We start from the raw sequence: 72089 nt of genomic DNA on the forward strand, positions 1-72089 counted from the left end.
TATTTTGTTTTATAGGTATAAATAGATTTAAAATGAATATTGAATATAAGGTTAAAATTGAAAGAACTTCTTAAACTATTGCTGGGGTACAGACAGACCTAAGACCTTGAGGTGAATTATCACGAAATAATTATTGCTCGTCATAACAAAGCCCGGATACATATGCAGTAAAAATACTCAAATGTGCTATCAATATGCATAAAAAAACTGCAATATGAAATATTATATGCACTAAAAAATCCTTAAATATACCAGAGAATTTCCATTGAAAAAGAACGCAGGATGAATGTCAGAGAAATCACTCGACTAATACTGAACGTTTCTTTAATCTAGACATATTTTTTGGTCTGGTGAGCATTTTGAATGTATTTTGAGAGGAAATGAAAGAAAAATATCAGACGCACAAAAATTTGTATTTAATATACACTGATAGACAAATGCACCATTCAATTTATTTAGTTTAAAATTAAATCCATTATATTTTCTATTAGTTACAGGTAATTCGGAGCTATCGTAGTCAAAGTAAACAGTAAATAATGCTTTGATTAAGTCCTTTATTTGCGTTTGTACTGATTAATTCCATTTGCACAAAAGTAGTTTTCTGCCCTTCCATTCTGCTACGCTTAAAGATCGCTTTCATTTAATATTTTTCCTTCGTTGATTTAATTTGATATTGTTCTTATTCCTTTTTCAATGGCTCCAGTCAGGCATTTGACTGAGGATGACAGTGTCTGGGTCATAACGTTATTAGAGGAACGATACAACATCGAGAAGTCACCGAATTGGTTGTTGTGCGAGGAAGATTCTCAACTTCACAGTTGTACTTACAAGACATAATCGAAGAACATTTAGGGACTACGTAATGAGGTTGGAAATTAGTATATGGTCGTCTTTTATTGCAACCAAACCTACTTTGTTATGCGAAACATGAATAAAGCTAAATATATTAAATTTTGAGGGTGCTGTGTTAATTTTGTCCGTCAGTGTATTATACAAAATAAAATATTTAAGCTTAATTGATTACATTATCTGAAATAAAATTGTTGTAAGAACTTAAAATAATTGGATCGTAGATTCCCTGAATAACATCTTAATAGTTTCCATTTAAGATTTCATTAATTTACCCCTGTTCAGTCAATTCGGTATTTTTGTCACGGAAGTTTTATATTTTCTATTGTAATGTATTGCCCCCCCTCCCTGTATTGAAGGGGATTTTGTTTTTCGTTCCCTAGGAAAAATCCAGCCTGCTATTTTAGAAGTTGTTAAAGTTCCCACATTTGCGATTTGTTTAGGTTTACTAGGTTGAAAATATGAGGACTGACACTGGCTATTTTTGAATTTCAAATGAGGCCCCTATTTCCTTTTCCACGGCCCGACTAATTCAGAAAAATACATTTTTCAGGAAAGGCAAAAAACTTGCACCCAGAAGTTTTCAAAATGGGTAGCTTCAAATAAAATGCCGATTATTTCGGTGGAATTCTATTGTGTCGGTTTGTTTACGTCTTTGTCCGTGGTTTTAAGTTCTTGTCGTTTTCCTCTCATGGTCTTAGTTACCTACTTAATTTTTAATTTTCTAAGTAACCAAAATGTTTCAAATTTGGTGGTATATTCCTCAAATTTGTGCAATATTCTTCAAATATGCTAAAAATATCTAATCGCCCTGATCGTATGTGAACTTATTCATATATAAGTTGGATTAGACTGTGGATATGAAGGTCGAGAATAAGTAGAATGTGTGAACAAGGAATGAAGAGGCAGGATGCAAGGTTAAGTGAGATGATTATACCAGCGAGCACGGTGCGTGTGAGAATTTGTGCGTGTGTAGGTGTGCTCGTGCGTAGGCGTTTGCGACTTATGCATATTATATGTATAACAGAGAACGAGTGGGAGTTCGAACGGTAGCGCCAAGGAGGAAGAGTGAATTCAGATATTTAATTGATGTATTTCCTGTCGGTAACTTGGCAAATCCGGATCTTCGGCTCGTCAAAGGCGAATGTCGGGTAATATTAGATTTCCAGGTCGAAATAGCGTAATGAGACTTGTCGTCGTTGGATGATATTTGTGACTTAAGTAATTAGTTTCATGGAAGCCCGGTGGAGAAGGGTTTTCGAAAGTGTACAAAAGGGATTTTCATTAAAACGAATATTAGACTGGCCTCGGTAAACAGACGTAATTCACCGTCGCTGCTTTAACAATCGCCTCGTTACTCCTTGCATAATTGGATTAATTCATGAATATGAAATCTCGCCGGACTGACAAGTTTATAGGAAACACCGAACACCAAAACACTCCATTTTTATATGTATTTATGGACTGTTTATAGATGGCGGTAATTAATTAACGTTAGCCAGTAGGCCGAAAATAAAAGGGATTGATTACTTTTATATTTTTTTAAATCGAAAATTAGTCTACACTTTTACCAGAGGCAAATCTCGATTTACTTTTTTTTATTAACAACAGAAAATTGCGAGTTTCTTTTATATACGCTGGGTAAGGTATCTGCTGATGTTGAAGCAATTTTGTTTGTATTTAAAGATTATTCAACGAAATAATTTTGGAAAGTTCAAACAATTGTGTAAATCTCGAGTACATTACTAATAAAATATGTGGTGATTGGTGACCATTAGTCGATGATTATTCAGAAATCGTGAAATGCGGTCTGGTGTGATGTATGTTTCAGAAAAACATTTTCTTTATCGTCCCAATGTTTCGATCTTTATTGAGATCATCTTCAGAGCTCAACGTGTTTGTTTTCTGCGTACATGTGTCATTCTTGTGGGTTGTGGCACTCTCAACACGATCCACAAAAATGACACATCTTCGCAGAAAACAAACACTTTGAGCCCTGAAGATGATCTCAATAAAGATCGAAACGTTGGCACGATAAAGAAAATCTTTTTCTGAAATCTATATCACACCAGACCGCATCTCACAATTTCTGAATAATCATTACTAATAAAATACATCAACCATTTATTAAAGAAAAAGTAAAAATGAAATATGCAATACTCAAATACAAAGAAACCGGACACTTGTATTTTGTATATATATATTTTTATCGTTTTATTAATTATAAACATCATTATTTAAACAAAATCATTAGTTCAAGAGTTTTAATAAAATTATTTAATTACGATGGTTTGAAAGAAAATTCACCAAAATACCGGAAAATCATTTATTTGTAAAATATATTGTTAGTTAAATTTTAATCTATCGCTAAATCAATTTACGGTTTTTGGTTAATTTTCTTTCAAACCGGTTTTTTTAAAATTTCGTTTAATTTTGTATACATTAAAATAAGTACGCCAGACCACATGTCCCTACCCTGCGGAAACTTAAGGACAGGATATGAAACTTTACTGCACCCTCCATATTCGCCCGACCTCACGCCTACAGACTACACTTTTTCAGGCATTTTGATCAGTTTTTGAGGAATAAAATTTCTAGAGAACGCGGTGAAGCCGAAAACGCCCTCCAAGAAGTTATCGTGAGTCGAAATAAAGATTTTTATATCAGCGGAATAAAATCGCTTATTACTCGTTGGCAAAGATCATTGGATTGTGATGGAAAATGTTTTGAATAAATTTTCTTCATTTTAGAAAAAGTGCAAATAGTTTTGACTCTTTTCAAAACCTGCATTATTTTCGCACTAGCCCAACAATACAACTCACTAAAATAGAAATATAGCAAGAAAATGTTTATCATCGTTGTCCCAAAGTACAAATAAATTAAAAATAAATCAAGACTTATTAAGGATTGTTTCTTAGAATAATTATACAATTATTACATTTGTTTTTCTTACAACATTCAATGTATAATTGTGTTTCAAATTCAAACGATATCGGTTGTGAAATAAAAGTTTTTATGTTTTTAAGACAAGGGACTACAAGGAGAAGGAAAATTGAGTTAGGTAGTTGAACTACCTCGTTAGAAATAGATAGCCCAGCCTTTAATTTATACTTTTTCCATTGAACGTCCCTAATTACAAAACTCTTTAAAAGCCCTTTAAGTTGTTAAGTCTTGTTATCTTCCAGTAACAATTACTGACTTAGATTGTTTTTCTGTCAGCCACGTCTTCTTTAAAATATTAAAGTTTCGCAAATAAAACTGTAATGAATTAAGAAAATTTCAAAGAGATAACAAAAGTACATAATCGTACATCTACACTTTACAATTAAATTTGCTATTAGATATAGAACATAATGTTTATTTTTAAATGAACAAAGTATAATATTGGATTCAATTGGTAATTGAGGTCGTCAATCCGTATAATACATAGGAGTCCTTTTAACGGCAACCTTTTATGAATGAACGTAAAGAAAAACTTAAAAAATAACATTGTGCGTTGTACTCTGTACAGAGTTTGTTCATGGAAAATAATTCTGTATCACTTGATGCAAAATTACGATTATTTTAACTGTATATTATGTCTGTCTGTGTTGGGTTATGGGGAGATATTAGGGGGCGGCGAATGTTATAAAGAAGCAACTTTTATGATTTTTATTAAGAGACTATTTAGGCGGCCAATTTATACACTGGGATAGATCTGACCGTAATAATATATTACATACTAACAGTGCTATGTCCTGTTAAAAACTTAAATTTATACTTATAGAAATAATTAATATGTAATACCAGATTAAAAAATTGTTAAAACATGATAGCATATAAGATATTATCCTGTGTTATAAATTGAGTTAAGAATTATTAGCACCATTGTTGACAATGTTAATTTAATATTCTTACATTAAAATTATTATTGCTCAAATTGTTATTAATTATTCCATGTTATAAACTTTATAGAAATGTTTATAGAAACAACATATGCAAATAATGGTCCTACACAATTGTTAAAGTATGAAAGGTTATTAGAAACTGTGTTATAATTCCAGTTGATATTTATTGACTGTACTCGTTTGGAATACCTTGTTGAAGGTCTGATTCAATGTTTTCAACAATAACTTATATTTAAATATGCTCCATTAAATCGGTAACATAAGATAATTTATTATATATTAAGCCAACTCAGCAGACGGAATACAGCCCGTGCTGTTTGTGTTTAAAGTTATTATGCATTTAGCATTTAACTTTTTTTGTAAGATCTTTTGTAATGTAATAGTAATAAACACTTTTCTACTCTATTCTATTCCTAAAAGTGCTAAATATGCCTTATTGATGACTCTCGAAGACGCTGGCAGTTGAATAACTACATATTAAATTACAATCTGGGGGTGACTCTACTCATTCAGAAGTATGGAATATCAATTATTGGATATTAGGAATTGATTAAAAGAGCAATATCGAGAGCTTTTTTTAAATAAATTAAAAACTCATATAGCAAGGAATTAGAATTCACCAATTCAATAAATAAGTATTTATACAGTGCCTATTAACCACTGTACAGAATTAGGTTTATAATTCGCAAGGAGCGCAGGTGGTTGGAACGGTTTAGGCGGTCATCACTGCAAGGTAAAGATCCCACGTTCGAATCCAGCGGCCTTACATTCGAACTCAACTTTTTCAAAAACACCGTCACCCCGTGGGTTTATAATATAACCTCGTAACTGAAACACCCTCTTAAAAAAATAATAGTAATAAAAAATTAAATAATTAATAATTCAATAGGGAGAAGAACAACTGAATCAATTACTGATTTCTTGCCATAAGTATGACGTTCTAGAAAGCAAATATTTAAATGTAACATTGATAATATTTTTCTTTTGAATTTATTGCATGGTCAAAACTGGCAGATGCTAATGCTAACCTTTTGTAATAAACACTTAATAAGCACTTTTACAATTGATTTGAGAGCCGTTGAGTTAAAATATGATTTAGTATTATTAAATTTCTTGTATTTATTGAGTTTTCAAAATTACACTCATAAAATTAGGATATGTCAATTTGAGTACAATAATGTGTGTCACTCAAGACAAGGAAGCTAGGTCACTGGGGTGTCTTTACAAAAGATAACAATAGTGAGGATGAGTCTGACGAATTACAGTTTCATTTAATAAAGAATTTATCTATCTATCTATATATCTGTCCATTATTGAAATCTTCCGTGTTTCAATATCTCGCAAAATAAAATGGTCTTAAATAATTAAAATATTTATGCGCTTTAATGGATTTATTTAGTTGTGCTTTCATGCACCGACATTATTGCAAAAAGGTGGAATAAATATAGCGGATTGTCCATAATTTGTCTTAAGCACGGTTTATACTAAGTAGCGCAGGTAACTGTAAATCCTTTAAGCCGCTCTTTCATTAATTCTCCTTTCCTTTTCTATTTACGTCCAGTTGCTTTAAATTTGGTTAAAATAGAAACTTCAGTTTCCAAGAAAGGTACATATTGCCAAGCAGTGGCTTCCACACTATTACCTTTACATTAAATAACTTTTTAATTTAAGCTAACATTTTGAAGTATATTGTAAAATTAATATTGAATGATTCATAACAATTAAATAATACACGCAATCCATATATGTGTTTACTAGTCAAAATTTACCGTATTAATTATTTTAATTTAGTATATTTTCAGCTAAGGTCTTGGTTGAAGTGCACAAGTTAGTGTCACGAGCGGGATTCGAACTCACCGTCTTCGCATAGGTTATATGAATACTTGTGTCAAAATGGTTAGAGCAGCATTTAGCCGACGGTCGGAGTTCAAATCCCGCTCGTGACACTTGCTTTTTCATCCCGCCAGGACCTTATATTAAAAGTATAATTAATTGAAGTATACTTTATAAGCTTAATTTACATAACGTTTAAATAGGATTTTTAAAACCATTTCCAAATTTTTGAACCACTGAGCCAAGAAATCTGATCAAAATTGTAAATTTAAGTATAAACCTAGTTACGGACCTTCGGAAAATCTAGAAAACGTTCCAATTGTGTGCAATAAACATGGAAGTCATGTAAAAGATGTATGACCATTTATAAAAATTAAAGACGTTATTCAAAAATAAATAAATAACGCCTTTAGTTACCACGATGAAATTTAATTATTATTTGGAAATCGTGAGATGCGGTCTGGTGTGACGTAGGTTTCAGAAAAAACATTTTCTTTATCGTGCCTACATTTCGATCTTTATTGAGCTCATCTTTAGGGCTCAAAGTGTTTGTTTTCTCCGTAATTGTGCCATCCTTGCGTGTCGTGTTGAGAGTGCTCAAAGACCCTGAAGATGATCTCAATAAAGATCGAAACGTTTGCACGATAAAGAAAATGTTTTTCTGAATCCAACATCAGACCAGACCGCATCTCAAGATTTCCGAATAATCATACACTAATGGTCACTAATCACCACACATAAAATTTAATGCTGATAATATAATAAAAAAAACTATTTGTTTTTAAACTAAATGTCTTCTGTTATTAGGCTCATTAATTATTATGTTTATATATTCATTCTTTTAGTATGATATTTTATTACGCCCGTTCTACTGCTGTTACTATTTTATTTAAAAATGTGAAATGTTCTCGTGTGATCTACGGGTTGATGTACCTTTAATTCGATCGTACCTGTCATATTCGGTTTGACTGTGTTATATGTTTACTCTAATAACCTTTACTGACATCGCTGCTTTTAATATTATGTACATGGTTAGTATATTGAAACTTAAATAAAAATTTGCCGTTTTCTGTAGGACTTTTTTTGCAGATAGAATATCGATACTAGTTGTGATTGGTAAAGTGAACGAATGAAGAAAGACAAGCAAAACTAAAAATGAAAAACGTTAATGACCAATCCAGAAAACTCTATCTCAGGTTCAATACGTTAAAATATGTTCAATTTTGAAGGAAGATAGTAAAAGTATAAAAAGTAATAGCATCAGTTGGATCTTATAGTTATTAGTTATTAAAAAATGTGCTTTTATTCAAAACATACAATTAAATTTTCATAAACGTGTAAATAACATTGAACATCAGACTTTTTCCGGACTTAACCACCGCGATCCAGACTTCTGACGTTAATAATGCATTAATATGCTTGATTAAAAGAAAGCATTACTATGGTTATATTTAGGTAGATTATATTCAAAATCAGACATTTTCCTTTACTGGAGGGAGACATTTTAAAAAACTAAACGCACAATTAAGCGCATTCCTTCTAAACCCGGAGTAAAGTTATGCAACAATTTTAAAAACATCTGTTAAAATTCGACGTAAAATGGACAACTGGATTTATTTTTGCGGGCTATATTGGAATGTTTATGTTAGGGTAATTGTCCTATTTACAATTTCTTTGAAAGTTGGACGGATAGTTTCAGGTCGTATAAAATTCAACTGGGTTGAAATCACACGTCTGGTTTGGGGATGAATCTGTTTTGATATCATTTTGGCAGTCGAAAGTCAAGGAATTTCCGACTGAGTGAGTCCATTTCCATCCGGTCTTCCACTATATCCACTCTTTTTCCCCTCTTCCGAAGAAAACGAGGTGAAATTCAAGGATGGATCGTCGATCCTCGGCAAACGGCCGCGTATAATCTCAGGGGGCGATTCAGAATGGTTTCCCCCAGTGAGTCAACCTCATGTGCTAAAGTCAAAACAGAGCCGGTTACCGAGAGCCCCCACCAACAGAACTGGAGCCCTGGCCAAGATAAGCCGGGTGTAAATGTGAGAGGAGTCGAGTCAGTGTGTGACGACCAGCATGAGCGAGTTGAAGCCGAAATGAAATACACGTCGAAAGCAAAATTTAGGCAATATGCAGCCGCCATCATCGGTGAGTGAAGCTTTCGTTATTATCAATCAATCTATCATTCCATCAACTCCGATCACTCAATCCCTGCATTCTAAAGCCCCAACATTTAAAATGTGTTTATTTTTCACTAAATCAAAGCTTACAGACATGTTTTGTTATTCTACACGTTATAATTCAAACGGAAGATTAAAACATTTAACCCTCTTACCTTTTAATGAAGGTAATTAGGAAACAAAACACCAAATTATCAAAAATTACATTAAACGAATATTCTCCGTTCGTCCCAAGTTGTAGGGGCAACTTCTACAAAGAGCATAGAAAATTAAATATAAAAATAGTATGTATATGTGAAGAAAAAAATCTTTGTTTCATTTGTATTTTTTAAAAATACAGAGTGTAGGTTACAGACATCGGATTCTGAAAGTTAATTACTGTTTATATAGAAAAAAAATTGTAAATACGAAACAACAAACAATAAGTTTAGTATTAAAACTTAAAAAGGAAGAAAACCAGATTTTCAAATAGCATGCTAACAACACGACTTGTTAATCTATTTTTAACAAAGACTGTCGTACATATAATAAAGTGTGACAAAATCTTCGCCTTCAATCAGAATGAGAAACTAAAAATATTGAAAAAAAGTTTTCATAGAATAATTATTTCTGGGGAAGTTTGAATGTGTCCAATTTCGAAAAGTTGAGCGAATATTAGATTTTCCTAATCCTAAGTCCTAATCTGTTTAATGTTCGAATTCAAATTGAAATGTAAAACTGAATATATTTTAGCAGGCTGGAAATATTCCCAGGTCGTCTTGAGATATTTTTGGGGAAGAAAATTTGTATATTTATAAATTCTTCTCAACGGTAAAAAAATAATAAGTCTTAAAAATTATAAAAAATTCTTTGTAAAAAATTAAAAGAACTTGATTGATCACAATAAAATTTAATCACTAGAAATGATAGCATAATTAGGTTGTGTATTTAAAATAAAAGTCATTATCCAGTTCAGTACAGACATTTTATAGTTTTAAAAATGAAAGCAGAATTAAGCGTACTAAGCCATTATAAAAATATGCAAATTTTTAAAAAATATCCATTAAATTACAATGGAAAACTGGATATCTTTCTGTACGCTGTATTGGAATTTTCATATTGTGGGAAATTCAGCCTTTTTATAATTTCTTTGAGTTGAACGGATGGTTTCAATTATTGAGATTCACTAATTCATGGAGATTACACAAATAGAAAAACAATTGTTCTTACGTTCAACCCTTAACGAATAATTTAACTGAAAATCAATTTCTTCGTCTATCACTATCAAATATTATTATGCCTATTTTCTTTCTTCTAAACGCTAATTCACACATCAAAATTAAGCGCAAAAATTTGGAGTTACCCACGGTCGCCAATTCAACTTTGACATTTTAGTAATCTCTTCAACAATTTGAGTTCCCATTCATTTTCATATTTCTTAAAAAAATTAATTAATTAATTTAAAAAAAGGGAGAACTAGTTTTCTACATATTTATTAAAAATTGTCTAACTATTAAAAATTGCCTTACAAATTCCAATGATATTTTGTTAATCACAACAACGTTTTATGATGAGGTAACACACAATAAAAGCAAATCCATGCAATTCAAAGCTGTAGTATTAAATCAGAAAGCTTATACTATTTGCTCTTATAATGAAGACGTTAAATTTGGTTTTTGGGAATATTTTTCGTTAAAAATGAATTATTTTACAGCTGCTAGCAATTGTAAATCGTAATCCTGTATCATGTTTGCGAATGAAAAACAAATCAACACTATTTTCCTCTTAGGAAATTTAATTTTAATGATTTTGAAGAATTCAATTTTTTGTAATATTTTTTTACTTTTTTAGAATCATATATTGAATTCCAACGCTAGTATGAGCATGAAAAACTATAAATTATTAGTTGCTCGATAAAAAATATTTGTTTAAATTTAATTGTAAATCATATTTTCTTAAAGTAATAAAATATTTTAATATACTTTAGCGGTAAAATTGTTCTTTTAACTATTTAAATTAACTATAGTAAACTATTTAACCTGATGAGGTATAGTTAAAATACGATCTATAATTTTGAATAAAAATGATAACTTTTACAATTCTGTCAAGACAAAATTGCACTCGGTTTCAAAGTATGTACCAAAGTCCCAAAAGCTTTTCAATTGTATTGACCAATTGTTTTATTGATACCCTAGACACGTTTGACCAACTTCTTCAGTGTTCGAGAGTGCGGCCGTGTTCATACACGCCAAACCTATTGATGTGCTGTCTATTCCACATCGACTATTTCGTAACAATAAAAAATATGTAAAATAAAATTAAGTTATTCTTTATTTACATATTTATATAACAGTATAAGTTTGAAAAAAAAATCGAGTAATATGAGTAATATTCAAAACCGTGTCAGAGCAATTTTTAAACTTTGCTATCTTATTTTGTACATACGGCGCACTTGAATTTATTTAATTAATTCCAAATATGTAAAAGTCAAGGCCGTGAGTTTCGTCTGTATGCCCGAGTAAATTCGTAAACATTCGAGATTTTTATCGCAAGTGATATTGCATTTTTCTTCCGATTATTGGGTAAGTGTATTGCTTTATGAGAAGTATTATCCGAAGTTTTTTTTCCGTCTCTTTTTTAAATTTTTGTTTTGTTTTTGTCGAGCGGTTGTTGAGAAACTAAGATGACCTTGAAATTATACTATAACCAGTGGGACCGGGTGGTTTTGGAAAAACGCCAAGGTTTTTGAAATTGAGCGGTTTTTGAGGAAAACTGGCAATTATTCTGGAAGAATTGAAAAGCCCCTGTGCACGTCGTTTTCCCGGAGTCCTTTTGAAAAAAGGGCCCAGATATCTCGTGTGAAGCGGAGTTTCGCCGATTTATAAAGTAAACCTGCATACGAACCGGGAAAAAATTAAATGCCGCTCGTTTTACACACGGAAATTGAAGATGCTCTCTTGCGATTAAAAAAAGTAATCAATTCCATTTTATTGTTAGTGTTTTTTTTATTCCTGCGTTTATAGACTTTCCAGCAGAAAGTAAAATTTAAATACAATCATACTATATAAACGTACAAATAATCGTAAAATAGTTTTTAATAACAAAAAAATGATTTTTTGTTACTATCATTTGATGATATAATTTATGCACTATTTAGGCACTATCAACACGGCAGGCAAGAATGGCACACTTACGCAGAAAACAAACACTTTGAGCCCTGAAGATGATCTCAATAAAGATCGAAACGTTGGCACGATAAAGAAAATGTTTTTCTGAAACCTACATCACACCAGACCGCATCTCACGACATTTGAATAATCATTTATTTTGAAATCGAGGCAAAGTCTATTACTAACTTTATAACAATAACACTTACAAAGATAATTTTGAACAGTTGAAATTTCCGGGAAACAAAACATTGTGTTGTTTTATACTTATAGTACTGTTGAAAAGTATATCGGAATAGCAATTGAGATATTAAAAAAATTCACCTTCTACCAAATCTGTTCAACCTTGGCAACAAATTTTGATAATATGTAGTTATTTTTATTTTTTCTTTGAGATTTGAGCCTGGATTGTTTTTCCGTTAATAATTTTAATATTTACAAACAAAAACAGACACGATGAAAGACTACCTCCAGTTCTATATACATCCAAACCTTAAAATCGATCTTTACATTCTTCCTGACAAACACGGTTATCTTTTTTTGATCATTGGCAATTTTGTCGACAATCTGTTTTTTTTAATGGAATATTTACTTTCTTTAATAAAAAAAATATCTGGGAAGAAAATATGTTTTAAAACATTTATTTTGATACTCTCTTGAAATTTGAAAGTTTCCATTGGTTAATTATAGATACTCGCTATTTACTAGGGTGCACATATTAATTACATGCATTGTTTAAATTATTATATTCATTCTCAGAGTTTCCATTCCTCAGAGAAAACGAAGAGATGGAAAATATATTTAAGGATATTTCTATTTCCCGTTTTTCTCGAACCGTTTTAATCAAGTGGAGATGAATTTCATGAAAATATCTTTACGTTCTGTCTTGCAAGATAACCGCCCTAACAGCAAGATTTTAGTCTCTTAATTAGAATTACGTGTTTCATTAAAAAGTACGATTTTTTAAACGGAGCATTTAATTTCTTCATAATATTGCAATTAATAAGTAAATTTCTATGTATACTATTGGCTAATTAAATGGATTGACCATTATCACTTTTTATATATTCACTTGTAAATAAAAGACGAAATAAAAAAATTACATAAATAAAAATAAAATTACAATGAATTACGTTCAACCTTCAATTACGGTGCAAACGAATTATCCGGCCTAGCATTAATTTATTCGTAATTATTATAATGGATAATTTGTTTTTAGTTCGGTTTCTAATCAAGGTAAATTTACTTCGAAAAATTTACATAGAAAAAAATCTGAAGGGTATTCATCTGGTGCTTTGAGAATATTCTACTACTCTTGGATCGTCCGAGAAGCTCTTGTGTGTCAAAGCTGACTGAGCGATGGCCCACCGAAGGTCTGAAACGAAAGGAAGAGATCATGTTCACCCGTTTGAGGATAGGCCATACGCGACTGACACACGGACTTTTCGGTCAGAATCCGTGCATGTATCTCGTTTGTAGAGAAAGGTTGATCAGTGTGTCACATTTATTCGAGGAGTACCACACCTTGCTTACAGGGAGCACACGAAAGCATTGCTCTGACATAAAGTCCATGGGCATGAAAGTGGTTTGTTGGTTCCCTTTTTTTAAGTGAAACGAGGGTGTTTCCCCATGTTTAAATATTGTCAATATATTATTATGATCGTGTAGCTGTGCAATGTATGTACGTATATATTTGTTTGTGTATGTAGATGCTTGTTTGAATGAATTAGTAGTGAGAGGGCAGAGGTAGTATACCGAGTACCCATCGACCCTCACAGTGCACAGCGCATTGTCGGTAGCTTTGGAAAAATACCCTTTTACATATTTTATACAAAGCTTTTTTCAAGTTTTCAAGTTTTAAAAAAACTTTTTTGTACATTTATTCACTTGAAATTCAAGACTACGGAATAAAGGTCACTTCTTTAATACAGTTAAACTAATTTTACAAGAAATATTTCATTCATTTTAATTAATCGTCTTTTTACGAGATCGCCTAATTTGATGAAAAGGAAGGCGGTAATTATCCGAAGATAATCGCTAACCAGGATAAGAGCAATCAGTTCTTGTTCACTTAATCCTCAACCCGCCAGAAAAAAAAGTTATATTTGATCTATCTTTGATAAAACTATCAATGTCAATTTTCTTATAAACATGAAACCCTTATCAAAATCCTAAGAAATAAATTTAGTTCATCAACTTTTTTATCTGTAACATTTTAAATAACAGGCCGTAATATATTGATATCACATAGGAAAATTCATAGTTTCTTGTTTATATAGTAAAATACCAATTTTCGAGTAACTAAACAGTTAAAAAAAAAGTTTCGTTAACAATCTCAGTCACTGTCAAACATTACCATAATAAAATTCTGGTGATATACTTGTAACTTGTGTTTCTTCCGTATACAAGAGAACGAGAGAGTATCGCAAATCCACGCTAGGACTAATTAAAACCCGTTATCAGTTAACTGGTTTCGAAATGCACACTTTTTTACAGTCTTACGTCACAAATGGGACAATAAAATGCGTCCTTCCACGCTGTGAATGCCCTGTCGTAAACATCAAAACAGAATGAACATAATTGCTGAACCAATTTATATAATTGAAGAGAATTGCAGACAAAACTGTTTGCGTTCTGAAACGGCATTTCTGACATGAACTTTAAGCCCTGAAGCTAATTAATTAATAGGGGAACTGACGTTGTCGTCTCAACCACTCTAGTTTTAATTATAACAAATTTTATTACGTTAGATGTTTGCAGTTGCCAATTTAATTATATGCACGTCTTAATTTAAAAATATGTAATATATCTATGCGAAAGATAAATTAAATTATCTCGTTCCTTTGAGCCCAGACACAGTAAAAACATGCGAAACATTTCTGCAAACTGCAATGTTCAGCGTAATAAATTAAATTAAATAATATTAATTAATCGTTTTAATCAGATTTTTAATGATCTTATTATTTGACTGATTCGTGTATATATTTTTAGCGTGAAATAAAATTCCAAGGTGCCGGTGGGAATCGAACCCACGACCTGGTACGAAACCAAGTCTGACATGTTAACCATTCTGCTACCGTGGCCCCCAAACAAATAATTAAAAATCTGTTGTTTTAAAAACTGTTAACAGACAAACTTAAATAGATACAGGACAATTTAGAACTAGTAGTAATAAATAACAACAGTTTAAAAAAAATGCCATGTCAACTTTATTATTTGGATATTGTAAATATGAAGATCAATGACTAATTTATGCGTTTATTTTGTAAAAGTTGATATAGATAATTTTTTTGTTTTTATAAAACTTTACACAGAATATATTTTTTAACAACTTTACTAGGGTAATACATAGTACAGAAAAAAAGATACAATTGGCACAAATTTCACATAAAACTATATAGATTTACGTAACAAAAGTAGCTGCTACAGTCACTTGAGGTAGATCCTGTTTAAGGGCTGCCAGCAATACAATGATAAAAAAGAATGTTTGAGAGGAGAAATGGGGAACATAACAGTACTAAACATTGGGAGAAAGAGTGGTACTAATAATAGTTAAAAATTGCAAGAATAGTTTAAAAAATTTGAAAAAACTAAGAATTTTTCTCTTTAAATAGTTGGTAATAATTTTCGTTTTTGTTTTCAGCCGCATACGTTAATAGCAAACACGACTTTTTTTAGAAAATGTTTTGGGATTTACTCATCATCGCATTAGAGACCAAATGGAACCATTTAGTGCCAACATACAGAAAACAATACAGCATAAATGCTAATTATTCTTTTCATGTCAACCAAGACCTTAGATAAAAAGGATAATTAATTCAAATATTAGTGTGGTCAATTATGACCGCGAAAAATGTATGGATTAATATAATAAATGTTAATTTTAGTTGGGGGTAACACGCTATTTATAGGAAACTCATATCATTTAATTTTTATATAATTATCGGTATAATTTCCTCTATTCAAATCCTCCCTCACGGTTCGGAAAATGTAAAGGTATGGTACAGGTAAAATGTGTATTTGAGGAAGAGTGGCAGGGAGTGTTCCAATTTGCATTTAAAAAGCATTGCACGAATATTTTTTTTCTGTATTTGCTGTTATTGTTTTTATGCATTTTCACATGCACTTAATCAGCATACCAAGGCATATTGTAGTTGTTATTGTAGTAATAATAATAATAGAATATTATTCTATAGCTAGCTTGTTTCCGATTATTTTGGTCTGCTTAAAGTGGCGTTTGATCAGACAGACAATTTTCGGAGTTTCAGCATTTTAATGGTGAATTTTCTTTTTAAATATATCTTAAACCCACGTCTTAACTATTTTAATTAATTATATTTATTATCTAAGGTCCTGATAGAGATGTAAAAGTTAGTGTCAAGAGCGGGATTCGAACCACTCGAAGCTATCGTGACTTGTGGTAAGAGCAGCGGCTTATCGTGTAGAAGGTCGTGCCTTCGAATCCCGCTCGTGGCACTAACGTTTTCAATTTAACCAAGACCTTAGATAAAAAGTATAATTAATTATAATAATTAAAGCAGTCTATTATGACTAGTAAACATATATGGATTATTACATCTTTACCTTTCCATACGTAAATTCTCTTTACCTCAGGCCAAGCCTAATTACCTCCTATATTTTGAGACGTCAAAAGATTTATTCTATGATTATACTTTTACTCTCCACTTATCATTCACCTGAAAAATCTCTTTTCTCCCTCAACACACGACAGCAAAAATAACGGCCTTAATGATTGTCTATATCAATATGTCCTGACATGCACAGTGGCATGTCTTATTTCAGAAATGTAACATCCTATGGTTCTTACAATGTAAAGTTTTTCAGATCGGTACAGGCAACTCAAAACTCTCACTATATTACCATAAGTCGCTGAGAAGAGTGTTTACACCGCATTCAAACCTCTGCTCGCCTGAATTTGTATAAAGATCTACAATCTCGGTTATTTAATTGTAAACAGACAACTTTGGTGGTTTCGTTTTATCACAACTTCGATGGTTAATCAAAATTGAGACAACGCATAAAAACTCAGCCATTTGGCGACAAGGAGAGAGTGGAATGGCATGTGAGTCAGGGGAGTGTCTTCCAATTTTTGGCGGAATGTACTATTACACCGGTTGAAATAAGGCGATTACATTTGGGTACATTCTTTTACTGTTACAAGATCAAAACTAATAGATAGTTTGAATAGTGAAACAATGTAACTATTCGGGCTATCATACGGTACGCAGATTAGGCCTGGATGTATGATATGAGGTTGTGCAAGAATTTAATTTCTGCTACCTTAAATAATAAAGTAATTACACCACTCCAAAGTGCTCAAATTTTAGGCACTTTGTTCTATTTGTGTAATGGTTCGAATTAAAGTTAATTACGGTTTCGCTGACTTTTATTTTAAAAAAAAGTTAATTACCCTTAGTTAAATTTAATTAGTTGTGGTTTTTAATTGAATAATGATTTTTAATTGAATGTATTTTTTATTAATCTTTATTATTATCGTTACTATTATTTTAATTACGTCTTCATTTTCTTTTCAACGTAATACACTTTCGGGAAAAAGTTTAATTTATTATCATTATTATTTTCTTAAACCAATTAGAATAAGGCCCACGAATATAGAAATGATAAATGAAGTTGTGAAATAAAAGCATCCTTATTGAAGACGGTAGGATGATGATGTATGTTTCGGTTCCACGCTGCCTAGGCTCATTTGTTTTATCAAGTAAAAGTGTTTAAACAATTAATTTATTTATTGACTCATTGATTTAAAATATGTTTTGCATTTGTCACAGCGCTGCGTAGAGAGAAACCGAAAATAAGCTTTTTCGTCACATTTATACACATTGCCGATTCCAGACAGTGCTATATGTCCAGAAATGGAGGTGATCGGTCGCCTGGCAACCAAGAATGATACCGAAGCCTCTGTAGATCAACAGCTCATTGTGTTGGCCCGTCGTCGGAAAATATGACGCGGATTGTTTCTGGGGCCGGGGGAGATTTATGGCCGATGGTGGTTAAGGCCACTTGTGTTTCAGTTAACCCTTGTACGCCACTGGATAAACACAGAAACCGGCCAAATTGAACTTCCACCTCTTAACCGCCCACGCCGCAAAACTGGAGCGTGCCTTTTCCCACACAAATAAAACTTTTATATTACATAGTATAAAATAAAAATTATATTTCATGTATTGATCTTCAAATCTTCAAGTTTCAGTACCCTTGTATGTTTTTTTTTAAATTTCTATTTCCAACTCTAAACCAATATTTCTTTAACGTGATAAATTGATGACCCTTTTTCATTTCATTAATCTGAATAAAGGCTACATTTATTAGCTCTGCTGGTTTTCCTATACCAAATATATTCTCTACATTCGTCCAAATATTTAATATACTAAATTAATACTTTACGAACTAATAAAATGTTTAAAGAGTGTCCGGCATTTGAAATCGTATTTTGGAAAATTTGTGTGTAATATTTTATTTCGATACATTTGAGTGGGTGAGAATGATGATGAGAGGGTAAAGATAGATAGATAGAAAGAAAGAAAGAAAGATAGATAGATAGATAGATAGATAGATAGATAGAGAGAGAGAGAGAGAGAGAGAGAGAGAGAGAGAGAGAGAGAGACTGAGAAAGAGAGGGGATTAACTTCTTAGCATAACAACATCATATATAGGCAGCAAATGAGAGAAGTAGCATTTTAATTAATGTAACAGAAAGCAAGGAATGTTTAATTGAAAACCTGATTCCTGTAGTCAGACAATTCCGTTTTAATGTTATTATTATATATATTATCGTGTTAAATAAATTATTAATGAATGTTGTAATACGGCTACATTTAATTGTATCTTAAATATTTTATGTAGGAAAGGCACAACCATATAAGGATTAAATTGTTACAACTTCCAAGTGGACGCCCAGATTGGTGGGTCACACATTTTGACCATCCTTTTTGGTGGTTCTACCATTTTTCGTGAATAGGGCCTGGTTTGGCCAAAAATATGTTAGAAAGTTGAAATTTTCCGTTTTTTAATATTTTTATTTTGCCGTTCTACTTTTTCAAATGAATTATGTGAATATATCATTTTGCATCATTTTTTATTCAGATTGCAAAACATATAGCAAAAGCTATCGAAGTTTATCAATAACCAAAAAATTTCTAAAAGCCCAATATTTTTCAAATAAACTAGGTCATACAATTTTTTTTCGGGAAACTAATCGGAAATTTCGAAACGTTTTGTTTGAATTTAATTTTATCGATTTCTTGACTCCTAAAATTTTTCCGATTTTGAGAAGTGATTGAAATGGCTATAATTTGAAAACAGGCTGAAAGTATTTTAACGTCTAACAGATTATTTGAAAGAAGAGGAACGTACCTTTTTAACGATGTATGTACCATGAAAAATATATTATTTTTTAATGGAAATAATAGCCCGGTTTTAATGTTTGATACAGTTTTCAAATCACTTGACAATTTCTTTAAAATGAATTATCAACCATGAAAATCGGTCTCACTAGCTTTGGAGAAAAATTATGAGTTACTGGGAATGTCAGTCAGGCAGAATGTTAGTCAAAATTATAGTCAAAAAATTAATTTACAACTAATTTTTTTAGCGAAACTAGGGCCTATTTCCAAGAAGTGGTGGATACATGTGCGATATTTTGGCGTGAAGAATCACCAAAAAAGGCCGGTCCAAATCCGTGTCCCACCAACCTGGTCGTTCCCGTGTTATTTCATTAAATGTTCAAAGTATTGCAATAATTATTGAGGATTGTCTTTCATTTTCAAGCGTAAGACTTTTGGGCTCGAAGAGGAATACTGGGACAAATCGGTTTAGACTTTTGTTACGTGTGTTTCAGCTTCCAATAGGCCCGTATCAAATATGAGAGAGTTATAAAGTTTGCCTAGAAAAGGGGGGGGGCGCAATACGTTTATCAAAGTTTCACAACTCCATTCCGCGAGTTGCCGGCTTGTTTCAGTTTCTCTTGGAAATTTATCTGCCAGAGAGGGAAGGCCTTTTGGTCTACAGCGTTGTTTACGGAGGACTCGAAGGTCGCCGGAGAAATATGCGGCCCCGGGGAGAGGCGGTACCGTCCCGGCAACAGGTCCCGGACTCGTCCTTTTCGCTTTTTGGACTCAGACCAAACAGGAGGTTCGCCGTAATAAGACACGCCCAAACAGACCCCGAGGAAGTCGAATAAATAGGAACGATCCGAACGAGTCGTATCTATTTGCATGCCGATTTGTCCCAATATTCCTCTCCGAGCCCCAAAGTCTTACACTTGAAAATGAAAGGCAATCCCTATTCCTGGATGGTACAAACCACGGAAGTTTCAAGACCACAAATAAGAGTAATTTAATTACATTAACGTTATTTCTAAATTGACATAATTTTTATATAAAATGTGGTTGAGGTGAAAAATTAATATCATGAGCAGACTCGAACCGACCGAAGGTCAATAAGCTCCTTGTGTCCTCGACTTACGGTCCATTCGTGTTGAGAAAAGCTATCAGTTCTGGATATCGTAATTAACCAAAATACTCGAAAAAAATGCTGTGGTATAAGTTTTTTTCGATTTTGAAGTTTACTTCATTTATGTTACATTTGTTACGAGCAGAGTGATCTACCGTTTCTTTCCAAATATTCTTAAATTCACATATCATTTATAATCTTTATAACCTTTTATCTTTTATATCTTATATTTTAATTAGAAATGGAAGAGAAATTAGAACGAAACCTTGGGAACGAACTAAATAGTAAAATTTGATATACCAATGTTGACGTAGTAAAACGTAAATTACAGATGAAGCTGTTTATTCAAACATACACAATCTAAATTCTCTATGACTTAAAGAAAAAATTTCACTATATTCAAAATTCAAAATCTCTCTTCAGCAAAACGTCCGTCAGTGTATGAACTAAAATAGTTTGTAGTACAAATACAGTCAGCTGGAGCATAGTCTCAATTTCCCAAGAGTCCGTGAGGTGAAACAATACCCCATAGTTTGAGGAATAAATTACATTTCGTTTTACCTATATACGAGTTATCTTGAAAGTTTAATACCGACGCTTGACCCTGCATGAGAAAACTGGGAAATTTCACCATCGCCGGTTGAAGGTCCAACTTAATTCTTAGTTCCTTAACATCTAAGACAAACGTGTGAACCTTTCCTCTTTCTTTACTTGAACAATAACCACTTGGTTTTTTGAAAACAACGCTTTTTTAATATAAATACAAAAAACAAAATTTTACATTATTCTATCCGAAGAAAGTGATTTTTTAAATTTTAACAGTCTTGTCAAATGGGATTTGATCCTAACATTCGGCATAACATCAAGGACTTATGTAATTGACTTATAATTAACTTAATGAGCTAAGGCTGGGCAGGCTGGATCGGAGAACAGAATTCCAAGGACGCATAATAAAAATAAATGTTAACGGAATAAAATAGAAGATTCAATAGATTCGTCGAATGAAAGGAGGAATTACACAATAGTAAGTTCAGTTTTTCATTTATTCATTGAATATTTTAAAAGAAAAAATTATTTCATTTGAAGGAAATATAAAGTAACCTGAATCATTATTTTCAATTTTATTAATTATTAATAATTTAACTGATATATTTTGTATACCAATCTTTGAACATTTTCCGATCATTTCTGCGCAATTTATTTACCATAATGGATATTTCAGATAAGATACTATATACAAAAAATCACAAGTTTTTTAAAGTCCTCATAGTAGCCTACAATGGATTTTCAACTATTATATAAAAAAACTGATCGAACGTAATAATTGTACAATATTTTAGAATGGTATGTTCAACTTAGGCATTCAGACGCGTATTTGTTATTTTACGCGTCATTTACGGCTGCAAAACTTTGAATGTTCTACTGGATAGATGAAACTGGACTAACGTAATAATACAATAGGTGAAATTAGTATAATTGTTTAATTATATTTAATGGAAGCCCGACAGGATGTAAAATAATAAACGATTGCCAGTTTGTTGTTAAAAGATAATATCAGTTATTTCATTTATTATTCAAACAAAACATGATTAAAAGAAAGCACCGTCAGTGGGCCGGGTCGACAGAGAAGCTCTCACGTATAAGAGCACTGTCGATAAATGGCCTTCGGAATATCTGAACGTAGAAGAAGGGTCATTCTCATCCGATTAAGGATAAGCCATGCGAGGTTGACACTCTGACACTTCATTTTGGGCCGCTTATGCATCGGGCATGTAGAGAAAGGTTCCTAGAATGTCCCACCTAAATAAAGGGTGCAACTCCTTGGCTGCATAGAGAGAGACTGTAGGAATCCCACCCGATATGAGAATCGTGCTTGAGCACAACAGCAATTTCTACGTCCCCTGTTCTGATTTTGATTGAGAGTAAATGTATTTATTGGCGTGAATGTGTAGTGTTAGAAGGCCGGTGGCGGAATATTGAACTATTGGGTTGTCCGGAAAATAATGCAGGATTTTGGTATTAAACAAAAAAAAAGAAACTAGTTACTTTAAAGCAATGTTCTTTAATCAAAATAATTTCCCANAATGAGTAATCCTGTAAACGTAAACAGAATATTTTATATAGATTTTTTTTAATGAAAACTTAAAATCCTGCATTATTTTCCGGACAACCCGATAATATTATTAGTTATAATAATTAATGGTAAGTTGTAATGGGTGATGGAGTGTCGAGTACTTGACCCCCCCCCCCACTAACTGAGTGATGGCGAAAGTAAATATATCAGAGTGATTGAGAGAGAGAGAATGGGTTTGGTTTTAGTATCTCATTCAATTGGGGGTAAAATGACCTAATTGTTGACAGCACCCGAAACACAACCTCGGCAGCAGAACGGATCAGAGAGAGCTGATCTGACACACACGGGGTGGGTGATTCTCGCGGCCTGCCGGTAATTTATTGTAAGCTAGAAAAGCTGGAATTGCCGGTGGATAGCGTGAAGTGATAGGGTCAACTCTGTACATATGCGTCTACGTACATGGTCAGATTTATGAGCTTATTTAAATCAGTAATAATTTTTTAATTGTGTATTTCAATAACAAACTAATTTATATATTTCTTTAAATTCTAGAGTAGTTATGCAAAAATAACCGGAATAATTGTTTTTAGTGTATCACTGATTTAGATAATAGCCGAAGATTGAAGATATTTTTATATATATTAAATTGTTATTCTTTGTTTTTAAATTATTTAGCTCTGTATTACACTAACAAAAATTACATTTCAATATCAAATTTTGTAAGCTCATGTTAGTTTACGTTGCTCTGTAAATATTTTAGACCCGAAATTTACTTTCATCTAAACATAGTACATGGAAAAGGTGACTGGAAAGATATTTCAATATCGTTATGATATAAAGTGCATTATTATTGAGATAGACAAGAAAAATGTTCTCTATTTTTTGCAGTAATTTGTTAAAATGGCTACTGTTTAGTTACATTTGTAATGCATTAGATACCATTTAAATTTTTCTTTAATTATTACGCCAATGGAAATAATTTACAGTGTGAGTGTGTAAAAATGTTGACCAAAACGTAGTGCCTACTCCCCCTCCCCAGGTGTCCTACTTTAGCCAAACTAACTTTTTGCAATATACTAGAAAAATAAACTATGTAATTTCTACTGGTATTTGTATATTTGTTGCCCTGTTAGAGGGAAACGATTCGGACCGAACTCTCTGGTGTTAAGAGAGAATTTTTGTGTGGATCTTCCGTACTTTTCCTCACACCTTATGAGGTTACCACATTCTAACCATGGTTTGCTCTCAGGCTCCAAGTAGTGACAAAGGGCCTCATCAGTTAACCTACCTAAACGATCAAAACGGTTCTTCTCAGATCTAAGTCCGGTGGTCTACCAAGTGGACAGAATCCGACGAAGATGTTTTATCCAAGCTACAGATATCATAATAAAACAAATGCCTGTGCACGTCAAAAAAAACCCAAAGTTTAGAGTTAATTGAAAAGAATTGTAAATGGAAACTTTTAATACATTTGTTAAGCGGGGTTTAATTACTTAACAAAACAGTCGGTAAAAGGGGTGGACATTTGTGAAATGCGAGCTTAGGGACCGACGCTGAATTATGCATCAGGTTACCTCTAATAACAGCTTAGTCTTAAATCACAATTCAAGCACCCCCTTCCGAATCCCTTATGATCTTCATCTATTAATTTGTATTAAAACGCCGGCTATTAAGGCAGACCGCCTTTTGCATAAATAGCATCCTTTATACGGTTATTTTTCGTGTACGCATAAAGGAAGATCTCTGATTTTGGCTGCAAGGCAAAGGCCCAAACCTTTTTAACCATTCCCAATCATTCAGTTCATGATGTTTCGATATTTTTTTATTTTAGAGCATACCTGTAGGGACAGTGTGATCCTATTTTGCGAATTATTAAGGACGGGTACCAAATAAGAAACACGTCAATTTCTTAAATGTTATGATGAATTGTTTTGATTCTATGTCTTTTAAATATAAAATACACTGATTGACAACATAAACGCACCACTCTTAAATTTGAATGTATTTAGGTTATTAATTATGCATTCTAAAAGTAGGTTTGGTTGTAAAAATAAGGCATTTAAAAAGAAAATGTCTATTATCTAATTCTGAAAAAAAATTGAGTAAAAAAAATTAAAATTTTATCTCTCGTACGAATCACGTCCGCTAAAAGCTTTTGCTTTCCTTGAAAAGATTTAGGATAAAATCATTAATATTCTTTACACATTCAAGAACAGCCGTTTACAACTCTTCTATGGTGTTAGGATCTGGGTTTCGCCGTTGTACTCATCGCTTAAGTTGGTCCCAAATGTGTTCAATTGGGTTCATATCTGGACTTTGAACTAGCCATATACTCATTTCCAACCTCATTCAGGTGAATGACATTACGTGCTCTACGGCCTGGCATTATCCTGCACTAGCAAGAATCTCAAACAAATATGGGGGGGGGGAGAAGGCAATACTGCTCTTCGATTATGTCCTGTGAGTAGTTCAGTGAAGTTAGAGATTTTCCTCGCACAACCAATTCAGTGCGGGCGTCCAAGGAAATGACAACCCACAACATCAATTACCGTGGTATGCCACCTGAGGAATCATACAGAATAGATCGTTTCCATATGAAATTACGCTCGTCTGAAGATCTGAGGCCTCTTGAGGTGTTTGGTGTCGTTACTTTAATGGACTAAATACTGTCAATTTCTTTCAAGGAGGGTGGAGGGCAATTGGCACTGCATGTTCTTGGAGGAAATGCCACTCCAGAACATCAATGAAACCATGGGTTGCCAGCTAAGGTACCATACTCCTGAACGTCTACATATGAAATTAAACCCACATGAAGATCACTCTTATCTCATCTGTAAAGAGAACTCGTCGTTAAGAAAAAGATTAACTGAAGTCGCTCGTTAGATATAGCAGAATGGAAGGAATAATCAGTACAAAAGTAAACAAAGCATTATTTTGACTGAGATAGTTCATAATTGCTTGTAACTAATGTACAAAAATAATGGATTTAATTTTGTACTAAATAAATTGCGTGGTTCATTAAATTTGTCCATCAGTGTATAAACCAAACGTAACAAAAATAGCCCACCTTTAATTACTCTAATCTATCATTTTTGGCTTTATACGTCATCAAATTATAGCATCTTTACAGATCGGAATTTCGATCAAATTTATATTAGTTTCTTTTTTTATTTCATGATGTGTGTCAATAAAAGTTTACGTGGGGGTGAGAACTTCTACGGCAAATTAATGTCGATTTCTATCAAGTGTAAAATTCAAGTGGCTCAAAATCGAACGTTTTATCGTTTTATACCGAACAGGGTCCTGACGGGTTGTCGAGTGATTTCCTCAACGGAATTATTATTATAGCGGGGTGTTACTTGACAGTTTTGTACTACGGAAGAAGTTCAGAGTTGACTGAAAGGATAAATTCGTCAATCAGAAAAGTTGTGCTAAGTTTTAATTGAATTTTAAAAAATTACAATGTGTTTGCTTAATTCACGGTTGTTAAATATCTAAGTTCACAGGGTAAACTCAAAGCTATTACATCTTAAGTCAATGTTTTAAATTGAGGGCTATCAGTTTTTTAATGAATGGCTGAAAAGGTTGGACGGCCATGCACCAATAAAGTGAGAATTTGCTATTAGCTTATTTTTAAAGGATATAATAAATTTGTCCTCAACTTTTAAAAAACACCACTACGTACTTTTTGTTCTATGTAAGAATAACATACATTGAATTTTCTTTCGGACCCTATATTCAAATAATCTTATAATGTTTCGCAAAGAAGGAAACAGTACGTAAAATGGAATTTACACATTTGTATTTACCTAGCTCATCACCTTCGGACTTAACTCGTTTATTTCTTTTAAATGTTAAATAATCACTTCCAACACACACTCTCACACACACACACACACGCACACGCACGCACGCACGCACGCACGCACGCACACACACACACACACACACACACACACACACACGTCACATTCAGTTGGTTAATTTTTTGCCGGTTTATTATTGCAATTGGTATTCTTAGCGCACTGGAGAAAAGCGCAAGGCACGCTTTTCACGTCTGAAAGGATTCTTCCCTACTTAAAACTAAAAGCTTGGCGTTTAAAGTACCCGTGTCGCTTTTAGCGTCGGGGCAATCTATAACGAAAAGCTTTCGTTAGATTTCCCAAGGGGGAGTGTTGCTATATCACGACATAACCTTCGCAAAACAGCGTTAATCATGATCGATCTTGTTTTTGTGAAACGACGCTTGCAAAACTTTATTTTAGGCGAAATGCAAACACCCTGTTTAAGGGAGCGCCCAGGGTTAACAGGTCATGGAACGAACATGATCAAACCGTCACTGATAACAAATTCAATAGTCTCATAAATGCATTTAAATGGCTTATTTTTTTTTCCGACTTTTCATATTTATTTCTTTACACAGCAAAAACTTACTTGAAACCTAATGAAGTATAATAATCGTGATGCTTAGAAATAGCATATGATCAATTTTTTCCTGTGAAATGTTTAAGGTAAATGATTATTTTGCAAACAATTTAATATTTTTGTAGTTAAATAGATTGTGTTAAAGTGTACCTATATATTATCTGAATTCTAACTTAGTATTTATACACAAATGTGTAAAATGATAGTACCTTTATTACTTGTAAAATTTACACGTAGCTTTTCGGTTACGTATTCCGGTATACATTTTTCGAGTGTTTGGCCCGTGGGTTATTGTCAATATTGTTCATTTGACTTAAGGATATTCCTGAGGGTCAATCAGAGAAAAAAATTGTTTTGAACTTACTGGTTTGGCTTTTAAGTTGTTTAACAAAATTCAAGTGTTAGTAGACATTGGTTTGGCCAAAGTTTGTAGGGAAAATTTATTTGCACCAGAGTACTCAATTGATAAACCATTACCTTCAAAAGAAAGATTAGAAGAAAATCACGTACTGATCAATTGAATAAGACAATAGTCAGTTTTGCCGAGCTTCCGTAGATATATTTTCTCCTTCCTCAGGGCCTATATTTGAGTTAACATTTATAAAAACATAGACCTTGACCAATGAGAAAATATACCTCCAAAAGCTCGACAAAAGTGACTATTGTCTCATTTAATTGATTAACACTTGGTTTTCTTCTAATCTTTAATCTGTGGTCGGCCCTGTACTCAACTACTTAAGAGAAAGGTCCCACTCGGGACTTATTGTGCTACTGCCAAAAGACGAAGAAAATTGCGATTATTCTATACCCATTGAAAAAGAATTAGTCCTGTCACAAAATATAAGTTGAAGGCAGACTGGTGTTCTAATAATCAGGGAGAATTGCTGTTTCTGTCTGCAGGAAAAAAGTAAATCTGTTGTAATAAGGCGAGAACGCAAAATTGCTACCATAATATCCGCAATAGGTAAGGATAAGAAATAAGAAAAAAATAAGGGAACTGACAAGAGAAAACGGATGATCTATGAGTCTCTGTGGGTAAAAGTGCATTCTGGCATCACAAGGAATGAAACAAGTAGACGAACTTACGAAAGAAGCAACCTTGAACTAAAATTTACAATCGTCTAATTCACGAGGCCCTATTAACTATTCAAGAAACAAAAGCAGAGAATAGACATAACAAAAATGAGAAAAGGAATACAGCACTAGTCCTATGCATTGCCCCTTTAATATTGCAACATTCCAAAACATTATCTATGTATTTATTAATTAATTGAGTAAAATACGTGTAATATTAAAAGGGAACATGCAGAATTATAGTTCTGTATTGGGGGAAAATCCATATAAAAACTATTTATCATTCTAATATTTTTTGGTTGATGAAGAAATTGACCACGACGATAAATGTGTTTGGGATGTACCTGATTTTTGGTCAGGTAGAAAAAGAATTAGAGATCACTTGCCAAGCTTTCGGCCTTTATAAGACCATCATCAGGGCCTGAACAAATATTACAACATTATATTCTTTCATTAATTACAAGTTTTTTGGTTTGTTTTAATTTACAGCATCCTATTTCTCATGTTAACATTACAAAATGACGAAAAGACCCCGACGTTATCGACTACGAGGTCTCGAAGCACATGAGGTTCGTTGAAAGAAAAGTTTTTTCACTTTTTCTATAATTCATGTAAAACTAGATTATACCAAAAATTTCAATAGTGAATAGGTCGTTTTTTTTAAAAGGATTACCAAGGATAGTGTTCTCCCCAAAATCAGGCCCAGTCCGCATAACGTTTCTTTATCGACTCGGGGTTTTTTCGTCATTCTGTAATGTTAATATGAGAAATAAGATGCTGTAAGTTAAAACAAACCAAAAACCTTGAAATTACTGAAATAATATAATGTTGTAATTTATTCAGGCCCTGATAATGATCTTATAAAGACCAAAAGCTTGGCAAGTGATCACAGAGTCTACTTCTTTCTCTACCTGACCAGAAACCATATCCCAATCACATTTGTAAATAAATGTGTGGTGATTAGTGACCGTTAGTCGATGATTGTTCGAAAATCGTGAGATGCAGTGTGGTGTGGTGTAGGTTTCAGAAAAACATTTTATTTATCGTGCCAACGTTTCGATCTTTATTGAGATCATCTTCAGGGCTCAAAGTGAAGTCGCTATTCATCAGTATACCATTACGGTTAATAAGTGATATAGTAATGAGACCTTGGGAGGAATTACAAGCACTAGCGTTCCACGTCATAAGTTACTGGAGATAATTTTGAGATTGTGAGATGCGGTCTGGTGTGACGTAGGTTTCAGAAAAACATTTTCTTTATCGTGCCAACGTTTCGATCTTTATTGAGATCATCTTCAGGGCTCAAAGTGTTTGTNACAGGTCATGGAACGAACATGATCAAACCGTCACTGATAACAAATTCAATAGTCTCATAAATGCATTTAAATGGCCGATTTTTTTCCGACTTTTCGTATTTATTTCTTTACGCAGCAAATACTTACTTCAAACCTAAGGAAGTATAATAATCTTGATGCTTAGAAATAGCCTATGATCAATTTTTTCCTGTGAAATGTTTAAGGTAAATGATTATTTTGCAAACAATTTAATATTTTTGTAGTTAAATAGATTGTGTTAAAGTGTACCTATATATTATCTGAATTCTAACTTAGTATTTATACACAAATGTGTAAAATGATAGTACCTTTATTACTTGTAAAATTTACACGTAGCTTTTCGGTTACGTATTCCGGTATACATTTTTCGAGTGTTTGGCCCGTGGGTTATTGTCAATATTGTTCATTTGACTTAAGGATATTCCTGAGGGTCAATCAGAGAAAAAAATTGTTTTGAACTTACTGGTTTGGCTTTTAAGTTGTTTAACAAAATTCAAGTGTTAGTAGACATTGGTTTGGCCAAAGTTTGTAGGGAAAATTTATTTGCACCAGAGTACTCAATTGATAAACCATTACCTTCAAAAGAAAGATTAGAAGAAAATCACGTACTGATCAATTGAATAAGACAATAGTCAGTTTTGCCGAGCTTCCGTAGATATATTTTCTCCTTCCTCAGGGCCTATATTTGAGTTAACATTTATAAAAACATAGACCTTGACCAATGAGAAAATATACCTCCAAAAGCTCGACAAAAGTGACTATTGTCTCATTTAATTGATTAACACTTGGTTTTCTTCTAATCTTTAATCTGTGGTCGGCCCTGTACTCAACTACTTAAGAGAAAGGTCCCACTCGGGACTTATTGTGCTACTGCCAAAAGACGAAGAAAATTGCGATTATTCTATACCCATTGAAAAAGAATTAGTCCTGTCACAAAATATAAGTTGAAGGCAGACTGGTGTTCTAATAATCAGGGAGAATTGCTGTTTCTGTCTGCAGGAAAAAAGTAAATCTGTTGTAATAAGGCGAGAACGCAAAATTGCTACCATAATATCCGCAATAGGTAAGGATAAGAAATAAGAAAAAAATAAGGGAACTGACAAGAGAAAACGGATGATCTATGAGTCTCTGTGGGTAAAAGTGCATTCTGGCATCACAAGGAATGAAACAAGTAAACGAACTTACAAAAGAAGCAATCTTGAACTAAAATTTGCAGTCGTCTAATTCACAAGGCCCTATTAACTATTCAAGAAACAAAAGCAGAGAATAGACGTAACAAAAATGGGAAAAGGAATACAGCACTAGTCCTATGCATTGCCTCTGTAATATTGCAACATTCCAAAACATTTATCTATGCATTTATTTATTAATTTAGTAAAATACGTGTAATATTAAAAGGGAACATGCAGAATTATAGTTCTGTATTGGGGGAAAATCCATATAAAAACTATTTATCATTCTAATATTTTTGGTTGATGAAGAAATTCACCACGACGATAAATGTGATTGGGATCATCTGGTTTCTGGTCAGGTAGAAAAAGAAGTAGAGATCATTTGCCAAGCTTTCGGCCTTTATAAGACCATCATCAGGGCCTGAATAAATATTATAACATAATATTATTACATTAATTACAAGTTTTTGGTTTGTTTTAACTTACAGCATCCTATTTCTCATATTAACATTCAGAATGACGAAAAACCACAACGACATCGATTACGAGTTCTCGAAGTACATGAGGTTGGTTAAGTTGAAATTAGACAAGTTTTTTCAGTTTTTTTCTATAATTAATGTAAAACTAGATTCAACTAACAATTTCAATAGTAAAATAGGTCGTTTTTTGAAAGGATATCCTTGGTAATCCCTGAATATAATGGTATATCCTCGTAGTCGATGTCGTCGGGGTTTTTTCGTCATTCTGTAATGTTAATATGAGAAATAGGATGCTGTAAGTTAAAACAAACCAAAAACTTGTAATTAATAAAATAATGTAATGTAATATTTATGACCCTGATGATGGGCTTATAAAGGCCGAAAGCTTGGCAATTGATCAAAGAGACTACTTCTTTTCCTACCTGACTAGAAACCAGATCCCAAACACAATATTTTTGTGGCATCTGATGTTTTGTTCGTAAAACAGTCAATGAAGTTGTGTTACAAATGTTACTTGTAAAACCTATGCTGCCACGCGAGCAAAAATGATTCAAGTGGGATTTCTTGTCTGCGTTTAGCGTGACGATGTTACCGATCGTCCCGGTCTCGTTGATCCGTCCTGTTTATGTTAAGACAATATTATTAATATTTGTTGTTCAAAATGCGATTTTTCATTGAAATATTTTAGATTTTGTCATTTCCCAATCTTCATTAGCAAACTACCTCACTCATGAAGATGATGACATACCGTCTGATCAAGCGACAAAAATTATTCCAATTAAAAATTGTATACCATTCTAAAAGTTAAGGCGAATGAATTCGTATTTTTAACGGTCATATTTTGTTGCTTTTCAGTTCTGTTCAGAAGTGTGTTCTTCTTTAAATGAAATCGTGGTAAATTTGAAGCCCGGCCACCCACTCCAACTGCTATTCTTACAGAAGATATCTCACCACGATTCGTGTTGATTGAAATCCTCTCCGGGGCACGAATTCCCATTATTGTTTCCTTCCATTTGTTTTGCTGCTTAGCAACCAATTTATTTTTTTCTTCCTACACCGCATTTCACAAAGCCCGAATCGAGATGGAATTTTGTCAATGCCTTTCGACGCACCTTGCCTTTCTCTTCGGCTAAAAGGTGGCCACTCGGTTCTAAAAGTAAAGGGCTTTTCTGAGTCGAGGTCGATGTTCAATTACAATAATCACATTTGAGGGTGGGATAGGCGCATTTTACCATTAATACATCGGAAGGAGTGGAAGGTCTTTTCTCTCTTCCCCGAGGTCGGAATTTTTTTTAAAGTAGTAAATGCTGTGGAAAATATTTTGACAGACTTATAAAATTTTCCACAGTCATGTACATACTGTTATGTTTATTTTAATAATTAAGACGTCGGCTGGATACGAAGGTCAACAGATAAGGGAGAAATATATTGTACGCCATGCTGCCAATGTCATCTTTTAATAAATACAATTCTATCTTATGATTTTTCCTTCTTGAAGGAAAAAAAAACATTGGATAAAACAGTGGTCGTCAGTCATTAATATTTTATAACAGTTTATTTTAAAAAAGAGCCAGTGTGGTACTTATTCAGACTACGTTTTAATATTACGAACCTGACTCAAGTATTACTGTTTTAACCATTGCGTTAACTCACCTGAGGAAGGATTAAAATAAATTCGGAACGTGTGGATAAAAATTGTTTTTTTTTTCTTTTTTTGAGATGACCTATTATCCCACCTTCAAGAAGGAAACATCATAAGTTAAACTGTTGAGGTCGAAATAAAAGAAAACATCGTTACAATTCTATCTACAAACTCTAAAAACTCCATAAACATATTATATGCTTCAACAGCCTGGTAAGAAGAAGAAAATTATTTGAGCTTTAAGCTATCATTGAAATAACTTTCCATGATATAACAGACTATTTTTGGGGGTGAACTACTCAATATATTCACTAATTATTTCATAGTACATTCATATTCATAAAATATTAAAGTTATTTCTAACGAAGTAGAATATATAATCTTTTTAAAATTAAATTCCCATATTGTCATGAAATTCGTATAAGCAAAATTCTAAGAAAATTAGCTAGTAACTTTCCTAATTTTTCGGGACGAAAGCAAACATGCGTGATTTGTGATGTATGTAAAATCCCAGGTTTCGCATTGCAAAGGATACACGGCCACAAATAAGATAACGAGTTATATCTCATCAGTTTTAAAAAGAAAAATAACAAGGTTGTTCCTACAATCAGGAAGTTTTATTAAGAAAGCCTTTCGTCAACATATGGTTTAATGTATATTATTGACATTATTAACTTATAACTTTAATATAAAATTAACTTTAAAAGTCGCATTACATAGTCATTAATCACAGTTATTTAATTGTAGCTTATCTTGTATGTAGGTAGTGATTTATCCATTTAATTTTTCATACTTACTTTTAGCTGTTTTTATATATTAGTATTATTCTAATTAAGCCCCCTCCCCGTTTAATCCCCTCTTCCATCATAAGGTGGGATCTGGGAAAATTAAAGAAAAACGAGATACCCCGCTATGCATATGAAGTAATGTTTGAAAAATACGAATATAGAGATGCCGAAATTGCAAAACGAGTGGGATGTACCGAGTACACAAGGTAAAAGTAAATAATTGTGACACCCTCCTGCCGCCAGCGTGTACATGGCAGAACTAAACGCCATGTCCCTTGAGCATGATCAAAAATAAACCACAGCTTTTTTTTATCAAACGACTCGCTCAGTGCGGTCCAGAAGCTTACGAGAAGAGCCTCTAATAAATAAGTTAAAACAATGGTTGAAAAAGATCGACGATGTAGGAAGAAGGTCTTATTGGATAGGTTGCCGTCACAGAGAGATAGCCGTGAACGAAGAAGCAGGCAAAGAAGCGACGGAAAACCACAGACGCTTTCGAACCTGCTCGCCCAGCGGATTTAAAACCATTAATTTCCAATACAAGAACAGGAGTAGCAAAATCCCTGGGGTCCTAAAAATAAAAATAAACCTGTCAAACTGCGGCAGGTTAAGAAACACGTCGGTACTGGTCCACGGAGAACGGGTCACAAAGAAAAAGGCCATATTGACATGACTAGTCAGACATGAAAAACCCCCGGGCACCTTCTGGCCGAGAAACGACCGCAGAGGTGCCTGTTATGCAAGAATAAGATAACGGTCGAATACATTTTCAATTGTAGAAAGCTTGACGTTTGTAGGCAATATTTTGATATATGGTCGAACTTGCCCGTGACCTGGGCGGGCACAGATCGCTGTTGCGGTACCTCAGGGATATAGGGATTTTTAAATGTATATAGTGATTGTTTTGTGTTCGTGTTTTATCTGTGTTGTCTCTGGACAGTTGTTAATGTATTGGAATGGATGTAATTTATTAGCGTGTGTCCGAGGAATGTCGCGTACTGTGGGGTTAGTGTGTAACGTCTGGAGAGTAAAAGTAGTTACTAGCGTGAAAGGAATAGGTTGTCCGAGGAATATGGGGTACTCTGGGGAGTGAATGTGACCCGTCTTCTATGTTTGCATCGGGTGTTCTTTTTATGTTATTTAAGTAGAATGAACATAATTACGTGTGTATGTTTAGAGTCTATTCTGCAGTATACAACCCGAGGTACATTACAGGATAGTATTTTAAGATATCGACAAAGTTTACATACGAAAGAAGAGAGACGGTAAAATGGATGCAGGTTTGTCCACTGACATCACACTAAATGACCAAATAATCTGTCATTGCTAAACAAAATCGTACCAGTTGAGATTATATAATAAAAAAGAAGTAGCAAGTGTGTGTAGCAACAGAAAGCGAAGTGTGTCTTTTTTTCCTCAACTGGTATGGCCATCAGTCACTCGGTCGTAGTTAATTCAGAATTCCACACTATTGTAACGATAATTTATGGCATTTTATGTCTTTAATTTCATCAATTCTATCAATTTTTCATAAAAATTTAATTTTTATATTTTAAATAAAGCAAGGATTGAAACATTACGTCAAAGTATTACATAGCGGTGATACGAACAGTAATAATAAACCGATGAAGTGAAGAGGAATCTGAAGAATTATGTATAAATAGAACTTATGTTTTATCATAATATTAATTGGAAAGGTGTGTTGGCCGGTCTCTAATTTGTTGAGCTTAATTTAATCGTGCTGAATTTGATACTCATAAGTGTCGATTTTCAAGGTTAGAAACCTTAACAACCTTATTGGACATGTTTTTTTAAAAATATATTCATATTAAGAGTTGTTGGTCTGTTGAATTGGTAATTCCTTAACTTATAATTCCGTTTGGCCGGTTCTCGGGTCGGTCGTGGAAAAGCAAACATCCGCTATCGCCCGTAGCACATAATCAATTATCGGAGACGTTCGGAGTCATTTGCACGGAACAATTAGCCTAATGGGCGAACATTGAAATTCCGGATTGGAATTGGAGGACAAATGATGGGTCGCAATCCAGTTGGGAGTTTTGTCGGTGAGCAAGAAACGCCGTGTGTCATTGGGAGGCTTTAATGACGCCCGCTCGACTTGCATAACTCACACCCCACCTCCTTCCCAACAATCAATAGTGACAAAACAAACTTGTTATCCGCACTATCTCGATTCCCTTGAACTCCATCTCATTGTAACAGACATTCATTTCACGATGATTATTTGATTGGGCCTTTACCTAGTCGTTGTGTTCGTTTAGACAAATTTGGAATTAGTCTCTATACTAATTATGGAATATTAAATATTTACATTTTTAAAAAGCACAACTGAATAGATTGTTTTTCATTTTTACCACCAATCACATATTACAATAGTTATCACTTTTTTGCTTGCAAAAACCATTAAATATTTAATAGAATAGTTATAACACAATAAACCCACTTCAGCAATAATAATAAAAACGTGTCCAATTAAAGTATATTGTACCTTAATAAAACTAACATTGCTTCATAACTCGAATTAAATATGCTGTGTTTTCAATAGTTCAAAAGTTAACTCCTATTCCTACCGTTTTTCAATCTATTAGGGGATAGATCGAGTAAAATGACGTAGACTTGTAAGAATCGGCTAGTTAACATTGCTTTTATGGAAAAATTTATGGATTTTTTATAAATTGACAATATTTCAAAACCATACATACGACTTAAAATATACCAACAACCAGGAATGAAAAAGAGGAGAATAACTATTGAAAAACTTTCAGTTTGTATTTACGCTCTATTTTGAAATATGAATTCTCAAGGAATTTTACTTCTACTGAAGAATGAAAATACTGCTTAACCTGTTACGGGCGATCATTTTTCTTCTGTGCTAATCCTAATACTTTTACCTATTTCGATTTGAAAGGAGCTCGTTTTCCTTTGATCCTAATCTTCATCCTTTCTCTCTAAGCTCCTTGTTACAGGAATTCGCAACTTTAATGTCCTTCTCATGATATTTTACCTCTTATAAAAACCTGCCAAAATAGACAACTGTATGCCGGGGGAGCATTAAAAACCATCACTACCATCCCCTCTCCATAAGGCACATTTTTCCTCAATTTTTCATCCACCGACAAGTTTATAAATGAGTGTGAAACAAATTATTTGATTTACATTTTAATATTATCAACAGCCAAATCTGGAATTCATTTTTCTTGGGGAGAAAAACTAGACAAGTTTAATTCAGAAAATACTTTAGGTCTTCTTATCGGTGCTTCTCCAACATAATTTATCGTTAGTAATTTTGTCTACAAGAAAGAAACGTTGGCCAGATCGAATATTATGTCATAAAATAAAAATACAAATCCATCCATCGATAATAGGAAGTAATATTTCAGCTAACAGAAAGACTGCTTGGATTTTTTTGGAAGGAACATTTCCCGTCTATTCTCTTCCATAAAGATTTATCTTTTCTTAATATTTTTCAGCAGAGAATGTTACTGAAACGGGAACGTTTGGTTGAGACATATCACTGATGATGGTATGAAACTTTTTCCCGCTGTAAGCGAATTGTCAGAAAAGTCGGCTTATTTTCTTATTTATTATACTGCGTGTAGTAATTCGAGTTTTCCTTGAAATACACAGTTTTGTTGTCGCTCCTGTTTTTTTCATTTTGAGAGAAAAATTAATGTGACAAAAGTGTAACGTGAATCAATTTCAGCGTTTTCCCCTTAACAGCTACCAAAATGTTTTGTTATTCAAACCCCGTCTTTTCACACCATTAATCGTCTAATGATTTCAATCTGATTAGTGTGTTGTATCGTAAAAAATCAGCTAACCGAATGGACTTTTCTATGTCGACAAATACGGAAAGGAGATAAAAATCAATACAAACCAAATAAAAAGGCGAGCTTATTTTTCAATTAGTGTTAAAACCGATCATCCGATTTATTTCCAATTCAGGGTAGGCTAATGGCCGTCCACCGTTTGCCGATGGTAAAGTTACGGAACAATGCGCATTTGGGGAGAAAAAATGGGTAGGCGTCATTACGGACCGCATGTTGTGGCGGTTTTCAGAGCAGTTGGTGCTAATTCCCAATTGCTGACCTCATAGCCCTAAGAATTTGTTTTTTATCAAGTTCAATTTAAAAAAATTTCTGCTGGTACTTGAAGTATCTATATTGGTAACGGCCTGTTGTTACCTGCAGTATAAATATAGGTACTGCAACTTAAAATAAAGAGTTTATTAACATGATGTCGAAATTGCAACTGACCATTAGTGTAGCCCTTATATCATTTGTACATAATTCCATTTCATTTCCAGTAGCTCATATTAATAGTGAAGTTTAAGCAGTAGTACAGTGGTCTTAATTATACCTGTATGGTACCGCTTGTTAGAGAAGTTTGTACAATGGGATTAGAATATTGCTGTTTTAGATAATTATTACATTTTCTCTACTAATTTATTTACAGTGAAATATATTTATTCTAATTAAATGTACCCTTAGATTAAATAACGCACTTAGTCGATTTTGTATGCCATCCAGGGCTTGTAACTCAAGTTCAAAGCTTCGGAACAAATTAAAAAAAAATTATATTTTTTTAATCATACGAATATTATTACCAAATGTAAATCGAATCCGAAAAAGTCACAAAGATGCGGAAATGCCGAAACGCATCTGATATAAACCATAGAAATGACCAATGTAAATAATTATTAGCTATACTCTCAGAAGTATCCTTACAAAGTTTTGAAGAGAAATACTTCCACGAAATTATGGCAAAATATAACATCGTACACATAAACAGATTCGTAGACGACCAACACTTCATAATAGAGATTAACAACCACAATAGTATAAACAGCATACTAACAGATCTGAACTCTTCACAAAAACATAAATTTCAGAAATAAAAACAAAGATCAGTATGAACTTCCTGGACTTAAGAATCACAAAAACAGAAGACAAATTAGAATTGGATATTTACAGAAAACCAACAGCAACTGACATCATACCGTCTCAAAACACCCACACAGACACAAAATATATTACAGACTAAAACCTATCCCACTAAACAAAGCCATATACGAAAACGAATTAACATATAGGAACTATAGAACTCAATGATAATCCAAAGACTAATAGATAATTTATGGTTACTACACAAACAAAATCAACAAAATAATATACAAAACAAGCAGACAAAAATTGATTGACCACATTCACATGCATTTGGAAGAAAACGTACAAACTAATTAATTTAGTCAACAAATTAGGCAACAAACCAGCACTGAAAACCACAAACACAAGAAAATTTCTAAGACAAAAAGCGACAAAACCTATCTAAAAAATACGAATATACATACTACCATGGCAATATGGAGATCTACAGGCAGGACGAAAAATAAAATTCAGATTCAAAGAACATACCAAATCATTAGGGACAACGACGGAAAATCGAGCTATATAATAGAAAAAAACCAAGAACCAGCGGCAATAAACAAGTAAGAAACTACAAAAAATACTACACAACGAACAAAAAGGACAAAAATGAACAGACTTGAAAATTTAGAAATATAAAAACATAACACGTTCAACACTAAAACGATCATAAATATACAGATTAACTATAACTAACAAAAATCATTTTCGCAACTTAAAATATTATACAAATTAAAAAGGAAAAGGACCAAAGATCAAAAAGACCGACTAGATAAATCAATAAAACCTGGCTTAAATCACACCCACAAACAACAGCAATAACTATGTAGCCCCTACACCATTTATGACCTCGTAACTAAAACTTCATTGCACAGAAATCACCCAAAAACCCACGATGCAGAAACGGGTCTAAACCGATGAAAATTAACGAGAATAGCCAAATCAAGACGATAGGTAACTATCAAACAATATGTTTATCACACCTTAGACTTAGAAGTAATATCAGTATACAGTATTTATATATGTTGCCATTATAACTAGTAAACCACTATTTTAAACCAAATGATGTCTGAGTAAAATAGATATGAAAGAGCTGAGTTAAGGAAAATAATTCGATCACTTACAGAAATTCCATAGTATTAGCTAGGTAGATAAATAATAATATCTAATTATGAACAATATAAATTTTGATATATTACCAATTGAAAAAAAAAGTTTAAATGTAGAAATTTCAATTAGTACCATTGGAAACCACTACATATTTCAGTTGGAGAGGAGGTGCAAAAAGGCCGAGCAAATTCGAAAGTTTCTTAATCAAGTAAGTTGCCCCTTGATAGGGTTCAAGTTGAATTTCAAGAATGTCTCTTATTCTTGCCCTGGGACTTCAGGAGCACTTACAAGTGTGGATAATGGGCCCTGTGGGTCGCCAAATGACTCTGCTCTGTAAATAAAAATCTCCCCCGCTCATGAATTATTAAAAACGATGTTTATGAACCGCCATTTGGGCTTTTCTATAGGTTTGGAGCATTATGCGCATTTTGACGACTTTTGATATTACAATTGTCTGGGACGACCTTCTTTCCTTTCACCCTATCTTAAATTATTGTAATTTTTAAATTTAAAGTTTGAAAATTTTTCAGTTTGTAACGAAGCAAAACGAATGAAACCTGTTTATACAATAACCTAAAGATAAAACCTAAATTAAATTGCTGGTCAATTAAGGTTTGTTTCTTTTGAATTGAATTTTGAACTAGTTTATCTTTTTGTTAATATCTTTAGCAGGAAAATACCACTCAAACCCGTGTCCTCTTACAGACATGTCAGCATTTTTCCTTCAATGTACAAAATCTTCCAATCCTACCAAAGCGCTTAATACCCATTCTTGATATTTATAAAGATCATTCCTTCCCACCAATTCTACTTCCATCATTCCACAATCCAACAATAAAGGGATTGTTTTATGCTAATTCCTCATGATCACCCTAGGGCATATTTTCAATTCTTCGTCCCAACTGCTGCCCTGTTAAACGAACAAAGCAACATGTAACATAAAAGCATTGTCATCCCTACCACCAAATTTACAATTAAATTGAAATTAATGCACACCGGGTTTTTCACAAGAGTAAGTTGTATTAATTTTAATTCCAAATGCGATCTGCACACGCTCGACAAGTTTGAACGATAGCAAGAAATTATTGAGATGGAATTATTTATCCGTTAATTACAAACGTGAAATAACAGTCGAAAAATGTTAAAAGCTAAGCTGTAAATAACTTTAACCTCATTGATGGATTGTTTAAAAAAAACAAAAAACAAATCATGGATTATGATTAGAGAAAAATTCCTGTTGTGGCCTGGTTCGTTAACAATTTTGAAGTTAGGACCGATCATCCTATCTCTCTTGTTTTTTTCTTAAAGCATTTGAGTTGATATACATCCTCACTGTTTTGGTCAATTTCACTTTGGACCTTACATTGTATAAATTTATCAACTATTTGAAAATGTGGTTTTGTGGTTGAATTTGTGTTCATAAGACAAATGCAAAACTGAACATTTCTTTAAAAATTTTCTAATTATCCTGGTTCATCTATGTTCGCTGTTTCGGTCTATTAGAAGCGTTTTTCAGCATCTTGAGTAGTCGATTGCATATGAGTGACTATTGTCACCTCCACGGTAGGAAATATAACAAACCCACCAACCATCAGAAGAAAGCGACATTCCAAAACGCGTCTTACAGACCAAAGAACGAAGTAAATAATTTCTATAATTGTGTTTTCATCAATTAACTAAAAAGGCATCATTCATGAAAACGCAAGCAATGGGTCTGTAGTTTTAAGATCTGTATTTATATCTTAGGTTTCCAGTAGTTGTTCAACAAAAATATTTAATACACAAAATGCGAGTATGACTTCAGAGTCTGATTACAGTATTTCGTAAATAAAAAATTCAATATTAAAATAATGAAAAACAGATTGGACGTGGTCAATGAATTCGATAACAATATGATCAAAATATGTATGGTAATTTAATTTCATTGTGCCCAAGCCCTGTCCGATAGAACCCATCCCTACAACCCCATAAGGCGTCTTAAGAGGAAATTGCCCCGCGACCTCCTTTAAACTGTAAACATAATTTCAGTGTACGTTAAATAATAAGTTTCAAAATATGTGAATATCATAGTTTTATTTATGGGAGGTAGTATGTATAGTAATGCCATGATAGTTGTCTATACCCAGCTTCTGCTGAGAGTGAATGTATATATTAGCGTGAATGTATGATGTGAGAAGGTCGATGGCGGAATATCGAGTAGCCCATCATCCCTCAATTCGGTTAGTCATGTAATATGTGTACAGGATGATGGAGGAATATCGAGTACTTCACGACCCTAATTCAATGAATGTACATAAATAGGAGTGAATGTATTTAAGAATGAACGTGAGTATGAATGGGTTTGGAACTGCATGCGTTGGGTGCTGAATTGACCTTGCTGTTGACAACAACCCCTGAGACCTCGATGACTGGACTGATAAGATTGAAGTCTGTCCCGGACTGCCAACCGCGAGGGTGGGCGATTCTTGTGTCTGCTGGCACATAAACATGTACGGATTTGAGCACATCTAAATCCAATCCAAATCCATACTTTCCAGAGCCAACTTGTTGAGTTAGTTAATCAGTTTTTTAAAGTTTTTCTTTGATAAAACTAACTAATAAACTAACGAATTAATTTGAGTAAAAAACATGGTTTTAAGTAGAGAAAATATTGCCCGGGGGTCTGAATGAAAAAAAAAGGTAGTGGCTGACTGTAATGTACTATAACTATCATTTAATTGCTCTTACCGAACTACAGAATAGTCATTTAACGGCTTTCTTGGTAGTTAGTCAACTTCAAACGGTCCATAATGTAAGGTTGACTCCAAAAGAGTCATCAGAAGGCTTCAGGAAAATAGGCTAGTGTCTAGATGTCCCGCATCAGTTTCTCTACTGCTGGAGAAGCATCGAGAAAGGGTGGGCTGGGGGCTGTTCTTGCCATAGATGTGTGCCGGTTTGGTTTAAGGCAATCAGATGACCGTAAAACGTATGTCGAGAAGACGTGCAACACTTTGCTACATGTACCAAGTCACAGCCTTTCTAAAGACGATCTGTCTTGTGGTCGAATCAAGGTTCCACGCCCGTACCGAACTGATTACCATACAGAATGGAACTAAGGTACGAGGAAGTTATTCTGGAAGCTGATTTTTTATTGGGGACAACTTCGTGTCAATGCATGGTAATGCTTACCATTGCTCGAACCCCGGTAGTTCGAGTTGTCACCCATTACTTCATGGACGTAGGGATTATCAAAATGAATTGATGTTCTCCTGATTGAATCCCGTAGACTTGGTAAACAGACGTATTTGACTTCAACCCGCTCTTTTTTGAAGAAGGGAATCTCTTTCACAAGACTGTTGCTTATTTATTCGATGCCTAGGAGACTTAAGGCCCACCCCAATACCAGAGAAGGTTATATGGGTTACTAAGAGCAAAACTTTGAAATTTTAATATATCACTAAATGATTTTTCGGTGTTTAGTAAATTTTATTTCTAACTATCATAATTAAATAATTGTTATTAAAACTGAATTGATGAACTCGTTTAATTTGGTTTAAATATTAAAATATGTATGTTTGTAATTAATATAAAGATAAAATACGTATAGGTTGAAATAAGCAATAAAATACGACCGTCCCTTTGGGAGTATTTATTTTATATTCTAACAGTCATTTAAGTGCTTTTTTCTTTCATATTCCTACAATTCTAGAACCAGAGGTCTAAAAAACGGCCAACAAAACAAAGTTAATTACCAAACGGGCAATTAAGTTTCAAAGTGGCATCCGATAAATCCGAGACGGAGCGGATGGGCCGGGAGGACCCCCGAGATCGCCGTTACCAGGAGTAACCGGAGCCATTCCGACAGCCAAACGATCCGCATGTAACGGCCGGCGGATACTTAGAAAGTTTAAGTACTTTACCGCTTACCCTATACGGAATAGCCGTGACAATAATGCCACCGGTCAATTTGGACAATCCCTGTGAAGACTCGACATCTTATGAAATCGATCTTGTCACTCTAAGAACTAAGTTTCAAACAACAAGGATGCGAGGAGGTAAATAATAGTCTTGGCTTATCTGAGAAGTAATTGTTGTTTGTTGAAACATTATTTGAATAATTATAGTGAGTTTAATCTGCCCGATGTTGATCTCTCGGTATCTTTCTTCAATTACACAACAATCCTTTATTGCACCGTAAACACTTTCTCCCAATTTCACTTTATACAAATTTTGTCATATTTTTTTATTATGTTTGGCATTTGAACAATTATTTATTAGTTTACAATACAGTTTGAACGTTGAGCTTTTCATGATAGATTACATTAATTGATTTTTTTTTTTGCAAAATATTATTTTTTACTCTGAACTACAATATATTCTGTAAACTTCAAGTTTTGATTTAAAAAATAATGGTGAAGAGTAATTGAGAAGAGTGCTAAATGAATTTATTTTGGTCTGCTGAAAATCCTGCAAACAAGTATTAGGTATGCAGCGAATCAAAACGAGTACAAAACGCCCTACATAGTTGAAATTAGCAAGACTTGTAAATAAAATCGGTTCCCTTCCGAAAAGCGTAGCAGAAACAGGAAAACTGTGAAAAAGTTTCTTCGGGTTTAATTTTTTATTTTTCCATCTAGGCTTCTCGCCAGATCAACTTTTCACGCTCCCAAAATGAAGGACCAACACGGCCCGAATTTTAAAAGCAGGCGTACAAATCACGGTAACCGTGTGTTAATATTTAATTCTGTGACTCTGCTAAGATTTTTTCCCCTTCGTTAATAATAAATAACTGTTTATATTTGGTTTTATCGACCTTACGATCGACTCTTCTGCCAGAAAATAATGACTTTTTAAATGCGTCCCGTGTCCTTTACCTGGACATGAAAACGCGGCAGAAATCATTAACAAACCATCAATCATCACTTTGGGAGAAAAAACACAGCCCAGGATTGTGCTAATGGCTGTTTTTAATTAACAACGGTTTCCAAGTTTGTATTGTAGCAAGTTTGGGGTCGCAACAATTGATCCTAATTTAGAAAGTAGTTGTACGCCCCCGGCGATTCGTCGTTCCAGTGTATCCGGACAATTTTTTATCCGCTTAAATCAATCGGATAAAGATTATATTGAAAGCATTGAACTGATTTCATCAATGGCAATACAGAGCGGCCAAATATTTGCTTTTCATTAAAAAAATATTTGTCGACTCTAGGTATGGGAGGTTTATAAAAGTGGTTCATTTTAATAGCCACTCTCCGTGAAATCCACTCCGAAGATGAAAAATTAAATTATGTGGATTTACGTCTCTATTCGTCAATATATAATTTTTTTTCCTAGTCAAGTTGTTATACTTTATAGTTCCTGTTTTCTCCCGCGTAGGACAAAAACATATTTGGACAAGCGAACAATTAAGCGTTAAAGCTCTCTCTTGCTTCGTTAAGTTTAAATAAAACGTTTCTATTCATTTTTACAATCGGCCAAGGTGACATTAGCGCAACTTGTCCATTTTTCCACAGCCAGCCGCTAATATCTACGCAAGGCTGCACCGTTGGCTATGCCGATTGTCCTGTTAATTCACATAGACGTGGTTAACGATCTAAAAAGACAATGGCCTGTAAACAGAAGATAAGAGCAGACCCGACGATTAAACAGATTCCACATATCATTTATGTATGTGCAGACACTGCTGAATTCGTCTAAATTTACTTAACAAATGTTTATTTTCTTCACGAAATGCTAAACATTTAAACCACTCTGTAACGCTTTGAGAAACGTTATGTTATTTCATAGGAACCAGGTAACGTTTATCTGGTCCCCTGTTACGCTCACTAATATCACTATTCCCATTTCCAACCATGTCAGATAGGTACTTCTATCGTACTTGTCCCTATGGTATGTCACTTCAAACCAGACTCGAGCAGCCTCACGCCGTGGGAACAAGGCTTATCGCGGCAATAAACTTAACTTGAACTGCACATTACCAAGACTTAGACTGAACAAACGATCAGAATTCCATTCAGAATGATATGACAGACAATTCTCTAGACATACTGCATAGTTTGCCTTGCGTTGGACGACCAAACAGTCTAGATTAAACCGAATACAAACTTTTCAATCCACAATCCTTTGCATCATCACCGTTTCTAATAGTTAGCATTCCTTTTGCGATACAAAATGGATCCATTTTTTTTTTAGTTTTAAAATTCATTCTGGCACACATACAATTGCCCATAAACTCTTTAGATAAACAGAACACAAGATTGAAATAAAACAATAACATGTCATTTAAATCTTTTGGTTCTCTGTTGCAGCTAATATGGCGTCCTTCTGCATCGGGACTATGTTGGGCTGGACTTCGCCTATGCAGCCGCTACTGGAATCGTCTGAGTCGCCGGTGGGGCAGCTAACGAGAGAAGAGATTTCTTGGGCAGGATCTATCAATTTCATCGGTGCCATCGCCGGAACCTTATTCTGGGGACGGCTTTCAGATTGGCTAGGCAGGAAGTGCACCGGTCTGATCGTCGCAGTACCATTCGCCGTAGGCTGGTTCATCATACTCCTCGCGCCGTCTAAAATCTGGCTCTACGTCGGCAGAGTAGCCATTGGCCTCGGATGTTCTGGGACTATAATCAACACGCCCATGTTCGTCACGGAGATCGCGGACGACGCGATCAGAGGAACTTTGGGTTCCTTCCTCATGTTTTCTTTAAACGTCGGATGCCTTTTCTGCTACATCGTCGGAGCGTTCACTTCGTACACCGTTCTAACGAGCGTCTGCCTGGCAGTCCCAGTTATTTATTTTGTTCTCTTCTTATTCATGCCTGACTCTCCGGCCTACCTCTTAACGAAAAATAAGAAGACCGCAGCCGAGAAGTCACTTCTGTGGTACAGAGGAGGAGATATTGTCCGTACCGAAAAAGATTTGACTTCTTTCCAAACCAGAGTATGCCAAAAGAAAGCGAGTTATTTCTCTTTGATCGAGAATAAAGGGAGGATAAAGGGTATGGCTCTGAGCCTCGGATTCATAGCCGGGCAGCAATTCTGTGGCATACTCGCCATACTGACATACAGCGTGACAATTTTTAAGGAGTCGGGAAGCAGCATTTCTCCGTATCATTCGGCCATTGTTGTCGGATCCTTGCAATGTATCGCGTCCTTCACCTCTTCGATTTTAGTGGATAAAGCAGGGCGGAGGGTGCTACTTATGACTTCATACTCCATCATGGCACTTTCGCTTTTGTCTCTAGGGACTTACTTCTGGTTTCGAGATGTGCTCGGGCCCGAGTTTTCTTGGATTCCCGTTGTATCGCTCTCGTTCCACGTGATTTCTTATTCTTTAGGAGCGGGGCCGGTGCCTTTTATCATAATGGCCGAGCTGTTTCCACCTAACGTGCGCGGGATCGCCACGTCGACGATACAGCTCGTTGGCACATCTCTGTCCTTCGCTTCGGTGAAACTGTTCCCCTGGCTCAACGTTCTCCTCGGCACTAACGGTTGTTTCCTTTTCTTCGGCTTCTGCTGCATCGCCCTCTTTTTCTTCACGTTCTTCTGTGTGCCCGAAACGAAAGGGAAGACGTTGCAGTCCATCCTACGCAAGCTGAACGGTGAACCTCTGGACGAAGGGGAAATGATCACCAAAGTGAATGCGCCCATAATCCAGGCAAAAGAATTCAACGGGAAATAACACGGCGAACAGTTTTGTTTTCAAAACTTCCATGACGCAGTTTGTATATAGACTTTAAAGGACTTTTCGTATAATTTGTACTCTATGAGTACCCTTCGTAAAAATGTCGCATTAGTATTTTCTATTCTTTCTTTTCAATAAAAAAGAAGTTACTTAAATGATGTCAGACTGTGATCAAAAATGTACATGTACTTTTTTTAATTAAAAAAAAAAAATGAAAGAAAAATAGGCTTAATTATTGTTATCCTTATTACCTAGAACGTGGGGATAATCACGCTTCAATGCCTTACCTATCAAAATTACGGCGACACCTTCAATCAAGTTACCGTACGTGAGACAAAGTGGAGAAATAATTTCGGTCGCTTCCTGTTAACCAATACTTAATTTTGCCCTTGGCATTGAATACAGCAAAACAATGATAGGAGCTCACTGAATTTGATATTCCGGGCTATGTTCGTCCCTTAATCATCGAGCTGACAAATGACCATCCCAGGCATTCCACGTCATTAACAATCTAACTAATGTCAAAAATAAATTATTAACACTATCGAACGGTAGTTTGTAATTTGCAATTCACGTCAAACATGGAATCGAATGATAATTAAACTGGTTAATAATTCTATTCAAGAATTAATGGAAAGTGCGGGTCGTGGAAAAGAGAGATTAATTTAAAACTTCACCTGTTTTCCTTACTGTTACATATTCGAAAATAAATTTAGATGTTTTGTTTTTATAAGTTAATTTTTGTTAAATTGAGTTTAGAAACGAATGAAAGACATAAGTAGATGATTGGAGAATTTGTCAGGGTGGCTGATACAGAATGAACAACTCAGCAGTTCATGACCTTTTTATTTTACTCAAAGTGTATTATCATTTTGGTAACTTGTATATCCTACTTCAATCGATTCTTCTCCTATCTCATCCTGTATATTAACATTAATGTGGGACGTTTAGGGGCTACAAACAGCTAAAAAGATTGCCGGCCCTCTGCGAGTTTTACTACTCTTTCTGGTCTTTCACACGTATTTTTCAACCTGCAGCCAATTGAGCCTCTCGATCTATTACTGACTCTTTCATGTCGATATGCTGAAATGGCTAGTCTCTTATTTGTACCACAAGTTGACAATTACACAATAAAAACATACAGTACATATATAAAAATAACCACAAACAAAGAAATTGGTCACTTTCACTCCTCATAGCACTCGATATTGCTCGGTGAGGAGTTGAACCCCTCCATTCTCGCTAATAACTTACTTTACTCTCCAGACATCACACACGCATATTGTTTTCTTATTTTAGATAAAATGACAAGTAGACTGATAGATAATAACTTTGGAATACACATTGTTACAGAAATTCAATAAAAGTAAATGTTTTAAATTTCTTAAAGGAACGTATTCTATCCAGTAACACCAATACATTTTATTTCCTCTCAAAGTTAAATTGGGTACAAGATTTTTCCGAAAACTGTCACTTGCAAACTTATTCCCTAATCCTGTTGACAACCAACATATAAATCATAGAAAAAATTTATATTTCAGATCAAGAACAACCTAATATTCAAAAATAATCCTGGTTGAAACTTCTTTAAAAAATGTAATAAAATATCTACTGTTGAAATAGGCATTGCTAGAATTTTTTTTATCAGTCAATATTACATATTTACAAATATAGAAAAAAGTTTACTTTAACTATAATTTATTGAAAATTGAGGTAATGTTTTGTCAATTTGATTAAGGTTTTTTATCAACTTCTTTTTCCAATGACAAATTAGTTTTTCATTAATTTTGCATGGGATTTGAGTGTTTTCCTTTTCTCTCAATGTTTGCTACGGTTATGACGAGTTTCCTGACAAGGCCCCCACAGGAACCGCAAGCCATTATTATCGCTATCGGATATCTTAATTAATAAAGTTTCGTCTCTAAAGTTGGTGCTTCATGCAGAGTTGGAATCTGTTTCCGCCCATGTTCCTCTGGCTGCGCTCGACTTCGACCAAATTTGTCAAATTTCATCTTAGAAGAGTCTGATTCTTTCGAACTGGACAAAAAATTCTCTACTGGACAAATTTAACGCACCACTCAATTTATTTAGTTTGAAATTAAATCATTATCTTTATCCATGAGGTACAGGTAATTAGGTACGAGCTATCGTAGTCAGAGAAAACAGTAAATACATATCCTTCTTCTTCCTTTATTTACTTTTGTACTGATTAATTCCATTTTCACAAAAAAGTTGCGAATTGCCCTTCTATTGGCAGGCCTACCTAAGGATCACTTTCAGTTAATATTTTACCTTCCTTGATTTAATTTTATATCATTCTTATTCTTAACATTTTTCAATGGCTCCTGTCAAGCATTTAAGTGAGTGCTAGGGTCAGTGCCATAACATTATTAGAGGAAGAATACAGGCAGCGTGAAGGAGAATCACTTTACACTACGAATCGTTCTTTGGAGCTTCAGAGAAACAGGGCTTCACACTAGAAGTCGGTCAAAAGGTCTGTCTAGATCTACAGACGAGGGAGACGATAGATTCATCCGTCATTAGGCTCAACGAAACAGCAGCATTACGGGAAATGAGATAAGAATACGGATAAGACAATAACCTCCGAAATGTTTCGAGAACTGTAAGAAAAAGGTACAATCAAAATAACCTCAGGTCCCGGCACCCGGTTCATAGACCTCTTATCTTACTACACTTCAGAAAATGGTCAGGCTTTAATTTGACGGGAATATGTGAATTGGTTCTCTTTACAGATGAGGTGAGTATTGAACTCAAAATCTTCAGATGGGCGTAATTTCATATGTAGGCTTTTAAATATTATTAATTAGAGTAATAACACTTTTTGTTACCATATAAATCTTATTACTACTTCCTGCAAAATAATTATTTTCTGCAAACACAGGCCCTAACACCCTAGAAAAGAGTTGGAACAATTGTTCGTGATGAACGGGAAAGAATTCCTCAGGATGTTACTGTTAATCTTTACCAGGGAATGCAACGGTGTTTAACGGCCATAAGTGGAAACCTAGTCATTTAAGGGGTTCAAAACGTTTTTTTTTACATTTTTATTTGTTTTTAATTTTTTTATTGTCTTTTACTCAATATTTTTAGAATTAGGTTATAAACATTTTTTTAAATGTAATATTTTTATAACAATACCTATTTTTGGTATGCAAAATGTAAATAAACCTAAATACATTAAAATTAAAGAGTGGCGCCTAAATTTTATCCATCAGTTTATTTGTGGATTAGACGTTAAATAATGAAATGTGTAAAAATTAAATATTTGACTTGTGGACAAACAGAAAAGCTGAGCGTTAGTCGTCTTATCATCTCCGATTTATTGTATTTTTCAGAAAGAACTAAAATTCAGTTGCTAACAAAACTCGTAGAAGTGTATTTTAAAAACAGGTATTCAAGAGAACGCTGTTAAATAATACTAGCCGAAAGGCTGGCAATGGTTTTCTTTCTATCCTATTCCAGTAAAATGACACTGAGAATGCAAACAAGATGAAATTTAGGAAAAGCAAGTCAGACTGTATAAATGTGTTTAGGTAAAACGGATTTTGGTCACGGACGAGGTATAATAGTCAACCGTCAGACGTACAACCTTTTGCCTTGGAGATTAAATTATCAGTACTAAAAAGTAAAATAAACATTTCCTCAATAAACCCATTTTTGAGAATTAAAATATACCTTTATAATATACATTTTTTTATTTCCTGGGTTCGGTTTTAGAAATTAGACGGCCATTAAACTCATTTTCTTTAGATGTTTGGTAAGCAAAATTTTAAATCAAATTTTCATTTGATGGTTGTGTTCTTGAAAAGAAACCCAAGAAATATAAAAAGTCAACAACCGAAAAAGAAGAGTAAAAAATGCATTTTTTGTGTGTTCAAGAATGACCAGGCTCATCAATATTTTTAATTATCTTAACAGTTCTCTCTCTCTTTCCTTGACTCTGCACTATTATGTATATAATTCGTTATTCAATTTAACAAAAATGCAGCAATTTGAAATTGAAAATAATTATTAAAAGATTACAGGTTTATTTGACAAATATTGTATTTGGCGAAATAAGCAAAATAGTTTGTTTTAAATTTTAAAGAACAGTATTTTTAAGCAGCACTTTAAATTCATAAATATATCCGCCCTGATATTGAAAAGTAGGTTTGATTAATGTAAAAATTATTCCTCTTTTTCAATTTACGTCGTAAAATAAAAAAATTAATCGAGTAAAAAGAGTATGGAATTTCAATAACAATTACGAAATAACTTTTTTAAAACTGTTCCTCTCGTTTGCTTTTTACAGACACTATTCACCGAGGATGAGTTTGAAAAGGGTTTGTGAAATATTGCCTTTAAAAAGTATATGGAGAACAATTTATGTGATGGATTGGAAAGTAGCCAAATTTTGTTAACAAATTACTCAGGTAAGGTGGAATGTTTTCTCTGTTCTCTCTGGGTTCATTCTGTACCCCCTTTCACTGCCCTGCCCTTTTACCCTTTGGTCAATGGGCGTCGAGATTGCCAAGTGGCGTACGTTTGTCTGACTGTCTGTGCGTTGTAGCCCCCGTGGCGACCGCGGTACAACTATATTGCGCCGAGTGAAACTATACTTCGGTCGATTTCATTCTAATCTTTCTACTCTCGCTATTTTTGTCTGTCAGAGGAATTCCTTTTTTCTACCAACCTGGTGTAATTCTCGCCGTTTTGTCATTTCCAGCCATACATCTGCCTTTCCCAGATAAAATCGCTAGATAAACAGCTGAAATAAGCAATATTGACAAAAACAGCAAGTAATTAATTTCATTAGTTACCGTTTTCATTATTTTTCTAATTTTTATTCAAAGAAGGTTGAGCAAAAATTAGTGTCGCGAGCTGGACTGGAACTCACGGATTTACACCCCGGTGGATGGAAGGAGCTACAGTAAATTTGGTCCACCGGCACCAATCCCTCCACTCAACCGACTGTTATTTGAATGTTTCCCTTTACCGCCGTACGTCGTAATACAACTAAATGTTGTTACGATGTATTGGCGGTAAATGGGAAAATATAAATAACAGTTGTTTGAGAGGAGGAATTGGTGAATCATGGATCGAAGTCACGATAGCTCGAGTGGTACAGCATCGAGTATTGTGGGTTCGAGCCCCGCTCGTGACACCAATTTTTCTTCTCAACCTTTTTTGCATAAAAATTGGAAAGAAACAGTAAGGCTAAACAGACCAGAATAGCAGGAATAAACATTCCGTTTTTCTGCTGAAATTGACGGGCAAAATATTTGTATTCCTAAAGGTTTACTGAATTTCATATCGAAATCGATTATAATGGGTTACAAATCGAAACAATTTTTGCATTGTTGGGATAAATTCTACTATGCTTTTTCAACGTAACTTTTGGTTTTGCTTCAATGGTAGAACATGAAAAAAAATTATTGATCAAAAGTCGTTACAAAATGCGTGTAAAGAATATGTTAACAATAAAGTTTCAAAATTCAATTCAGAGGGTATAGAGAAATTGCCATCACGTTAGGAGAGTGAGGAGTGACGGAAGATATTTTAATCAATAAAAACTGTTTAAAATTATTTATTTCTTTTTATTTTTAAACATAAACCCGCACTATTTTCCGGACAACACAATTAGTATAGTAGCTTGTAATTTGTAAAATTTTGTTTCATAACAAAAGTACAAAAGTACAATTTACAAGCTGTAAGGGCGAAAGTGTAAGAAAAATTGTTCAAAATACAAGGAATCCCGTTTCATAAACTAATAATAGTTTCTAATAATACAAATCATTGTAAAATACCCGTCTTTATTTGTAGTATAAATATAATTCTCAGACCTACTGTATACTCAAATATTAGCGCGGTCTTCTAAACTTTTCTTCCTCCATTTCTTTACAATGCTAGACGATTTATTTTTCAGTGACGTACAAATTAATGTCCGTGGCTCGACAATATGTTAATATACGTAGAAAAACCGAAAGTACGTGAATCGATTTTGACTTTGAATGTGTTTTTGAATTTAAAAAATGGTTCAGAATGTCATCGTACAGACTCAATTTGCCACTGATGGAGTAAGACCACTAATAGAAAACCCTATGGGAAAAGCAGCAGCACTTTCGTCACATCAAAACTGCATTGCATGACTGGAAGGTGGTAAGATCCACACATTAGGTGACATGCATCAAATAAGTAGTGCTACCGTTTATAGGAGTGATAAATGCACTCGATAATCGTTTATGTCACACAATTCTTCAGTTATTAATTTGTTATTCAATATGGTCCATTATGTTCATCCTTGTGGAATAATATTGTAGATGGATCAAGGATTTCACACTGAATATGAACTCTTTTCGTCATTAATAGGTGGTTAACAGCAATAATCAATTACAACAACCGGTGTTGCTTGAAACATCAATGGTGTTTGATTCTTCGTTTTTTCTAACCTTAATTAAATTAATTTATTACAGTGATTAAGAATTTAATTTAAGGATTTAATTAAATTAATTTTGTAGTTTTTCGCCTTCTCGTCCTAGTGAAGCCTTCTCCGCTATGAAACAGGAAGTACTGATGTTTGTAGTTTAGAGCTCTTGTAGTTCAATATTTTAAACTAAATTCACTAGTTTTCGTGGTCCGCTTGATCAATTAATATCTTTGAATTAATTAAGATTTTTAGTTGAGATAAGGAAAAAAGGAAGGAAAATTCAAAAGGTGGGGTTGAGATGGGCAGTTAGTGTCCGAGTGGATCGAGGTCACGATAGCTCAAGTGGTAGAGCGGCGGCGTATCTAGCCGAAGATCGTGGGTTCGAATCCCGCTCGCGACGCTGACTTTTTTATCTCAACTAAAAACCTTAATTAATTGAAAAAAATTAAACTAATACTATTAGTAGTGCATATTATGAAGTAGGCTCCAGAAGAGACCGAAAACAGACGGGCCACTACTGTTGGGTTAGTAGGGCTAAGCCTTGCTGACAAACAAAGTTAAAAAGTATTTATTGCAAAAATATCCTAACCTAAGTTCAAAACACCAAACAGTTTTTCTCACGTTATGCTTTTAACTAAGAATAATGGAAGAGAGTTGCACTCATTAGTTGTTTATTAATGCTATAATACAATTTTGTACTGATGTAACGATTCATAAAAAACCGTCCAGGATCAGATGTTCATTTTCCAGGACTAACACTTCGAAAGGAAGGTTTGCAATATATTCATACCTGCAAAATTCACTAGGGATTACTATTATTTATCAAGAGAGAAGTATTAGTAAAAGAAGCACTACTTATACTAGTCTTCTCATTCGGAAATAAATCAGGCCAATTTGTCTAGTTAAAACTGGAAATTTTCACCATTCTGAATAGCTTAGATTACGAAAAAATTTAATTATATTTAAAGTGCGATGATGTGGCTTATTTAGAGTAGATTAGACGGTTCTACACTTAGGCGTACTTTCTTTGCAAGTTGAATTTATTTATTTATTCATTTTTACGAACCTCAAGAGACTACTAAATACTTCCGGCAAATTAATAAATTCCCTTTGAAAGAAAGCAAAAGTATTGGAACGGAAGTAAAATTACCTTCCAGCATTTTATAGGCGTGTATAATGTTCCCGGCGAATGTTACATTTATCCAGAAGCATTATTCTGTATTATCTTTCGTTTTTCGAAGCTCAACATCGTATTTCAGGGCTTGGAAGTAGATAGACCGACCGATATAAGCGTTACCTTACTTAATCGCCCTCCAAGATCAATACTTTATTGATAAAATTAATGAAGAATTAAATAACCCGTTCCACTCATACTCCCTCCTAAGAATTTAACCAACAAACCCGCGAATGAAGATGGACCCAATAAGGGACTCCATGCCGGTTCAGCATGACTTTTTGATTTGCCGGTTCAGCATGACTTTTTGATTTGTCACTACCTTTCTTCAAATCTGGCACAACTCAAACATTTCTATCAAAAAGACTGACCTAATAGATTTATGATACTCAAAATAGCCAAAATGCCTGTAAATGGTGAGTTCGAAGGCGGTTTGCAATTTCCTCTTTGGATTTCTACACATTTCTACATAATGATACCCATTTCACTTCTGTGAATTTCTTTCCTACTATTAACTCTATTTTCCTCTCTACTGAGTAGTACCTCTTTCTTAACACTCCTACAAGTTGTTTACTCATTAGAAAGCTCTTGTTTATTTCGTAACAATAAACAAATCCACTTTATAAAACCAGCAAAAACCACACGGTTTTTACTGTATTTAAAAAGCACATGAATTCAGAAAAAATACCGGATTTCCAATGTTTGTATTTATTCCAGTTCATTTCCATTCATCAATATCAAAGGAGTCTTTTCAAGCGTATTCTGCAATATGAGATCAGTTCCGCACGATATCATCAATGATGGGACTCTACGCCCTTGGGGTCTCACGAATCGGCCGCTTGGATTATCATTGCCAAGGATCAATTAAATTTTTTTTTTTACCTACCATAATTTTATTTTATGTAATTAAAAAATTTTTAATAAACATTTTTACTTGATAACTTATTAGTCAATAATGATACATTTATTGAATGGATTACAGTTTTGATTAATAAATAAAAACAAATGTGATACTTGTGGTGAATTTTGTTCTCAAATTTTTATTGTTCAATTCAAACTGTTTGATCGTATTTTTGCATTTTTTGGCATAATCCACACCTTTCTTTAAATAATGGGCCATTCTTTATTTCGGTTTATTTTTTAATTTGTATATAATCCGTTTTTATTCATTTTTCCAGAGGACTTCTGACTTGCATATGTACTGATGTTAATTTGACATTCTATTTGATATATGAATATTTTATATATACACGTCATCTTCAGAAAAAATTACCAGTACAGTAAGGCCGAGATATATCAAAAATGTTCTAACTGATTAACCTAATTTTTTTAGGGAAATGTTAATTAGGCGCTAGCAGCCCCGAAAAAATCATTGATTTGTGAATTAGACTTAAATTCATGTATTCAGAATTCATCACTTTCTTTTTCCTGTTTATTCAAAAAATCGGTTCATGGCCGTGATGGTTGATCCATAGTGACTGTTCAATTACTCTTGTTCTAAGTGACCGCGCCTGGCCAGCCAGTCAATATTGACTCATCCGAGATGATAATATCCCCTTGACACTCGGGGGTCCAGCCAGTCGTGGATTTTGTTTCATAATTGCAAAATTCGTTAAATTCTCGGAGAGACCGACGGAACCGGAATTAGGCCGAAGAATGTTCAGACGCCGGGGGGAAACCGAATGTAATGAGGATCAACAATGTTTGAAAGTAATAAGTTCCACACGAGGCAGCAACATGACAAACGCTCGATCCCACTCAACTAGAAACATCGAATTGTTGTTGTCTACAGACGATGTTCACAATGCAATTTAGTGAGCGAGCTACACGATGACGAAATTAAATGAGATCCCTCCAGCTATTACTCTCTAGAGTATAATAAACGTCAACCTATTGGACCTTAGTAAAATTAATTACGTACTAAATAATTTACTCGAGGTACAAAACACAGTACGTATTCGGACAAAAAATTGAAAAAGTTCATATAATGTTTCAATTAAATTTGCCTGAAGGCAAGTTTTTCGCTTTGTTTATCTGTTTTATACAATACTGTTGCTTTATTGATTGGATAATAATATAAGTAAATAAATCATATTATTTTGGTATGTGAGTTGTGTTATATGGCGTGTATGTTAGAACCAGTTTGGTTTGTTTTTATGCTTCTATATGTATATTCTATTTTTCTTTTTCTTTTTTCTACTCGTCTAATTTTTGTATTAGTGTTTGTTGTACGTGTTTGTATTTTTGTATTAGTGTGGATGTGTGTGTGGTGTGTGTGTGTGTGTGTGTGTGTATGCGTGTNGAGAGAGAGAGAGAGAGAGAGAGAGAGAGAGAGAGAGAGAGAGAGAGAGAGAGAGAGAGAGAGCGCGAGAGTGTTGGTTTGGGGATTGTTGTTTGTTTGTATAAGTGTATAGTTACATTTTTTTAAATTGAGGCTTTTTTGGGAAAACCCTCCTGACACGTACAGTTTTATTCATGGTTTGTCTTGTTTCTCATGATCTAATTCTTTGACTGAAACTTAATATTTCAAATGGGAAGTCACAGCTGAAATTTATTTAGAAAAATGTTACTCGGGTCTCTACTGGCATCTTGGTCCCAATGTGTTACTAGCCAGTAGCCCAGTTATCTCTCCTTTTAAAAGTTTCAGCTCCGAGACTTAAAAAATGAATTCAGCTCATTTTCGGTAAGAAACGGTGAAAGTCAGATGGGGCATATCTGAAAGCATGCTTTAGTACATCCCAAACTTGTCCTCCTACGAGAGCAGGTTTCTGGGTCAGGGCAAAAGATTCGTTGCAGTTAGTTTGAATGGATATTTTTGATGATGGTCAGGCCAAGTGACAGAATTCCGTAGTGTGCAATGCCTGCCGAAAATAGGGCTGTTTTATTGTATATAGTACCGATAGTTTTGTGTTCCTAGCATGTGTTGAGAATGAATTTATTTATTAGAATGAATGTGTAGTGTTCGAGGATCGATGGGAGAACATTGTGTAACACCATCGACCCTATATTATGTTAGGTATATCATATGTGTAGAGGATGTTGAAGTAGTGTAGGAGGAATATTGAGTCAACTTCACTAACTGGGTAAGTAATATGTAAATAAGTAAGAATGTAATTAACAGTAAGTGTGAATGTGAATGGCTCTGGAATTTCAGAACTGATTGAGGATGAAATGACCTAGCTGTTGGTAGTCCCTGGCCCAACTTCGGTGGCTGGACGGATAGATTAGAGTTCTGTCCCCGGACTGCCACCCTCGGAATAGATGATTCTCGAGGCATGCAGGTAATTTATCGTAAATCACAAAACTGGAATGAAGGTGAACCGGTGGCGAAAAACGAAAGGCTTACCTCTGCACAAATGTGTATAGTACAGCCATGTACAGATTTGAGCTTATATAGATCCAAATTCAAATTAAAAGCCCTCTTTAGGTAGAAAAACGTAAATAACTAGGGAAACTAAGGTTTGCAAATCTCTTTTTTGTACAAATTCATTGCTTGAAATAAATGAATTTTTGAAAGCAATTTATAAATCAAACATCCTATCAAGAAGTACTCATTTTCTCTGACAAGATTGTGAAATGATGATTGTTATTTCCATATGAACTTTTAAATTTTGTTTATAATACAGTCTACAGAATGAACTTTTACACTTCTTTAAAAAAGATTTCCACCGGGTCACTTCACCTAAAAAGAGTTTGTCTGTATTAAAATGGGAAAAACACAACTTGCTAAACGACTACGGCGCGGCGGGCTTACCATTTCGATAAAACGCCTGGAAAACAGGACCTGCAGCCCAACTTTGCTTTTAACGGCCACGTCCGCAACTTTCAAACGTCGCCCCTAGCATAATCGCCAAGTTGAAATTTATTCAGGTTTTAAATATTTATTATCCAATAGAATACGTTCGGACGACCGAATTTGGTCGGGAATGGCGCACGTACGAGGGAACGACCGGTTAAATAAGGGATCGTGAAATTATATTATTCTTGTACCACAGGAATGTGTATTAAAGTAATTCATTCTTCTGTATGTCGCTATCTTCAGAACATACCTATCGACAACATCAAAACATTTTAGGAAGTCAATAATGTCATATTCAACGGTATATTTTTAAAACATGTTTATGTTTTGGTTGGATGTTTTTACATTGATAGGTCAGCCCGTTGATCATGCAGTTTCGTCTTTTCCTGACCATCGTTTTCTTCGCATTTTTTTAATTGGTAGGTATGAGTGTTATGTAATTTATTACCTTGGTCGGTGCTATATTTGTTCTGTAGTTGTATATTTTCGATACAATCTTAGCTTTTTTGTAGTTATTCTGTTATTGTGTACGTCGGTCCTTTATAATGTTTTGAATGATCGAAATTGATGTATTTGAGTTGTTGTTTGTATTGAACGTGTCCCTTGTATATTTATTGGTATCAAGAAGCATAGACATCGAAGTATGTCCATTGTGACTGCAAAGCTTTTAGGGCGAATATTATGCTTAAAGAAATAAGCGCAGAGGAACCCCGGAAAGTGCTACACTACTTTTCAAAGCTTGGAAATATAAGGAAGGTCCATCCCACAATAAATCTTTTACGTCACAGTGGAAGAAAGGAGACTTTGGAGATAGGCCCCGGGGAAGAAAAAAGAAAAGAAAAGACAATACCATGACTAACACAGAAACCCACAAATGAAGATGAACCAGAGGAGAGACATGGTAGACAACACGGGAAAATACCAAACTTTCAGCACTCCTCAGACTTCAAAAAGGAATCTCACAATGAATAATATTACTTATCTTAGATGAAACTAGTGAGAATACTTAGACCAGAATGATCAAATTACTGATGCGTGCTGTATATGCTCTACAAGATGGATGGTCAGCATTGTTCGTTCTAATTTGCAGAATCTTTGCCTTTTATCCTCATGTTCAGCACTGTTCATGGAAACTAAATAAACATAAGATTATCAACCTATTGTAAGGACTTAGGACTAGGCGCAAACACGATTGGCATACAATTGGTTGATAAGTACGGATCCTTAAGTGTTGAGATTAGAGGCGTCGGTGACTGCAACGGTTAAGGCATTGCACTCATCAAACCAGCACCCCTAGGGGGTTCATATAATCTCGAAGTTGAAATTCCCTCGTTTAAAAAAAAAATAAATAAATAAATTTTCAAAAAATAAATAAAAAAGTGATGATATGTTCAATTCATCTTGTATATTAAATCAGGTTCTACATAATCAAGGAAATCGAGTTGTTTTACTTCAAGTCACAACTCAAGGTGACTTTCTTATGTAACACAGCGAAAATTGTTACGCCTGTGAAGACACCTCACCACCTATTAAAAATGTGCCAATATTTAATAAATGTTTCAACTTATGTACTACGTACCACATCAACATTATTTATAAACATGTAAATTGTACTAATAACTATATGAAATAGTTATATATAAACCTTTATTTGTTGTTTGCGTCCGAGCACAAAAATTGCCCTGATAACTAACTATAAATATATGACCTATAAATTTCTAAAGAGAAATTGTTCATTGAGAAGGCCATTTGTACATTAATGAATTTTCTTTTTAATCGAGTGGAGGTACACAACGGGCTATTGCACGGTTCGTGAGGGACCACAAACAAGACTGGCCGGCTGCAAATTTAATTCCCGTCCCCATCCGGCCTCATTTGTTATTAGTTTTGAGGCGGAGTGGAAAAAAAGGGCCGATCAAGGGTGGACAAAGAGCCGGGTCTGGCCCAGTCTCCAATTTCACAACGTTTAAAAACCCGTACCGGCCCCCCGGCCAAAAAGAACATTCGTTTTCATAAGGCCGAGTATTGGGAGAAGGAATTGAAGGAAGGGTGGATCAGTGTTTGCAGAGTGCTCTCCACGGTTCACCTGCCTCTGTAAATCCTTTGGATCCTCAAGAGAGCACAATGGGCCCTACCAGAAAGGGATTTGCAAAAATATTCAACCTTTACAGGTGAATGATACGTACATTTTTTTAATAGTCCTTTTCTCCAAAGCACGAAATGGAAAACTATTCGTTATTTATTACGGATTATTCCTGAGATACGTCGAGTTTAACATAAATCGATGACAAATTTCTGAAGGAAGCTGTGAAACGTTATATATACCAAAATTGCCAAAACTTAAAAAAAACCATCACTCAAACAAATTTGAAACTTAAAAATGGTACAACTTAGAAACGTTAAAAAGAAGCTTTACAGTAAAACCAACGAAGAAGAGATTGACTATTCAAGATTTATATAATTTGGATATTATTTATATTATCTTTATTTACAAAATCCAATTTTTTGGAAGATTTTTTTCTACGATTTATTTACCTCTAATCCTTTAATACGGATTAAATATTATTGTAAGATAATCAACGGAGGAATATGAAAACTATTAAGGGTGACCACTTTTTTGCCTCTCAGTGTGGGTGTTTTAAATACTTCGAAAAAAGGAGAATCAGACCTAATGGTGGCAAGACTGAGGCAATACTGTTTACTCGACGCAGATCACTGTTAATCATGTCAAGATAAGTAACTCGCCAATACCACGTGCTAAGAATGTTACTGGATTCCAAAATTAATTTTAATTAACAAATTTAAAATAAATTCGCAAAAATATGGACCATCTTAAGGAACCTTTAACCGGTCTTTAACAAGCGTTCAAAAAATTATTTATGAACTCTGTACATATTTCCATTATTAACTTAAAGGGCTACCATTTTGGGATCTAGGACTAAATCCAATTTCTCTAAGTTACAGGTAGTCCAAAATGCTGCTCTAAAAATTATTGGAAGGTTTCTACGGCGAACTCCGATAGACTACAGCCAACCAAAGCAAACCTAGCTAAAAGACTTAAGCTCATATTGTTTGACAAATAATGAACGTATTAATGAATGTAATAAGGAATTTGAGGCTGCCAACATACGTGATTAACATTGCTGTGATAATTAACGCGTAAGTAGGTAGGTTAACTAATCCTTTTCTGTTAGTTGATTTGTACTTGTTGTAATTATTGTTTTGTGTGTATATATATTTCCTCCTTAAATTATTTTATGTTTTACTTTTAAATTTAAAAATAAAATGATTCTTATATTTAATGAAGATTAGGTGAAAAATTGCACCTTTTTCACCTCTGAATCCAACTAACGGAACACAACTTATACACTACAAATCAAAAATTATATACAATTCACTAATTTCGTGGTCCGCTTGACCAATTAATATATTACAATTAATTAGGGTTTTTAGTTGAGATAAAAAAGTCAATGACACGAGCGGGATTCGAACCCATGATCTTCGGCTTGATACGCCACTTGAGCTATCGTGACCTCGATCCACTCGGACACCAACTTCCCATCTCAACCGCGCCTTTTGAATTTGAAAAATGGCAAAAAGGAGGGAAAAATCAGCTTTTATGATTTGGGAAAACATTTGCGTTTTCTATGATATAGAGGACATCGGTATCAAGACGTAGATTCTTAGTTGCAATAGCACGAAATTATAAAAATTCTTATCTGTCACAATGACTACATGTTGCAGTGGATTGAAAAAAGACCGATTGAAACATACAACGATACATTTTCGAGAGGATGAAACCAATTTGTAAGAATAAGGCTGAATTAAATTTTCCTATTTCACAATTGCTTCTGTTTATTAATAAGAACATTCCGTATCTGTTTTCTTTCTCATTTGAAGTCGTAAAAGTGAGGCCGCAGTGTGTGCCGTTCCGGCTAATGGTCCTTTGCTTGCAATAGACAGCAGAAGCTGGAATTCAAGTAGTTTTATTTGTTGCGGAGGCAGGAAAAGCTTGGTTTCAGAAGACCGTAAAATGGGAAAAGGCCGCCGAGAGGAAAAATTCAAAGATGCTACGGGACACATTAGCCGAGGCAATAAATGGACTCGGTCTAATTTATGCCGCTCGCCCCTCGGCAAAACTGGAAACTTGAGTGATTTAGAGGAATTATGCACATTTCTCCGTGCCGAGGTTTTGCCTCTTCTCAATTTCTTCAACTCTTCACCCGACCAATTAGTCTTCTTGAGAGTAAGAACTCGCTGAAAGGCAATTTCCCACTTGCTCTCCCTTTTGCTACCATTACTATATCAAAACATAAACAGAAAGTGCTCACGGAACCCCCCTCCCATAGCGATTACTTGTAAAAGGTGCTAAATTTTTTATACATACACCCAACTAGAACATAAATTAACCTCTGAGCACACTCCCCACAGAGATGTCTGCGTCATTAACGACTTTAATAACTCAAAATAAAACAGGTCTTTAAACGATTACAAGACCCGTTTACAACCGAACTTTGACAATTTTTAAATAGCCACAAAACTTTGGGCCTATATGTTTCGGAATTTCAGTGGTTCAATTGTGAGTTTTCTCATGGGATATGAGGTTGTGGAGGTAAAACAGTGTTGGTTCTAATTTTTTTCCAATCCAAGATATTTGCTTTTAATTTTTGAAGCTTAATAATTGCACAAGTTACGATTGCACCCCTCTTTTGCGTTTTTGAAAAAAAGATAAGTAAATTTTTAGTTTTTTGATATAGCTAATCCATGATAGTGGCATATGACAAAAGGCTCAACGATTTTAACACACTCTGCTGAGTCCCAGGACAAGTGGGAGGACAACGAGAGAGTTGACGCCTTTACAAAGAAAGGGGATGGCCATACCTCTGATAGGTCCTGAGCCCATCTGTGACATAGGGATTCACACTATCAACGAGTACCTTAGACAAAATGAAAATGAAGAAACAATGGAATTCCTTCATTGGGCAGAAACAATCCAGGAACCTTCTAGCAAATTTTAGAAGGAATGAAACAATTAACGCATCAAAAGAAACAGGAAAAAACTTCGAACAAACAGGACACTACAGACTGTATGGCATCTGAAAGAGAGTGATATAACCCAACACGGCAGATTCTACAAAGAAGCAGAGGAGTCACCAACTCATTTCGGATGTAAAATATTTTTCTTAATTTATTATTACTCTGTTACAGCTAATTCAGGCATACGTAGTAAATTAATACAACATAATATGTAAATAAAGCAAACTAAAAAGAAGACAATGCAAATAAGAGTAACGTTAGTAATTATGATTATTCGGAGATCGTGAGATGCGGTCTGGTGTGACGTAGGTTTTAGAAAAATATTTTCTTTATCGTGCCAAGGTTTCGATCTTTATTGAGATCATCTTTAGGGCTCAATAAAGATCGAAACGTTGGCACGATAAAGAAAATGTTTTTCTAAAACCTACGTCACACCAGACCTCATCTCACGATCTCCGAATAATCATTAACTGATGGTCACTAAACACCACATATTAGTAATTATATTAAATGTCTATAAAAATTAAGTGGGAAAAGAAAAATTATAACAAAAAATCAAATAACATTTCAATTGGGAAGAGACATATAAATGCCTATCATTATGCTGTTCAAGTAAAGAGAATTTAAGACTAGTAATAATATTACGTTTTCTTAGTGAATGCAAGAAATTTTTTGAAAAATATTTTTTTTGTAAAGGGGATCAAGAAACGGCAGTTAATTATTAAGTGTATTAAGTCGTAAGGAGCCGGAGAGGTTCATACAGTCTATATTTTATTCAAATTGAAGTAAAATTTCATTCTGTTAAAATAAATACTGCAAACCGTTTTGTTAGCTAAACGAAGCTGTGCTATGAGCTTTAATTTGTTAATGTTAGTAATGTTAATATTAAAATGTGGCTCATTCAAATTAAAGTTGCATAAAGAACGATAATAGTTATATACCAAATGTTCAAGACATGTGGAGGAAGTACAATATGACCTAGAAGAAATTCAACCACTGAGACCGAGCCTAATAATCATGTTCCTTGATGAACTAGGATTCACCGGTGTGCTATAAGCAAACGTTTACGCGCCAAGGGGTTTTTCGCAAAAATGCCCCAATAATAAAATAGGGGGTGGAACAGAAGTTAACTCAAACTACATGTAAATAAAAATAGTTTATTGTTCATTATAATAAAACAAAGCAAAAAAATAATTAATCGTTTGAAAATAAATACAATAAAGGGCTATTTTTCTGAGCGTATTTGTTAAGCATAATATGAAGAGCGAGCTGGACTCTTTGAAATACCTTATAAAGGATGAGAACAGAGAAAATGTTTTGAAAAGAACAGTCAGGTAGAATAAAATGAAGGTTTTTTGCGTGAATGACGCATATAAATTTCTCCGAGCTTATCTTTGCAAAAGAGCTTATTGCAAAAAGCAATAAAACGTTTTCTGTGCGATGATCACTTTGTGAAATGCCAAGCGTGGAAACTTCGCATGTGAAAAAAAACCACAACTAAATAGCCATATTTTATCGCTGGTTTGAGACCAATGTTTTCTTTTACCTTATTTTACGTATTTTATCGAGAGGTGGCCCGGAGGATATACGCCTCCCCGAAGGGACATAAGGGCACGGCATCTATTGAGATGAGAGAAAAATTGAATACGGTTGTCATAACCACAGGATCGCGACTCTCCATCAATCCTATCCTTTTCATGTTGCCGCCAGATTTTTCTCCCCGCATATTCGTCCGCAGGCACAATGTTTCGCCCCTTTGAGAATTATTTACGCCCCAAGAAACCCCATTTGAAAAGATCCAGTTTCCTTTCCCCGCAGCAAAGTCGGCCAATACCAAAACATTCAGACTTTCTCGGCCTTTCAACGATAGTTATCCATACAAAATTTTAACATGTCTGCTCATCTAACAACTCCCAACTTGCTTTTCGACCAAGTAAGGAGGTAGACGATATATCGATTTATTGAACATGTTTGTAGGGTTATAAATGATAATAAAATAGACAACAAATGGTGCAAATTGAAGTGTTGTTCTGTCAAATAGAAGAAATTGACTATGGAAATAGTCAAGGAACAGCACTGGGTCCAATTTTATTTTCGCTGTAAATCAACAATTTGTCTAATCTATCGCTGGACAGCAAAATGTACTTATTTGCAAATGACATGGCATTAATATTAACCTGGCCGGACGGATGTGTTAAATAGAGGTGAGCAGGATCTGAATAAAATATCAAACAGTATGAGATGCAACCTATTGACTTTGAACATCGATAAATGTTCACTCATGGATATCCATTTAACAAGAGTTGAAAACTTGTAACTTCATACTGACACTACATCAGTGTGAGGAAAATCCACAGCAATGCTACCAACCAATTTAAAAAGAAAAAGATGTAAAATAGCTTGGGATCATCATAGACAATCACATGAAACGGAATAAGCATACCCTATTTATGTGACAAAATAAGGAAATGCATGTATATGATAAACCAAATAAAAGGGTTCCTCATTAAAACAAAAAATTAATATATATAACCCTTTTCCATTTTGGACTTACAGCTTAGGAGGTACATATAGATATATTGTTGAGCCAGATTATACCTTACAAAACAGATGTATGAAACTGAAAATGTATGTATAGTATTATACGAAAGAAGATAAACTACTTCAGAGCACATGTATTATAAGAGGAATTGTATAAATAACCGATGATAAAAAAATACATCAGCCAAAATCCACAAATTACAGAGCAACGAAACTCTCAAAAGTGATTAGGAATAGTGCCAATTTTTGTAGTATTTACCTTCCCTAGCAGTTCTATTTTATTTTTATTATAAATTGCATTAAAACTGATTAGAAATTAATTGTTTTTTACTGAAGGAAAATTTTGAAAAATAGCAAAATAAAAGGTTTTGAATCCATAATTATGTTTATTGGACACAATAATTTTTTAAACAATTAATACCTTGTGTAACGTACGATTAAAAACATTTAAAAACTAACGGATGATAAATAAGTCTTATCTGTATTATATTACGCACAGTATTGTATGATCACAGACCTACGGTATATCATATTATAGCTTTATTAAGTTGAACGGACGTTGAGGGACATTAGGAAGAAATTTATAGTTTTTGTCTAGACGTATGCCTTTAAATTAATTATGAAAGACACGAACTTCTAAGGGTTAGGTTTGTTCGATATATATCTGCCTATCCTCACTGTTTTGCTATATCAGCCGCGTTTTAACATTTTCACTAACATATTCAATAGTCGATATATTACAATGATTTTATTTATCATAGTAGAGTCCGATGATATGTTTGTAAAAGAAACACATCTCTGTTGATAGTGAAATTCCGATCGGTTGCGACAAAATTACAAGGTCGTCACAACATAGGCCTCAAGGTGAAATTTTACCACATTAAAAAAAAACAATCTCTATGACAACCCACCGACAATTTGTTATTTGTACTCACTGTTTCGGTCTGTTCGACGTGTTTCAGCATTACGCCATCCTAAAGGCTGTTATTTATTTTTTTCCATTTTTGACCCCATTTCTTCCCTTCCGAATTTCCTTTTTATGTTAGTCCAATTTAGTTCTAAAAATTGTCACTGCTTACAAAATCACTGTACAAATATTAAGAAATTTGCGAAATGGTAATTTTGGGTCACCTTCTTTAAACCGTAGCACCCTTATATTCCATTTTTAAAAATGTCAAACCAGCTAAAAATTTTAACATTTTATGAGTTTTCCAACTGTCTATTCGAAACCTCGATTATTTTGATTTTTTGACGGGCTGTTGGTCCTGGAAAGCTCATAAAATGTTGAAGTTTTTAGCCGAAAAACTTTTTAACACGACGAGCTGAACACTCTGTATACTAGAGATCAAAACTACACCTTAACTAGGTCATGACGATTGGAAATGATTTAGTTATAAAAGTTACTATTGTACAGAAATGTACTAACTGTAAGCATTAAATTTAAATAAAACAATTCGGGAATAATTTTTAAAGTAAGCACACATATTACATGTTTGGTTCCTCATACATTTAGCCTATACCTGCATAAATGGATTTATGAACTGTTTCGGCATCGTTTTACGCTCATTTCTCGAAGCTAACATAAATATAGCATTTCTTGAGAAAGTTTGAAAATAAGTTGAGCAAATGTTATAAAGCACGTGGTCGTACATGAATTACATACACCACAAAGAAAACGAGAATAATGATAATGGCCAATATGTGGTAATATAATATTGGAGATGGTATCAATTTTTAGGAGAATCAATTTGTTAAATGGTTTTAACATGTTAAAAACTAAAATTCTCTTTTAAACGCCAACACCCGACGTAAGTGCAAAACAGTTTCGTAGTTTTCGCAGAATGTGGAATGTTTTGCACCCTGTAAACTGTTCTCTGCTGAGGTTTTTCTTCTTCCATTTCCATCACGCCCTTCACCTTTCCCGCTGACAAAAGACCTCATATAGCCCCCGCCGTCAGATACGCGACAATAGGCGATTTCCATATAAAAGGCTCTGAAGGGCAAGAAGGTCTGGGACTTATCGGTTCACTCTGGCGAAAAGGGAGCAAAGTCCGTCACGCAATTTGAAGACTTTCCCTGTCCCAGGTCAGAAGATAAGAGACGCTTATCTAGAGTCAGGTCCACACAACTAATTATCTTATACAATTTAAATAATGTTCACAAACACAAATTAAAACTTAAAACGCAATTTTAATTCAATATAAAATTCTTATAATTATAAATGAATTTTTGAAAATGCTTCTATACAGGGTGTCACAATGAAGATGCCCACCCGCTCCAAAACTTCTTTACTTTGGTCCGAATTCGACCGGAAATTTTTTTAATGTTTATCGTTGAGTCTGTTTTATTGGAGTATCATTGGCATCAACAATAATTTATTCTATTATTACTTACTAATAACTTTTGTACAAAAATCCACCTCTAGATAAGAATGGATATCGTATTTTTTCAGTCGGTTTTAGTTGTTGAACAGCTACTGATGGGCACCCCGATAGCGTGGAGGGCATTTACATAATTGCATTGTACATTTACAAACTAAAGAGAAATTACATTAATTCATTACAAGTTGAAAAATTCATTGAGCTGGTCGTTGTTAATCACACCGGAAACAACGGAATGCGCTAGACAATATTTTATTTACTACAGATTCGTTTTTTAAATGTATTTTTGTATGTATAAATATTACTTATTTTTAATACATTAATAATTTTGCAGAACAATTAAATAGTTTTGATTTATGCAGAAAGGAAATTGATAACGAGTTGGAGGGGTGCACAGTTCCGGTATAGCATTGGCGCTTTACTGGTATTGGGATTTAGGCGCCATTCTATGCTAGTTTTACTCTACCATTTTCGTTCGAAAACCTACCTCAAAAGGCCATAGTTTTCCTAACCACTATATGTAATGCCATCCTATGAACCACTCATTATCCCCCCCGTATAGAAACATTCCGTCGTCATTCTTATTCCTAAATCTCACAAACACCCAACCACATATCCTCCTACAGACCCTACAGCCATCTTACTGCAATATCCAACACCCTCGAAAGGCTTCTTTTAAAGCGATTAATCCCCATCCTTGATAGTCATAAAATAATTCCTTCTCAACCAATTCAGCTGGTTTAAATAATTCCTTCTATATCTTTCTATGATCCTACAAGGTTTCAGAGTTGTCCACGCCGTCTACTCTGCTCCAAAAAAACAATTGCTTGGGTGCGTTCCTAGATGTAGTACACACTTTTGAAGGAGTCTGCAATCGGGCAGGCTTTATAGAATTAAACGTTTGCTACCAACTCCTTATTATCTTATCCTGAAATTCTACCTAATGCTATGCTACCTGATCTATGCTTCATAGAGAGGTGGGGCAACGGTTTTCGCGGAAACAAACTGGCGTCCTACAAGAGAGCATTTTTGGTCTCATTCTTTACATGATCTATAGTGCGCTGGCCTACCTTCACACCCCACTACCATCATCACACCCTACCGCAATTTTGTTCTCTAAGCTTCCCAACATCCAAGAACGCCTTGAGCTTATCGAACACTGGTGCAAAATATGGCGGACAAGACTGATTGATGAAAAATGTACTTATGTCAGTGTACGTTCATATTGAAAAAAACAATCTTGCCCCCCACTGTTCATCAACTACAAGGAGATACCGACTTCCATTTAAGTCAAATACTTAGGATAGGTATATACAAAGACAGCAAAGGCAGCCATGGAATCCTCATTCAAGAATTAAGAGACTTACCAGAAGACGTGGACAACTACGAACACTTCTAGGACCGAAACGCGTCTTGACCAAACCATTAAGCTAAACTTATACAAGTCTTTACCGCTACCATTTTGGAAATACGTAGTGAAACTAAAAACAACAATTCAGACAAATCGTCAAATATCCTTACTACTTCACTAAACTCATTACCCATAAGGACCTCAACAATCCTTTCGTCAACGAATTGATCTGTACCCCATTCCAAAAGCTTTCGGTCATACCCGTCTGACACAAGGACACCTGCTTGAGTCACAACCCGCTCAGGTATCCCGTTTGTAGAGAAAGGTTGATCATTGTGTCACATCTGATCGAAAAGTGCCATGCCTTGATCCGTTACAGGGAGCGAGTAGGCATGAGCCCTGATATAAATATGGTACTCCGGCGCGTGAGTCGAATGTTGGATCCCTGTTCCGTTTCTTAAGAGAAACTAGGGTGTATCCTCAAATATAAGTATTATTCATACTGTGTGTATGTGCGTTGTGTGTGTATTTATTTAGTTGTAAATAATCTTACATTTGTATAACTGCATATGATGTGCAAATTTACTTGTAATAAATTTGTAATTAATTAAATTATTGAGACCGTGTGATTTATGTATAGCATAAAACCGATGGTGGAATATCGAGTACTCCATTGGTCAAGTCATAACAGTGAGTGGAGGCTGAAATGTCTTCACTTTTGGTAGCCCCACACACAGAATTTTTTTTTTTAAATTACTAAAAAAATATTTAATAAATTTCTCTCAACAGTTATGTAAGAAAACGACACTGATGTACATTAGCGTCAAGATTTTAAGATTTTTCGATGAATAAGAAGTTATTTTACAACCTAGCATTTATTATCTTCGTTGTTAAATATTTTACCCCAAGTTCTATTGTGTGTTAAATAGAAGGGTGAATTGATGGGCTCCTGAGCTAATGAAGTAATTGCGTTAGTGGTTTTAGTTGGGCGTAACTTCGTCTAAAAGGATCATAAGCAAATTAATGAATACAATTTAGCGAATCCATCCGGCGTCGACAATCGCGAAACGGTTAAAATTTACTAGCAAGTTTTATAATCCCCTATTTTTAGCCTAGTATAAATTCCTTCCAAAAAAAATGCAGCAGGCGATATTACTCAGTTTTCATTTGCTCAGTAAATTATGCCACCACCTCTGCCCTGTGAAATGCGACTCACTGTCAAATGCCCAGTGTAATTTGTTTAATTTGACGTCTGCCGGTTGTTGCTTCTATTCGGTAGAAGGCCGTAAATTTCGCAAAAAATGACGATTTTTGCAAAAACCTATGTTCAATAATAAATAAATATAAAAAATTTTCTTGAAAGTTTATGAATCGTTTTATATCAGATTATTTTCTACAATCCGATTTTGTTATTTTTTGAGCTTTCATTTACGATCTCTAACTTACATATAGGTACGGCAAAATCAATGGTTGTCCTATACGGTCAAAATAATATGAACTTTTATATGGTTATTTATTCGATGAAAGGACCGATGAACACAGGACGCTGTATAGTGAACAAAACCATAAAAACGATATACCATTGAACATTAATGGAACTTAAATAGATAATTTAAACATAAATTTGTTTATTTATTAACTATGAAATGTTAAGTGAATTGTAAGAAATTCAGGGCACTCCCTCAATAAAAATGCGAATCTGTCTAAAAGTCGTTAAAGAAAATTCTAGACCGCTATTTATGCAAAATGTTAAATAATTAAATCTAATTTAAATAAGTCAAATTAATTATTTATTTATTTTTCTAGAAAAATCAATCTGTTTAAGACAAAAAACCACCACGAATAAATGTTTTTAACGACAAACAATTGTTATAAAATCAATCGAATTATTAAAATACTTTATTGATTGACCAATTTCGTTATAATTGGTTACAAATGCGGGTTCTCTTATCTTCGTTTAATCGTCTTAAAAAGAAATAACTTTTCAAGCATATCTACGTTAAAATGTTTAATTGTAAATTACCTCCTTTTCGAATAATATGTGACACACTTTTTTTTTTTTCACTGCTGATTCAAAAGAAAAGTTAAAATATGCTCAATAAAGGATTTTCTGTTTTAACCTGCATTGTTTAGGGCTGTAAGAGAGGAAAGGTTTTTAGATTTTATGGTTCGAACACGTAGAGATTTCAGTAAACGTTAACATTTGTGACTTTAAACTTGCCTTCAAAAGTACTCCCGTTGTGTTAAAGTAAAATTACAAAACGGTTGAAATTATGAAAAGAAT

The 72089-nt window shown here is 34.1% G+C and overlaps 1 protein-coding gene across 1 annotated transcript; it reads left to right on the plus strand.

Moving 5' to 3' along the window:
* The first annotated feature begins 8227 nt into the window (after nt 1–8227).
* On the plus strand, nt 8228–47310 carry LOC106667698 (facilitated trehalose transporter Tret1-2 homolog). The gene is made up of 2 exons (XM_014395807.2): nt 8228–8720; nt 45720–47310. The coding sequence occupies exons 1-2, from the start codon at nt 8504–8506 to the stop codon at nt 47090–47092; spliced, it is 1590 nt and encodes a 529-aa protein (XP_014251293.1). The 5' UTR covers nt 8228–8503; the 3' UTR covers nt 47093–47310.
* The last annotated feature ends 24779 nt before the right edge of the window (nt 47311–72089 follow it).

This window comes from Cimex lectularius, unplaced genomic scaffold, assembly GCF_000648675.2.
Source record: "Cimex lectularius strain Harlan isolate CLEC.00 unplaced genomic scaffold, Clec_2.1 scaffold200, whole genome shotgun sequence".
NCBI lineage: Eukaryota > Metazoa > Arthropoda > Insecta > Hemiptera > Cimicidae > Cimex > Cimex lectularius.

What these genes read in the sequence shown, in the direction of transcription:
- LOC106667698 (XM_014395807.2), top strand. Translation starts at nt 8,504, where the DNA reads ATGGTTTCCCCCAGTGAGTCAACCTCATGTGCTAAAGTCAAAACAGAG. An exon ending in ATATGCAGCCGCCATCATCG is followed by an intron (nt 8,721 to 45,719) that starts GTGAGTGAAGCT and finishes TCTCTGTTGCAG; the next exon opens with CTAATATGGCGTCCTTCTGC.